Source organism: Gnatocerus cornutus, chromosome 9 (assembly GCF_029298725.1).
Source record: "Gnatocerus cornutus isolate USDA-ARS CGAHR chromosome 9, icGnaCorn1.1, whole genome shotgun sequence".
Lineage (NCBI taxonomy): Eukaryota > Metazoa > Arthropoda > Insecta > Coleoptera > Tenebrionidae > Gnatocerus > Gnatocerus cornutus.
In genome coordinates, this window is record NC_142241.1 from 11,171,961 (window position 1) to 11,242,115 (window position 70,155).

At 34.3% G+C, this 70,155-nt stretch overlaps 7 protein-coding genes and 1 pseudogene across 8 annotated transcripts; 3 read left to right on the plus strand and 5 right to left on the minus strand.

Annotated features, from left to right (window-relative positions):
* Nucleotides 1-297: 297 nt before the first annotated feature.
* Nucleotides 298-6,800, minus strand: BBS9 (Bardet-Biedl syndrome 9). Its single transcript, XM_088045216.1, has 10 exons — nt 6,508-6,800; nt 6,376-6,464; nt 6,053-6,317; nt 4,039-4,292; nt 3,690-3,992; nt 3,164-3,637; nt 2,833-3,116; nt 886-1,191; nt 640-841; nt 298-592 (listed from the first exon to the last, which is right to left on the minus strand). Exons 1-10 carry the CDS (start codon nt 6,774-6,776, stop codon nt 450-452), a joined length of 2,589 nt encoding a protein of 862 aa, XP_087901342.1. The 5' UTR covers nt 6,777-6,800; the 3' UTR covers nt 298-449.
* A 61-nt stretch (nt 6,801-6,861) lies between these two features.
* LOC148168796 (pleckstrin homology domain-containing family A member 3-like) lies at nt 6,862-8,158 on the minus strand. 2 transcript variants are annotated; one of them, XM_088045007.1, is made up of 7 exons: nt 8,013-8,158; nt 7,917-7,961; nt 7,756-7,872; nt 7,558-7,710; nt 7,343-7,467; nt 7,134-7,295; nt 6,862-7,086 (listed from the first exon to the last, which is right to left on the minus strand). In XM_088045007.1, the coding sequence occupies exons 1-7, from the start codon at nt 8,014-8,016 to the stop codon at nt 7,051-7,053; spliced, it is 642 nt and encodes a 213-aa protein (XP_087901133.1). In that variant the 5' UTR covers nt 8,017-8,158; the 3' UTR covers nt 6,862-7,050. The 2 variants fall into 2 exon arrangements, with proteins under 2 accessions (XP_087901133.1, XP_087901132.1); XM_088045006.1 differs by having other exon boundaries at nt 7,540-7,710.
* Nucleotides 8,159-8,276: 118 nt separating this feature from the next.
* On the plus strand, nt 8,277-9,102 carry cold (coiled). Its single transcript, XM_088045008.1, has 3 exons — nt 8,277-8,430; nt 8,503-8,801; nt 8,855-9,102. The coding sequence occupies exons 1-3, from the start codon at nt 8,373-8,375 to the stop codon at nt 8,933-8,935; spliced, it is 438 nt and encodes a 145-aa protein (XP_087901134.1). The 5' UTR covers nt 8,277-8,372; the 3' UTR covers nt 8,936-9,102.
* Nucleotides 9,103-11,997: 2,895 nt separating this feature from the next.
* LOC148168798 (uncharacterized) lies at nt 11,998-15,369 on the plus strand. The gene is made up of 3 exons (XM_088045009.1): nt 11,998-12,196; nt 14,953-15,078; nt 15,122-15,369. Exons 1-3 carry the CDS (start codon nt 12,133-12,135, stop codon nt 15,364-15,366), a joined length of 435 nt encoding a protein of 144 aa, XP_087901135.1. The 5' UTR covers nt 11,998-12,132; the 3' UTR covers nt 15,367-15,369.
* Nucleotides 15,370-15,392: 23 nt separating this feature from the next.
* On the minus strand, nt 15,393-17,332 carry LOC148168799 (endoplasmic reticulum resident protein 44-like). The gene is made up of 5 exons (XM_088045005.1): nt 17,144-17,332; nt 16,844-16,919; nt 16,435-16,797; nt 15,997-16,386; nt 15,393-15,943 (listed from the first exon to the last, which is right to left on the minus strand). The coding sequence occupies exons 1-5, from the start codon at nt 17,198-17,200 to the stop codon at nt 15,615-15,617; spliced, it is 1,215 nt and encodes a 404-aa protein (XP_087901131.1). The 5' UTR covers nt 17,201-17,332; the 3' UTR covers nt 15,393-15,614.
* Nucleotides 17,333-19,174: 1,842 nt separating this feature from the next.
* On the minus strand, nt 19,175-20,703 carry LOC148168800 (endoplasmic reticulum resident protein 44-like). Its single transcript, XM_088045776.1, has 4 exons — nt 20,482-20,703; nt 20,347-20,431; nt 19,569-20,297; nt 19,175-19,522 (listed from the first exon to the last, which is right to left on the minus strand). The coding sequence occupies exons 1-4, from the start codon at nt 20,536-20,538 to the stop codon at nt 19,284-19,286; spliced, it is 1,110 nt and encodes a 369-aa protein (XP_087901902.1). The 5' UTR covers nt 20,539-20,703; the 3' UTR covers nt 19,175-19,283.
* Nucleotides 20,704-20,902: 199 nt separating this feature from the next.
* LOC148168801 (PHD finger-like domain-containing protein 5A pseudogene) lies at nt 20,903-21,849 on the plus strand (annotated as a pseudogene).
* A 1,647-nt stretch (nt 21,850-23,496) lies between these two features.
* On the minus strand, nt 23,497-53,732 carry Ret (protein kinase receptor Ret oncogene). Its single transcript, XM_088046004.1, has 16 exons — nt 53,622-53,732; nt 34,261-34,473; nt 33,717-34,210; nt 30,645-30,816; nt 30,503-30,597; nt 30,201-30,316; nt 29,970-30,149; nt 29,094-29,300; nt 28,841-29,001; nt 25,530-26,047; nt 25,358-25,472; nt 25,112-25,301; nt 24,880-25,057; nt 24,701-24,830; nt 24,138-24,512; nt 23,497-24,090 (listed from the first exon to the last, which is right to left on the minus strand). Exons 1-16 carry the CDS (start codon nt 53,653-53,655, stop codon nt 23,849-23,851), a joined length of 3,420 nt encoding a protein of 1,139 aa, XP_087902130.1. The 5' UTR covers nt 53,656-53,732; the 3' UTR covers nt 23,497-23,848.
* Nucleotides 53,733-70,155: the final 16,423 nt, after the last annotated feature.

The following is a 70,155-nucleotide window of genomic DNA, read 5'->3' on the forward strand; positions in this document are numbered from 1 at the left end:
GCAGAAATTTCTCTTATTTTGTATTGTGTTTTAAATTGAGAGGACCTCAAAGTGTGAATAAAGTTGCAAGAAAAATAGAAAAGTAAAAGCTCTTCCGTCATTAGTAATTGGAATATAATAACTCACGATTGATTTCTATTTTTTAGCGCCTACTTACAACATAGTATTAACAAAATGAAACGGCACTGTTTATTCATTGTAGAAAGCGACACTTGCTATGCAATAAGAAAATTGAAAGTCAGCAACAATAAGTGGGTATGCATGAGAGAAATTCTTCACCGGGAGGTATTTTATTTTTATTTGTCCGACTTTAACAAAGTAGTTGCAACAACACTTTGACCGCGAAACTAATTGTATTATAAAAGGTATCCAAAATTGAATTTCTTCTCAGTTTTCCACTTTCTATTTGTGTTTGTTTGGCGGTCCCAAATCAGGCACTTTGGTCACAATTATTCCCTATTATTTCTTCTTCTTAAAAGCCCCTTTCTCGCAGACAACAATCGCGAACTCGATTCTCCAATTTTAGATCCAATTGGCATAGCTGCATCAACACCCTCCTTATTATCCCCATTATCCTCTTCTTCTTGTTTGTCTAAGAGAAAACAATTACTTCAAGCAGCTCGGTTAAGTAAGAATTACCTTCCTCTACAGCAAAATGCGTTTCCAGCAAAGCCCCTTTCGGTATTCTTTCCAAAACCTGAATCAAATGCTTTTCTAACTTCGCCACATCTTTCACTTCATCAAAGCTTGTATGAGCAGCGCGTAATTTATCTTTTTCAGACTTTGCAAGGACCGTCCGTAGCAAATAACACAACGAAGCATCTACCACATCTTCCCAGCTCTAAAAAATTACTTAAACCGAATCTTCACAAAGTTTCTTTTTACTTGGCCTTCAATATCGTACACGAAAGAACTAAACATCGATTCTATAAATCCAGCGACGTTATTATTGTTATCCATTAGAGAAATGAGATTTAGCAGGACGCCCAACGCGCAGGATAATTCATTACGCGATTTTTTTAGGTGTCGTCGCGCGTCTTCCACCTCTTGGGTGATTTTCATGGTTTCGTTAAAAGTGTCTTCGAGGAGCAGCTCCAGATTTGAGAGCGGAGTCGGATTTTTTACTTTGAATTTCGCAATTAGGCGCTTTTGGATCAGGCGGAATTGCGAGCCGAGCTGCGTTAGATGCTCCTGAAAAAGCGGAATTTTAGCTTGTCTACAAAATTTAAACTTGTTCTGTGATAAGACGTGACTATAACTCGTTTTGTTTACCAAGCAAAAAAGAATAACTTCCTGTTTTAAGAGTAAATAACTTTAAACTAAGAAAGTTTATACAAACACATATTAGAGACTGAGAATTAAGAAACTTGTTTTTACCTCCAGAGAGCTCAGCTTCAGCCGAGCCTGGAAAATCGTTAATCAATTTTTTCAATTTTGGAATTTCGTAGAGTTAATAAGTTTGTTTAAAGCAGTAACGCGTCCAAATTTCATTATAGTATTCCTAAAATTAGCGAGAATACATACTTTTATATAGATTTAAAAAAAAATTGTTCCATCTTCAATAAAAAATTTCTAAATACTGTTTCTTATTCTACATTTTTGGAATTTGGCAGAGTTAATAAGTGTGTCAATCGCAGTAACACCACCACATTTTAGTATTAAATTCCTAAAATTAGCGAAAATACGTAATTTTATACAGAATTTTGTAAAAAATTTTAGTTTGTTCTAAAATTAAAAAAATCTTAGAGCTTTGTTTCTGGTTCTACAATTTTTAAATTTGGCAGAGTTAATAAGTGTTTCAAAAGTAGTAATGCGTCCAAGCTTCATTCTTGTATTCCTAAAATTAGCGAAAATACGTAATTTTATAAAAAATTTTGTAAAATTGGTTGGTTCTAAAATAAAAAAATTCTTAAAGCTCTGTTTCTGGTTCTACAATTTTGAAATTTGGCAGAGTTAATAGGTGTTATAAAAGTAGTAATGCCTACAAGTTTCATTCTTGTATTCCTAAAATTAGCGAAAATACGTAATTTTATACAGAATTCTGAAAAATTTTCGTTCGTTCTAAACTAAATTTAAAAAAAAATCTGTTTCTGGTTTTACAATAATTATCGAATTTAGTAGAGTTAAGATGCCTGTCAAATTTAGTGATGTTCCCAAGTTTCATTCTTGTATTCCTAAAATTAGCGGAAATACGTAATTTTATAAAAACAATTGGAAAATTTTTAGTACGTTCTAAAATAAAATTTCTAAAACCTTTGTTTCTGGTTCTATAATTGAAGAATTGGGCAGAGTTAATAAGTGTTTTAAAAGTAGTAACGCCACCAAATTTCAGTATTGAATTCCTAAAATTAGCGGTAATACGTAATTTATAAAGAATTTTGAAAAATTTTTAGTTCCTTCTAAAATTAAAAATTTCTAAAATCTCTGTTTCTGGTTCTATAATTTTGGAATTGGCCAGAATTAATGTGTTTCAACCGTAGTGATACCTAATATGAAAAGACGTAATTTAAAAAAAAAATAGGAAAGTTTTTAGTTCGTTCTAAAATAAAAAAATCTAAAATCTTGGTTTTTGGGTCTACAATTTTATACTATGCCAGTTTTAATAAATGTGTCAAAAGCAATAACGCCACCTGTATTGAATTCCTAAAATTAGCGGAAATACGTAATTTTATAAAGAATTTTGGATAAGACATGTTTATGCCTCGTTTTATTTACCAGGGAAACACTTTTTTGGCAAAAAAGAATAAACTTCCTGTATCAAGAGTAAATAACTTTAAACTAAGAAAGTCTATACAAACACATATCAGAGACTGAGGATTAACTTGTTTTTACCTCCAGAGAGCTCAGCTTCAGCCGAGCCTGGAAATGCCGGCGAATGTATTGCAGAGGCTCGTTAATCGGCAGAGGAGGATTGTAGGTAACAACGAATTCGCTCTTGTTAAAGTGTTGTTTCTTAAGTCGATACACCATTTGCTCTATCAAAAGACTTAACGAAGCGAAAGAGTTTGATTGCAGTCTATACCTCTCCGAGGACTTTGCTAAAAGAACGGTAACCACCTCTCCTCCTGCAACATTCCTGAACCCAATAGCACTCCCAGACGTAGAAAAAGTGTACTCTGCAAATATTACCTCAATGAAAAAAAAAATAAAGATGCGTCTTTACCTGGGAAAAGAACAGATAAACCCACAGGACTTTGATTAATGTTTAAAGTTACTTTGCAGTCGCTATCTTTAAGCGGCGGACACGTTTCAAGCACTAAATTTAACGGCAACATCGCACATCTCGTCACACTCCGAGGAACTCCCAAGTTCGATATAAAGGAAGCTACAACTTGCACGTACAAACTTGCAACTTCTCCAGCGGCTTCCAAGAAGACGCCGCAATTCATTGTGGTTTTCTCTGACAAGTTATTGAAAAATTCTATCTGGGGTTCAATTTTCAAAGGATATTGAGCGAGAAGCGTTATCTGAACCTCCTCGAATGAAGTTTGAGGAAGAATTTCAATTGAAATCGAACATATTTCAGTGTTTATTGCCGTTTTTATGTTACTATGGGACGTGGTGGGCTTTAACTCCGGGTCAACTGTTATGTTTAAGGTGAGCTCACGTTCTGCTGACGCGTTTGTTACTTTTATATCTGTAATAACCGAAATAAGTTGTAAATAAGTTACGCTAAACCCACGACCAACCATTGGAGTATGAATTCCGGATGGTTTTATACAGAGTGGTCAGTTCCGCGCCGGCTTTCTCAAAGTCTAATTCTTGTGCTGTTAACGGGGGAGCTACAAATAAACTTGGTTCGGTCCCCAGATAAGAACAGTCCAGGACTCCTTCCTCAGTTAGAGACACTAAAACACCACTGACTTTATGCATAAAAGCTCGCCTCAGCGCGATGGGAGAAGTTTGAAGTTGAGCACACCACTTCAATGAAGTATTTTGATAAATTAATAAATTGTTGGTCTCGGAAACCACCAGAGACATAATACGCTCGTCTGAAATAAAAACTGAGTAGTTTGAAGAGTTTAGTTTTGTTTTTACTTAAGGAGTAGTTGGTAAAACATATCGGGGAAAACTCCAGACGTTTCATGTATTTCAGTTTGCCGACATCGCTTAGACAAAAAAGGTTCCTTTCTCCAAGGACGAGGATAAAATTGTCCTTGGTGGATGGATCTTCGACGACGTCTAAGTCGATGGCTGCTTCTCCAAGATTGAATTTCCAGTCGCTATTGACTTTTTTACCCACATCTTCGTCTTCTACTGAATTTTGACCGGCTTCAGACAACAGCTTATACCTATTAGTAAACTCAGATTGTTTATTCCTGTCTAATTTACACATGTACACTGAGTGGACATAACTGGAGGGAATATTGGATTAACAATGCTGCACTAGGGATCTGATGGTAGTTTAATGTTACGAATGCAAATGTTCGCAATGTTATCCTACTGTTCCTAGAAGCTAATACCAAACACTGTCTTGTTTGACACGTTTCGAATTGATTCAGATTGAAATACGACGCGCTGAATCGTACAATCTCAATATTTCAGTAAAAGCATCATAAAATCTTTACTGGAAAGTTTCTGTATTTTTTAGTTAATTCAACCTTAATTCTTGAGAAAGAACTAAATTATAAGTCTACATTAATTTGATCGATACAACAAAACCAGCGTTTCACTGAAATCCTAATGAATTCTGTCGCTGACTAATGGAACACTTAAAGGTGATTTCAATAATAAATCAGGACGTTAAAAAAACGATTCTACCCTTCACTCAATTTATTGATCAAGGATTTGTTTTATTGTTGTTGGATTACATCAGAGTTTAATTGCTGGTCATAAAGGAACAACTTACTTAATTGTCGAACATGGCAATTTACTACCAATAAATTGAAAACTATTATTTTACTAGAGAAATGCAGACGACCAGTAGTATTAAATAACGTCGTAAACTCATAATCCTCTGAGGATTATAGTAATGTGTGTAATTTCGCATTCTTAGACGAATGAAATTGAAACCTGTGGCTTTAAAAACTTCGAAAAAAAATCAAAATTTTTAAATTACCGTACTTCAATTAAAAATTCTAAAAAATTTGTTTCTGGTTCTATTACTTTGGAATTTGGCAGAATTAATAAGCGGGCCAAAAGTAGTAATGCCTCTAAATTTTATTTTTGTATTTCTAAAATTAGCGAAAGTACGTACTTTTAAATCGAATTAAAAAAAAATCTAAAATAATGTCGGAAAATTCTGTTTCTGGTTCTATAATTTTGGAATTTCGTAGAGTTAATAAGGAGCTCTAAAGCAGTAATTTCAAATTTCATTAATGTATTCCTAAAATTAGAGGAAATACGTAATTTTATAAAAATATTGGAAAATTTTAAGTACGTTCTGAAATAAAAATTTCTAAAACCTCTATTTCTGGCTCTATAATTGTGGAATTTGATAGGGTTAATAAGTGTTTTAAATGTAGTGATGCCTTCAGATTTCACTATTGTATTCCTAAAATTAGCAAAAATACGTAATTTTATAAAAAAAATTGGACAATTTTTAGTTCGTTCTAAAATAAAAAAATCTAAAATCTTGGTCTTTGGGTCTACAATTTTTTTCCCTATGCTAGATTTATTAAATGTGTCAAAAGCAATAACGCCACCTGTATTGAATTCCTAAAATTAGCGGAAAGACGTAATTTAAAAAAAAATGGCCAATTTTTAGTTCGCTCTAAAATAAAAAATTTCTAAAAGTTTTGTTTCTGGTTCTACAATTTTGAAATTTGACAAAGTTAATAAGTGTTTCAAAGGTAGTAATGCCTTCAAGTTTCATTCTTGTATTCCTAAAATTAGCGAAAATACGTAATTTTATGAAGAACTCTGAAAAATTTTCGTTCGTTCTAAAACTAAATTTCAAAAAAAGTCTGTTTCTGGTTTTCCAATAATTATCGAATTTGGTAGAGTTCAGATGCCTGTCAAATTCAGTAATACCTAAAATTTTATTCTTGTATTTTTGTTAAACCAGCCATTTTTTTTCTAGGAATGAAAATTCTAATAAATCGATACTTACTTAAAGCTGGTGACTTCCCACTTCGAATTCGTCGTAACAAAACTATCCGACTTCCTGACAAAAACCAACGGCCCCGGCAGCAAAAAATCGGGCAAAAAACAACAAAAGGAAAAACTCTCCTGTTCGAAAAACGTCAAAAGACCATCCAGCGACTGAACACAGATAAAATCCCTATTTTGGCTACCCCCAAATGGTCCCACAAATAAATTATACGCCGATCTTCGCAATTTGTGTTCATACAACAACTGCAAAATATACTGCACACCTGTCGACCATAAAAAATTCCAGTAAAATTTTGCAAATTTCCTCAAATTTTTACTTGCCATGGTCGGTCGCCCCCTCTTTGGTAACCAGAGCGTAAACGCTTAAAAGTCTCCGTTGCAGAACGCACAATTGAATTTTCGGCGAACCTCTGAAAAGTGAACTTATTTTCGCTAAAAACTGTGGTAACTTACGAGACCAGTCGACCAGAACTGAGTTGAAGAATCGGATCTTTTAAAATCGTTTCAATCAATAAATCCGTTACGTGGTACTCCGTTAAATTGTTAGTCTCGGTTAATTCACACGATGGTTTAAAAATCCGCAAAATGCCGCTGTGGCTGCCTGTAACTATCACATCAGAATCGCCGGTAAATCGCGTCACTAATAAGGAACTTTGGTCGAAAAATTCGTCTTCTTCTTCACTGTGGGTGCTCCAGAAAGTTCTGATTTTAAACAGCGACATGTTTGTACTAAATTAGACAATGAAGTGGTTAGGAATTCATTGATTTTTCCGTGGATGTAAACAGAGGGGAAATCAATAGTCTTGGTTGCTCGTTAAAAATATCACATTTATTCATTTCTGGAAGAAAATATATACATAAATACTTTGGCTGGCTATCAGAGTCCAATAAAATATGAACACAAAGTAACTAAAAATAGAGATCTACTTCTTGAGTCATTTAAACAAACACTAGAACATCTACAGATTAATGTGGATTTAAATAACTTAACAAAGATTAAGAATCAGTGGAATTAGTTCTCAACAGATACTTCTAAAAAAAATTGTTGGATTAATGTGACAATCCTAGACAAAGTTTACTTTTTTGCTGGATGGATTGGGAGCAGTTGGCGGTAAAATAACATCATTAGTAGGTGACATCTCATAGACTATGTTTGCGTTGGATAGTTTCATACATTCTTCTAATGTCTTTATGAAAGTATCACAAGTAGCACCTAATAATCTTGTGGCATCGTCCATTTTCTACAAAAAAAAACATAAAGCCTGTGTAAAAACCCTCCTAAATATACCTCAACTTCAGGCCCAGTTTCGTTGCCCGTCGCGCTTTTTATTACATGCACTTGCTGCATTAACAAATCACAATAGAGCCTTAGTTCCGATTTCTTCGTCTTTAAGGCATCAGGGTTAGGCCCAGCTAAAAAAAAACTCATTTAGTCTTTCTTCAGTAGACAAAACGAAATTATAGGAGCTACTACTATAAACCTACAATTTTTTTTGAACTCACTAGGGTCATTGCGAGTTCTTTTTTGTACACAAGCTTTGGCGCTACCTAACGCCACCAACCATTGTTGGCGCTCTTGTGATGTGGCCGCTCTTAAATACATGTGTTGTTCTCCAGGAATTACAAGATCCAACCTAGTGCTATCAATTGGATTTACTACAAAACTGAGTTAGAACCAGGAAGTAACATACAATATGTTACCATTGATTTCACACGCTTGCACTTTTATGGAGCCTTTACACCCTTGATTGACTTCCTCCTGCGATTTGTAGTATGTTAAGACACCGTTTTCGAGGATAAACCACCGCGTTTGCCACCCTAAAAACGCGTGGAATTATTTTTTTAACGTGACGTGGTCTTACCATTCCAGTAGTTCGTCCATTTCCAGAGGACACCTTCCATCATCTCTGAAATAAAAAAAAATCAGAACTGTTTTAATTACTCAAAACCTGTCGTACTCATTTGTATTGAATTTTAATCAAAAACACATTTTGACGTTTACGTGACAGCCATCTGTTTACGTTTTCGCTGGATGGAAATCTGACAAGCGGCGCTACCAACTCACACGCCCGAAATCTAATCTCGGGATTTTTTTAATTGGTTCCATTAGCCCACTTATTAAACACTTGTTAAGATAACGTTGTAATAAAAATGATTTGGATAAAACTGTCGGGGATTTTTTACCTAGAGAGGAAAGAAAAGCGACCCCATAAAATTCTTCGGTTGGCTGTACGACATTCTGTCATTAATTGACAGATTTGTCATAACGCGAGGGTGTGGTTATGTTAACATAAATATTTTTTAGTTTACAATTAATCATGACAAACTCCACTATCTTATCAACATTCCTTATCATTGCAACTTGTCTCAATCTAGGTAAATAATAGTACGACGTTTTTATTTACTGCAATGTTTACATTTGTGAGTCTAACCTCAATCACTTTCTAGGTCTGGCTCTTGAATGTTATGTTTGCGATAGACAAGAAGACAACAAAGGGAAATGTGTGACGACTATCAGAACGTGTGAATATGGACAAGATGTTTGTTTGACTGAGATTCAATGGGGTAGTACCCCATATTGGCAACAAGGGGCTTTGAAGCAATACTATGTCTCAAAAACTTGTTCAACGAAAGACAAGTGTGCTAATTACAGAAGAGCAAACATGCCTCTTTGTACACATATTTGGTATCAAGATTGGAAGTGTTCAGAATGTTGTAAAGGGGACAGATGTAATTATTTCATTATTGTAAGTAGTAGAAAGAGTTTAAAAATGTTTGGACTAATTTCTTTCATTTTTAGTCTGGATCCAACAGGAACTCAGTGATTACAAGTTCACTCGTTACCACAGTTGTGCTTCATGTTTTTTATAGGTTTTTGTAAGACCACAAAGAAAAAAGTGCCTTTGGCTTATTTGCCGTTTATTTTTATTGAAAATTGTTAGCAGGGTAGTTTTTACTTCATAATGCCGTCCATTTTTTCACAGCGACACATTTATTTTGTATTTCTTTTATAAGTTTTTGTATGAAATAATGACTCACTATTTTTAACGTGTTTTTCTATTTTTACTACGAAAATCAAATATTTAAGTTTTAGCAAAGGCCACTCGCTAAATGGTTTTAAATTAGTTTGTGTGGGGCTCTTATGTTACTAAATGAATGTACACGAGTGTAATGCTTTAGGGAAGAATGCATAGACCAATCTGAAGGGACTTCAATACAAATAAGACAAAAGTAAAGATGAATCTAAAAATCGTTATAAAATACATAAAAAAATTCTAAAAAAGTTGTTTCTGCTTCTAAAACTTAGGAATTTGGTAGAGTTGATAATCGTGTCAAATGTAATGATGCCTCAAAATTTATTTCTTGTATTCCTCAAATTAGCGAAATTGCTATTTTTAATCTAGAATATTGAAAAACAAAAAAATTCAATTTCTGATTCTAAAATTTTGGAATTGGACAGAATTAATAAGAGTGTCAAAAGTAGTAATGCCCCCAAATTTAATTCTTGTATTTCTAAGCTGGGCGAAAATACAAAATTTAATCCAGAATATTGGATTCAGTTTATCAGTTTCAGATATTAAGATGCGGTTTGCGCCATCGTTTTTCTCGCGATTTTTTACATAAGAAATAGTTCTTTGATTTTTCTACAGACCGCAAATTGCAAATTTTCCCAAAAATTCAAGACTAAAAATGCCAAACTTCTGGTATCGATATCTCGCTTATTTGTTAGAGTAAAGTTAAGTTATTATGGCATCAGTGTACGCAGAATTTTCCACAGATTCCAAATCTGGGATTTCAATTTAGATCCGACAACAGATAACTGAGTTATAGCCGATCAAAGTTTCGGAAAGTTTATTTTCATTTTTCCTCATTTTTCGTAATTTTTAAAGTTAAATATCTCGGAAACTGTTTGAGATATTGAGATGCGGTTTGCGCCATTCTTTTTCTCGGCTCATTTTACGTTAGAAAATGTTCTCAAAAGCTCAAAATTCGATAGTCGATTTTTCGCGAAAAAAAAATCCGACTCAAACGATGAAAATTTTTCATTTTTTTTATTTTTGGCCATAACTCGTAAACTATTTGTTCGATAGATCTCAAATTTAGCCATTAGATAGATTTTGAGCTCCTCTTTCGACTGATGTGTAATTCAAAGCTATTAAACGTCGTTTTCATTTTGAAAAGATTGATTGAAAATCACCCTAAAATGACGTTTTCAAAACAGTTTTTGGCCAATGCCTCGTTTATTTGTTAAGCAAACTCAACAAATTTGGGTTTCATTTTACGCAGAATGTCACGCTGAATCCAAAAACATGAGAATTTTTTATTTTCGTCAACAAATAACTGAGTTATGGTGGTTTGAATTTTTAAGTTGCCGCCAAAGGGGCAAATTTTTGAAGGTTCAAAACAATTCGTGCTCGATATCTCGGAAACTATTTCAGATATTGAGATGCGGTTTACGCCATCGTTTTTCTCGCGATTTTTTACATAAGAAATAGTTCTTTGATTTTTCTACAGTCGAAATTTACAAATTTTCGCAAAAATTCATAATTAAAACTATGCCGAACTTCTGATATCGACATCTCGCTTATTTTTTTGAGTAAACTTGAGTTATTATACATTAGTGTACGCAAATTTTTTCGTAGATTCCAAATCTGGGTTTTAAATTTAGATTCGACAACAAATAACTGAGGTATGGCCGATCAAAGTTTCGGAAAGTTGATTTTCATTTTTCCTCACTCGCGGTCTCTCGCGGTCCACTCGGTTCAGCCCCGTCCACTCGGTCACTTGCGGTTTCAATAAAAACAAACAAATGACAATGTTCAATTAATTAAATTACAGATCATTTTTATTAGATTTGCCTACACCTACACCTACGGGTAGATGGAAAAATCAATATAACACTCGTTTAGAATACATACATCAAAATGCCTGAGGACACATGTTTATTAACTTATGCATTATTTTTTATTTAATACTTCACAATATTCAGGAAAACTTCTCTTGCTATCGTGTGATGGTATTTAAAATTTGTAAACATTCTATTTTTATTAAAAAACTACAAAAATTTAGCCCCTGATCCCTCGAAAATTCTAAAAGTAAATTTATAAGATTTTTTTAAATTCGATAGTTATTCTCTAGTTCCAATTTTTTGGCTACAGATTACATTTGAACACAGAAATAACACTAATTCGATTTCATAACCTTAGAAATTTCATTTTAAAATAAATGTTTATTAATTTTCAATAGCTGGTATTCGATTTTAATTACTTTTACCACATACAAAGCCTTAATTAAAACTATTCATGTTAACATTTCGGTATGTTCGATTGGTCTTTGTTAGATACTGCTCGTGATATTTAAATTCAATCGATTAATCACGGGGCCTCCTAACAAATTCTATTTAATCTGGGGGTTTATTCAAACTCAACTTTTAACTTATTTTTAATGGGTTTTATGTATTCCGGAATTTTAATTTTACATTGTAATTTAATTCGTTTTAAAAAACGGAATATGAGATGAAAGTTAATTTTTAGAAGCATATAATATTTATTGCCACATGTTATCGTTTTTGCTCGTAAATAATAAATTTCACTTCGCTCACGTAGTAACAAACACAAAAACTCATTGCTAATTTATCCAACTCTGAAACTTGAACGAAATAAATAAAAATATGTCCATAGAGAATCTGTTATTAGCTTCCGTCTCCGGGACAATCTGAAACTTAAGCATAACAAAATAAAAATATGTCCATAGAGAATCTATTAATAGCTTCCGTCTCCGGGTCAATTTAATCTATAATGCGTCTCGGTTACTCTTATTGGTAACTCATCTCCAGAGAGCGAGGACTAAACCAAATTACCCACCCCTATGCAAACAACGGTGGTAACTTTAAACAGGAAACATTGGAGAAATTTAGCTCCCATCCCAAACTTTTTAATTAGTCATCACACAAAAACATGCGCAGTGTTTCTCCCGCGAAACCCCTGCGAATATTTGCACCGTGCAGTTTATCTCTTCTACGGATTCAGCATCCTGCTGTAGCAGTAATTCATCTACCTTCTGGTGTAATATGTGAAAATGAAATTTGCATATAACTATAATGTAATTGTTGTTACTTTAATATCATTGTCGTTTATTTCTGGTAAGTGAATTTTCTTTAACCCTCGACATCTGTTGCTGTACGAAAACCATTCGTCGTATTTAAAAAATCAGACTGTTTTTGAATGAATGCATCGTAATTTTCCTTGTCTATAAATAACTCTAGGATGAAGTAATTTTGCAGATTAAACTCTTAATTACGATTTATAAACCGTCTGGAATTGTTTTATCCTTGGCTTCCTTATCATTTTCAACTTTCGTCGCAATGCTGCATTTTATTTAGTTTTGACATTATTTAAATATTAAATGACATGCTACAACGGACCCTTGTGGAGAAAGTATCGATTCCTGCGCCCACCAGACCCTGCAAATTCTGCTGGCAAACAGGAGCACACTTCAGAGTGTATGCTTGATAACATTAAGCTGTGTCAATTTCCTTCCTTTCTGCAGGAATTAAAAGACGCGTCGTGCCCTTTTCAACTTTTCAAATTGAGTTAAAGTTCTAGGCTATCGGTAATGGGAGTGGGATAAATCAGATGCTGTTCTTTTATCTTGATTTTATTTTAGAAGCAGACAGTAATTGGCCAAGATGGGGGGTGGATCGATACTTTATCTAGTTGTGACCGGAAATTACAAAGACATGATGAGGTGGCGGAGTTTTTCGGGGCTGGAAAAAGCCGAAACTGGGATTTACGCGTTTTTATTGAATTATTTTTACGACGCATTTCAGAAATTTTAATTAGTAAATTAAAATATTGTAGTTCATCATAATAAAGTATGTTACAAACTAAATAATATTATTCTAAAATCCCATAAATAGGAATTTGAAATGCGAATTTTTCTTTCGCGTGACGTTTATTTGCGATAAGAGCTTAAAAATTTTAATATTTTACGAAAGAATGGGTATTTTGAAGGCAAATACAAAGTAGGTCTTGCATTTTTCTTTAAGTTGACATATCCAGATGAAACCTACAATTATTATTATCAATCTTAAGACCAAGCAAAAATTGCAGACTTCAATATTAGCTAAAATTCGTAATTTTAGTAATTTTAGTGCTACAACTATGGAATTTGGAAAAGTTACTCTTTTTGAATACTTTATTAACTCCACCAAATTTCCACCAAAATTGCAGAACGGAAGACAAATTAAAAAAAAAAAACAGTTTTAAGACCAACCAAAAATTGACATCAAGCTAAAAATCGTAATTTTGGTAATTTTAGTGCTACATTTATGAAATTTTGGAAGGTTACTCTTTGTGAATGGCTTATTAACTCCACGAAATTTCAAAATTGAAGAACGGAAGACTCAAATTTTAGAAATTTTCAGTTTGAAGACCAAGCAAAAATTGACATCATAAGCCAAAATTCGTAATTTTGGTAATTTTAGTGCCACGGCTATGAAATTTGGGAGGCTATGAAATTTGGGAAGGTTACTCTTTTTAAACAGTTTATTATCTCCACCAAATTTCAAAATTGTAGAACAGAAGATTTAAATTTTAAAAACTTTCAGTTTGAAGATCTAGCAAAAATGGAGGTCATTAGCTAAAAATTGTAAATTTGGTAATTTTAGTGCCACAGCTATGAAATTTGGGGAGGTTACTCTTTTTGAACAGTTTATTATCTCCACCAAATTTCAAAATTGTAGAACAGAAGATTCAAATTTTAAAAATTTTCAGTTTGAAGATCTAGCAAAAATGGAGGTCATTAGCTAAAAATTGTAATTTTGGTAATTTTAGTGCCACAGCTATGAAATTTGGGGAGGTTACTCTTTTTGAACAGTTTATTATCTCTACCAAATTTTAAAATTGAAAAACGGAAGACTCAATTTAAAAAAAAATAGTTTTAAGACCGAGCAAAATTTGAGGACATCATTAGCTAAAAATCGTAATTTTGGTAATTTTAGTGTTACATCTATGAAATTTTAGAAGGTTACTCTTTTTCAATAGTTTATTAACTCCACGAAATTTGAAAATTGTAGAACGAAAGAGTCAAATTTTAGATATTTTCAGTTTGAAGACCAAACAAAAAAAAACAGTTTTAAGACCAAGCAAAAATTAAGGACATCATTACCTAAAAATCGTAATTTTGGTAATTTTAGTGCTAGAGCTATGAAATTTTGGGAGGTTACTCCTTTTGAATAGTTTATTAACTCCACCAAATTTCAAAATTGTAGAACGCAAGGCTCAAATTTTGGAAATTTTCATTTTAGACCAAGCAAAAATTGCCAACATCTTTAGCTAAAATTAGTAATTGTCCAATTTCAACGAAATTTTGGTGTTGAAATTCATTTGTTGCATGCGTACTTTAAATTCCAAATAAGTTTGCCTATGTATTTTAATAACTTCTGTAACTGAAAATGCTAACGGAGGTGGAAATAAGTAAAGAAAATAATACATTTTAAGTAGATAGTTGCGATAACATTGTAAAACCGTCAAGTGGTGGATAAAAATGTCACTTTTATTATCTAAAATAAAATCCATTAACAAAAGAATGAAAATGGAAAAAAAAAGTATTAAAACACACACTTCTAAAGTAACGACATTCTGATATCAGAATAGTAAAAATGTAATAAATAAGTATAATAAGTAACTTGAATTTTTACTATCCCAATAATATTCTTAGGTAAAATTAGTTTTTATTTTTCCGTTTCAGTAACTCATTTTACATAACCGTCAATAAAAACTACATTTATCGACTTTCTGCAAAACAATTATTGTACAAAAAAACTCCGTTTTATTCAAGGCCGTCGACAATACGGAATTTCCACTGTGACGATAAAAACTCCAATTTCTTTTTCAGCCCAATCATCCAACAATTTGACTTGTTATCAATGCATAAGAAACACAAACGTTGAGTGTGACCCCCATGAGCTTCTCCCCTGTCCTCCTGTCTCCGACAGATGCGTCACACATATCTCCAAAAATGGTAAGAAATCGTTTGTAAAAACCTCATAATTTCGATTTTTCAGCTGAAAATGGCTTCACGATAAAACGAGAATGTGGTTTGGGCCCTTGTGGTTTTGACGACGATATGGTGAATAAAGGTTTAGGTTGGAACAAGTGTGACCGCAGCAGAGACGAGTATTTCTGCATTTTCTGCTGTCGCGACAGTGGATGTAATAAAAGTAAATCAGTGTTTCATACCTCTTCGACAAGTTTGTTGATTTTTACAGTCGTTTTTACCTTTAACTGGAAAAATAAATGTCTTGGTTAGTGATTGAGTGTTTTAATAAACGTATGTGAAATCTGACGATTTATTCAAAAAAAATAATACTTCAATAAAATATGTACATACAGTTCTTACAAAATTTTTCTAATGGCATATTCATAGAATATCCCTCACAATAAATGAAAAGGACGCGTCTGGAAGTACGAAACTTTTGAAAAAGTATAAAGATCTAAAGTAAAAACAACTTGAACTTGAAACATCAGTTAAAAATAATTTATTTACAAAATAACAACTTATAGTTCATCTTTAAGTAGAGTATATCTATTTTTGGATGGTGCTAACTTTTTGAAAGTACTTTCAGGCGGAGTTGTGGGTATTTTTTGCGAGCTAGCTTCAGGGCTGTCAGGGCCGTAATGAAACTCCCGGTGCAATTTCCCTGAATACAGGTCTTGCACAAACTGTTTTAATTTCCCAGGAATTTCCATATCCTTGTAATTAGGAAACAAGTACATGTGTCTAAAACTATCAATTGCGATAAGTGGCAAGTCCTTCTCAGACTTCCCAAGGTGGTGGAGCGGGTGAGCAAACTTCTTCCCATCGGCTGTTAAAAAGTTGATGCTTTCTATAGATAAAAAAAAAATCAGAAATAATCACTTGGCAAGATAACAACATTACGTTTCTCTGATAACAAATCCGTTTGTACAATCTCCGTGTATCGTTTAATACTCTCCTTATCATCGGGATTGTGGAAGAGAATCAAAAACGGGAGACCTTCCTCAGTGAGTTCTTCAGCGTTTTCAAACGTGATTTCACGAACTAGAGGAACGCAGTTTTCGGCCACCCAAATATGTAACTCGTCGAAGTTTTTCAAGCTGCCATTGAACGTCTCGTCTAAGTCATTAGACCGCTCCCTGTCTGGTCGAAAAACGATAATTGGTTGTCCAGGGGGGTGCATGTTCTGAGAAGCCTCCCCAAAACCAACATGAAATTGACAGTCATCCTTTACATTAGTAGCAACTCTTCTGAATATATTATACTCGGGCTGATCCCGCCGATCGAAATAACCTGAAACGTTCAATGATAAGACTTATCAGTGTGTTAATTAAATCGTACCAATGATGACCCGCTTGTTGGACTCCAATTCAGTCAATTCCCTCAAATCATGGAACTCTTTAATGGGGTCTTCTAATTGTTTTTTGACGAAGTTTAAGAAAGCGTCGATGGAACGCTCGCCTCGGTACTCGCGCTTAGCTGGTTGTCCGTTTCGTATCACTTTAAGAGTCGGATATTTCGTAATGTGGAACCTGGTGGCGACTGAGGTCTCTTTATCACAATCTACCTTCCCCATGACAACCTTCCCAGCATCGGGAAACTCTTGGCGGACTTTCTCTGCAGCCTCATCAAATACTGGCATTAAAATGTTACTAAAGCGGCACCATTCGGCGTAGAAATTAATAAAAACTAATTCATTGGAAGCTAAAATGGAAATTACTAGACTGGTCACAATTGAATTTCAAATCACCTAAGGTCATGTCTAGGTTGTCTTGCGTTAGTTGCACTGCTCCACTATCAGTTGGATTATAGAAAACGTAGAATATCTAAAAAACAGGAAATTTTAGACGCCGAATGTGAGCCTCCAAATTAGGTTATGAGTGCCCACACATCCTTTAAAACCAAATTAAATATCGTTTAAGCGACTCCTCGAAAAATGCGGCTGCATTCACACCGCATGCAACGGAAATTTGTAAATTCTCAGGTAAAATTGCGGTTTTCGACCGGATTTGTGACACGTACAGCGGAAAATAAACAAATTATAACTTACCATGAAGCATGTGAAATAGGTTAGTTTTAAACTACTTAGAGTCCCTGGGTTACACATTTTCAGAAATTAATTTAAGGAAAACCTTAAGGTAGAAATTCACAAACAAATTCACCGGAGTGCTGCGGCCATCCGAGACGACATCCAATCGAATTTTGACAAATAGATGACGGCTGAACTGTCAATGAGTGGCGCCATCTAGGGGCGTTCACTACGTGTAATGAAAGTTGTCTATGCTGCAGGCGATTATAAAAATTACTCCTAATAGTATATTTTGTTATAACGGCAGAAAAGTGGTACTTTTGGCAAGACAGCAAAGCCACTATATTACTTTTTTTCCCAACGTTAAATTTCAGTTCCACGACCGACAATGAGTGAACGCAAATTGAATTATAAACATGGATGGTTATGCATGTAGTTGTCATTGATGACATTTACTGTGAAAAATATTGCTTTCAAAAAGTTTCAAAGTTAAGATCGTGCAAGTGCAAGTGCAAAATGTAAGTCTCAAATAGTACCCGTCACACAAAGTACTTTTTCTGCCTAGGCAGCAAAAGTGTTTCCATGTCAACGAGCGCTTTTCATTACTTATATTATAACAAAATTGCCTACTTTACTGTCTAAAAACGACTAAAAAATAGTGACTTTTTGTGACGTTTGGAGAAAAATCTCATTTTTTGTATTCTAAAAGTGATCATTGCAATGCTGCTCTTTACGTTCATTGTGGTTTGAACACTACTGCACTTGAATAATAGTTATTTGTGTACCAAGACTAAAAAGTGTTTCTTTTTTGGCCGACCTTTTTTTTAATGATCTAGGCGATAGCCGAGGCCAGAAAGAAGCCGAGGGCAAAATGGCACTTTTTTCGAAACAATTCGTGCTCAATCAATATCTCGGAAACTATTACAGATATTAAGATGCGGTTTGCGGCATCGCACTTCTCGTGAGTTTTTACATAAAAATAGTTCATAGATTTTTCAAAAGTCGAGAAATTTGCAAATTTTCGCAAAAATTCATGGCTAAAACTATGCCAAACTTTTGATATCAATATCTCGGTTATTTTTTCGAGTAAACTTGAGTTATTATACATCAGTGTACGCAGAATTTTCCGTAGATTCCAAATCTGGGATTTAAATTCAGATTCGACAACAAATAACTGAGATATGGCCGATCGAAATTTTGGAAAGTTGATTTGCATTTTTCCTCTTTTTTTCTAATTTTTAAAGGTAAATATCTCGAAAACTATTTGAGATATTGAGATGCGGTTTACACCATTCTTTTTCTCGGCTCATTTTACATTAGAAAATGTTCTCAAAAACCCAAAATTCGATAGTCGTTTTTTCGCGAAAAAAAATTCCGATTCAAACGATGAAAATTTTTCATTTTTTTTATTTTTGCCCATAGCTTGTAAACTATTTGTCCGATCGATCTCAAATTTGGCCAGTAGATAGATTTCGAGCTCCTCTTTCGACTGATGTATAATTCAAAGCTATTAAACGTCGTTTTCATGTTGAAAACATTGATTGAAAATCACCCTAAAATGACGTTTTCAAAACAGTTTTTGGCCAATGCCTCGTTTATTTGATAAGCAAACTCAACAAATTTGGGTCTCATTTTACGCAGAATGTCACGCTGAATCCAAAAACATGAGAATTTTTAATTTTCGTCAACAAATGACTGAGTTATGGTCGTTTGAATTTTTGGGTTGTTGCCAGAGGGCCAAATTTTTGAAGGTTTGAAACAATTCGTGCTCGATATCTCGGAAACTATTTCAGATATTGAGATGCGGTTTGCGCCATCGTTTTTCTCGCGATTTTTTACATAAGAAAAAGTTCTTTGATTTTTCTACAATCGAAATTTGCAAATTTTCGCAAAAATTCATGCCTAAAACTATGCCAAATTTCTGATATCGATATCTCGATATTCTCGATATATTCTGTAAACTAACTAGTTTTATTACAATAAAAAAAACAAAACTACGAAAAATGTGGACTCTGGGCTACTCTGAATGAGTTAAAATAAAAATAAATCGAATCCGAATCCTTATTTGAATTTATTTATATGAAAAATTCGAGGCGGGAAATTTGAAATGCCGCCCCACAAAACTGTTTAAAACAACGATACGTTTTATTTACAATGTTGTTTACAGTTCACGGTCTCTGTCAAGTCCATAGTAATACTCCCTGAACAGCTTCCCAGAATACAAATCAAAGACAAACTGTCTAAGTTTCCCAGATTCGAACATATCAGCATCAGGATAAGTATACATGTGTTTAAGACAATCATCAATTACAGCCACCGGAAGCGTTTTATCGATAACATCAAGTCGCAAAGGATGATAAACCGTCCTCTCTTGAGTCGCAGTCGCAAATACAATCTTATCTGAAACAAACTCTTGTTACAGAGGGAAGAACTCGAGCAATTTTACCTTTTTCGGAAATGATCTCCTCTCTGACGATCTTTTTAAATTTTTTGACACTCTCTCTGTCATCAGGGTGGTGATAGAGAATTAAATAGGGCAAGTATTCACTGTTGATTAAATTTTCCGTGGTAATTGCAGTTACCAAAGACGTGCACTTTTCGGAAGCCCATGCAAACAGTTGTTTGAAATCCGTCGCATTTCCGGTAAATCCAACATCCTCGGTTTCCGAATCAGTTTCTGGTTTAAATACAATCGAAGGTTCCGTCGAGGGACCTCTAGAAGCGGCGTAAAATTCACATTTGTCTTTTAAGTTCATAGCCACACGCCTCAAAGTCTTATATTCTGGTTGGTTCTTTCTTAAAAAACCCACAATTGTGTTTTTAGGTACGAAGGTTGTGTTGTCGAACGTTTTTCCTTTCTTAATAGGATTTAATAGAGCTCTTTTGACGAAAGTTAAAATATTCTCATTTGTGTACTCTTCTCGAAACTTGGACTTTGGTGGTGGAATCTGTCCATTCTTCACAAGTTTAAGTGCTGGGAAAGATTCCACACCAAACTTTGCCACAATAGTGTCGACGTCTTCACCTAGTGTTACTCGACCTACTGCTACTCTTCCAGGTTGCGGATACTGCTCTGTAAGAGTGGTAGCAACATATCTAATTGATTCCAGGAGTCCGGGGTTCTTATAAATTATCTTGGGGTCATTAAAATGTATTAGCACCAATTCGTTAGAAGCTGAAAAGTGGTACAATTTAGAGACAACATGGAAAAATATCGAAAGTACCTAACACTTCGTCCAAGTTCTCTGGTTTTATAGTTATCACATTTGTTTTGGATTTGTCCGGATAAACGGTGCCACTAGAGAGTATCTGAAATTAAACGAGATACACAGGAATATCTAAAAATATGTCTTGAGTACCATCAGTTGGGTGATGATGACGAGGTGGCTAGTGACCATTAAGTAAAAACAAGTCATGTTTTGGGTACTGAACGGGGAGGCTTTTGCGTTTTCATTTTATTTGGCACCAGATGATATGATAACTCTTGTGTTATCATGACCGTGACATTTGACTGCGCTAGTGGTGGGAATTGGTGGGAATATAGCGAAGTCAGACATGCGCGACTGTGCTGATTTATAAATTTGTGTGTAGTGTTGTCTGCATGTCCAACATTATTTAAGAAAATTATCTTTTAATTATCTTAATTAGATAATTGTGATTTTGTAATTTGTTCCAGAGAAAGTAGAACTTTCCTTTATAGAAATATTAATAGAAAGTAGGAAATAATGGACAATTGAGACTTAAGAAACATGAGATTCAGTACTGATGAGATTTCGAAGAATGTTAAATTCCCGACAATTTTCAGTTTGAATTTCAAATCAAATTAGTTTTACGTGTTCAAAATGAATTAACTGAGAACGGTGTGAGAATATAATTTGTTATTTATTTTGTAATGGTGGGAGGACAAGGTCAACACGTTTTCTCTTGTTGGTTGCCGTACCAACAGTACTCATCCGAAATTAGTTAGAAAAACAGTACATACCAAAGAAACCAAAAACTACCTCAATTTACCTGTGTTTTGTGTCACAACTGTAACAGCTTTTTATTACTTTAGTGGGTGTTTCAACCCCACGCCATGTGAGCTTGGAAGTAGAAACTCCCCAATTTCGTTTGTATTTTTTCCCAAGCAACCACCAACTTGTTTCTTTATTGAATGAAACTTCTGTCACCGATTCCGCCACGTTTTTTAATCGCTGCTGATAAAGCGACCACGTGATCATTCGGCGTGTTATCACAAAGTAAAGTTCGCTTCCACCAGGTGCCGGTTATAACGGTACTATAACCATTGCGTTCCGGAATGGCTAAACATCATCCCGACTTGATTTTCTGTCGCAAACAACCCGGAGTTGCCATCGGAAGAGTTTGTGAAAAATGCGATGGTAAATGTGTGATTTGCGACTCGTACGTACGACCATGTACTCTTGTACGGATTTGTGATGAGTGTAATTATGGGTCGTACCAAGGGAGGTGTGTAGTTTGTGGTGGTCCCGGCATTTCTGACGCTTATTATTGCAAAGAGTGTACTATTCAGGAGAAGGATAGGGATGGATGCCCGAAGATTGTTAATTTGGGGAGCTCGAAGACTGATCTGTTTTATGAAATGAAGAAATATGGGTTCAAAAGGCGTTGAGATGTAGTTTTGCTCCAATAAATATTCGTTAATTTCTAGGTGTTTGTTTGTGACCAATGAGTTGATTTACGTATTTTTAATAAAATATTAAAGAGTTGACTTATGTGTGAACCTAGCGCCCTTAACTCAGCTCCCAAAATCCCCACCACAAGTCCGTTGCACACTGCCGAACAAAACAATCAGTGACTTGTTGTATAGCTGGTGGCCTAGTGCAAACGCTAAAAATTGTGCCTTAACACTACATAATTATAATTGACATAAATAATGTCCTAATGGTTATTCTGGCAGAAATAATTCCGAATTTGAAGTTTTAAGAAAATCGAGAAAATTTCAGTTTTAAATCTAATTCGGTCGATATCTCGCTTATTTATGGAGCAATCTTAAACTACTGCTGCTTAATTTACGCAGAATCCAAAACTGGGCGCCAATTTTACGTACGTCAATAAATAACCGAATTAGAAGCGTTTGAAATTGCGGTTAATGAATTTTTAGTTTCAAAATGTTTAAAGCTTAATATCTCTAAAAGTATGACAGATATTAGGAGGTGTTCACCATCGTTTTTCTCGCGCTTTTTTAATAAGAATCCGATCCTAACTCTAATTTAAAAAATTAAAATAAATAAAAAAATATCATAGACCAAAGGCTTACGGTTTTAGTCACTTTTTTTATTTTTAAACGTTAATATCTCCGTAACTATGATAGATATCAAGATGCAATTTTCACCATCGTTTTCTTCGTTCTTGAGCGTTCTTAAGAATTATATATTAAACAATCAGAATTTGTAGTTTCAAAGTTGCCAAAAAAAATCAAGTTTCTAAATCTAATTTGGTCGATATCTCGCTTATTTATAGAGCAATCTTAAACTATTGATACTCATTTTATGTAAAATGGCACGCAGAATTACTGGGCTATATATACTCCTCATTTATTTTGAATACCACATTTCAAGGTCATAATTTGTGGAAATTGTGGAGCTCTACGGCAAATTTGAGAAGATTTATCCACTGAATTGAACATAAACGAGTACTGGAACACCCAAAGACCTGTTCGTGATTGTTTTCAATACATAAATCCTCTTAAATTTGTCGTAGAGCTCTACAACTGTCACAAATTTTGACCTTGAAATGCGGTATTCAAAATAAATGAGAAGTACAGATAGGTTAATAAATATAACCGAATTAGAAGCGTTTACATTTTCGACTAGTGAATTTAAATCTCGTTAGAAATAAACATCGAATCCTCTGAAACTAAGAAAGAGTGAAAGATGGGGTTTCCTCCATCGTTTTGTTTTCACCATTTTACATAAAAATTCGGTTTCAACTCGAACTAAAAAAATGAAAAAAAATTCAAACCCCAAAGGTACCTAATAGATTTAAACATATTTTTTTCGATTTTTAAACCTAAACATTTCCGGAACTATTACAAATAGAAAAATGGAGTTTTGACCATTATATTCCTCGCCCTTCAGCTCTTATGAATCATGTATATCAAGATCACAACGTTTTAAATTGAAACTACCACTAAGAAACTTATGCAAAGTAAAGATAGATAATACATGTGTTTTAATTTTAACATCTGCCCCCATTAATTTCTTATTTAATTTTAATTTAATGCATTAATATTAATTTTTTTTATTGTGCGCATGCTCTACAAATGTATATTTGGCTGCATAACCATATAACTCCTGCAACTAAAATATATTCTTTGGGCTGCTTGATGGTAAAAATTTTTCAGTTAAACAAAATAGAAATATAAACAATTTATTATTATTGTTTCATCAATACATCAATACATTCAGTTAATATCAAGCAGTCATATATTCAATGCAAGTTGTTACTTTATTAAATTACATAAAAATAGTTTATACGATTCTAGTTGACCCTTGAGGGTAAATCTCCTAATACTTTTGTCCTACCTAGAATGACATGATTATGGTTGTTTCACAATATAAAAATTTAGATATTTTGATTATTAGTAGGATGAAAAATGTTAGAAGTAACATTCTATATCCTACTATTTATTATTGTTAAGTGATAACACAATCTACAAATCACCAGCCGACCAAAGCCACTTTTATCACTTCGAAAAGTTCATCTTCAATTGCCTTTCCCAGCCATATCTGTGTAATATTGCGGAGAATCATTTGTAGGCGTTTGAACCTTTTTCGGAACCTTCACTGGAGTCTCATACCCTTGAGTATTGATATCATTCTGATTGTTGTCAGGCTCAACAAGCAGACTCGTGTTTTGTTGAAGCTTGTCTCGTGAACCGCACTTGATGTAAGACTGTGATTTCGACAAATAGTTTAAAGGATTTGTTTCGGATTTCTCCGAAGGATCTGAAAATGACAAAGTTAAACCCCACCAATTCCTCCTCGAGTTTTACCAGAACTGTCCTCGAACGGTGAGCAAAAGTAGCTTCGGTTGTGTATCGCGTTATTAGCTAAATCTAAGTACTCCACTTCATCACTCAACATTTTTTCCCAAAGTGCTGAGAGTTCTTGGAATGTAGGCCTCTGTTCGGGATCGACGTGCCAGCAGCTCCTCATTATATTATACAGAGTTGGGGAACAATTGTCCGGTCTTTCCATTCTGTACCCTTGCCGAAGTAAGTGGAAGAGATTTTGGACGGCGATTCCTGGGTAAGGGGTGGCTCCCAACGTCACCAACTCCCACACTAAGATTCCGAAACTCCACACGTCTGATTTATTGGTGTAGATGTGGTCAGAGAGCGATTCAGGTGCCATCCATTTCACGGGGACTACAAAAAGAGGGAGCTTAGAGATGATTAATGGCTTTCATTTAAAAGTTTAAGTCGTTGTGTGGTACGAACCAAAGAAAAACGAGATAATTCGTTTACCACTTTGATCAAATTTACATAAATTAAAAATGCGGAATTTTTCTTTGAGCTTTGTTTGAGCTGGACGGGTAATTACTGTGGATATTTACCTCGTCCTTTGCTTTTCTTAAAATATGCATCATCTTCGTAAATATCTCGCGTGAGTCCAAAATCGGATATTTTGCATATTTTGTCGGCAGCAAGCAGCACGTTCCTTGCAGCTAAATCTCTGTGGACCAACTGGAAAGGAAATTTTAACAAAACGCGACGTGGTACAAAAAACATTTACTTTGATCTCGCTTAAATAAGCCATTCCTTTGCATATCTGCCAAGCAAACGACAAGATCTCCTTCGGTGTGACTTTAGAGATGTTCGGTTCGTCGTAATGAATTTCAGTGTCGTCAAGGGTGGAAGTCGGTATTCTTCCACACTCAGATTTCAAATGGCGACTCCTTCGTAAATAATTCCTGCAACCCAATTCGCAAATAAAGTCGTTAGTTAGTGCCAGAGGTGGGATTTACCTTAAGGAACCGTGCTCGGCAAACTCTATAATCAAATAAATAGGACCACCTGGAGCGGTGCAAACACCAAGAAGACGAATTACATTAGGATGCGAAACTTCCTTAAGAAGTTGGTATTCTGAGAGGAGATCGTTGAGTTCGGATTCTCTCGCATCATCCTTGAGGGTTTTCACGGCTACGGTGCTGTTTCCTGCAAAATTAACTCACTTATCAACGAATCGACAGCTGAGTAAACTCCGAGCAAACCTGACTGGCCCGCAATATTCAGCGCTTTGGCTCTTAAAACTTTTCCGAATTCTCCTTCACCGAGAGTTTGTTCGATGATGAGTTGGTTTCTCGGGAACTCCCATTTCGGATCAGGCTGCAAATGTTAGCTCGTCTTACTACTAATGACAGACGTTATGTCGCATAACATTACCGCATACTTGTTGATGATATTCAATATGGCCGTGTCTGCTAAAGACGTGGTCATATCGAAACTTAATGGAATGGGATCGGGCGCAGACCGGTCTATATAATCAGAAAGAGGAGCGGACAGGTCTTGGTTTTCATCGCTAAATTTGTTACGGACGGCTTTATGAACGCTGTCCAATTTCCAACATATCACGATCAAAGCAACAGCTCCTCCTAAAAAGAGCACTCCGGCCACTATTCCGAACACGCAAGTTGTCCCACAACGGGCGAGTTCTATTCCCAAAATTTTATTAGTTGAATTGCTGGTTTGTCTGCTGACATTCGCTTGGACGGGCAAAGTTTGATTAATAGTGGCGGGAGGATCCCAGTTTTTCGTTGATTTCGGCTTTTTCGTCTGGTGGTTGACGTTGTATTCCATCGTGTTGCAGTGACAGGAAGTTTGGCTGCACGTGCAAACGCCACTGCCCCGGTAAATTCCCCGGCCGGTGGCGTTGTTCCTCTCCGAAGGGAACAAAATGTTCACTAAAAGTGAGCAATTATTTTACACAAAGTTTGTTTTTCATCATTTGATCTTATTTTCCGATTAAATACATTAGTTTAAACATGTTTTAAGCGTTTATTCATCAAAACTAGTGTTGGAAAAAATATTTGAGAAAATGTAGGTATGCAAAATTTGTTGTTTTTATCAATTGTGGCAGCAATTTTTTTGTGTTATTAAAAGTAATATAATTATAACAATATGTACTACGGGTAGCTACAGAAGATCTAGGTATGGATTTTAACGTGCGACATTTCTTCATATTGGTAAAAATTTAGAAAAAATTTCCATTTTTGAAGAAATTGAGTTCATTTGTATTTTATTTATTATTTTCTTTAATTAAATAAATAAAACATAATCTAATAAAATTAAAACATAATTTGACAATACAATGTAATTCAAATTATAACAAAGCTCTTTTATACAGGGAGGGCCAACAAAAAAGAAAAACAGAGGTGTTTTAGAACATTTACCCGTAGATTTTCAAAAAAACGCTGAGACAGTTCAATTTTGGTTAAGAGGGGGACATACAACACACGTAATTACATATTTCTACAGTCAACCCTCTTTGAGGGGTGAAATTCATTCCTTTAATTTTTAAAGATAGCTATACAGGGTCCGGCAACACTTGTGTCCACCCCCAAAATCATCTTTAATTTTAAAGATAAAATTTTCAAAATTTGCATACGCTCACAGTTGACGAAGCTCTAGAAGCTGACGCAAAATTTTAGGTAATTGTGAGGGTTTGTGTTATCAACCCCTAATTTATTTTTTTTTCAATATAAATATGTTTAAAATATCTCAGTTGTTATTTTAGATTCAATGCAAATTGTCTTCAAAATTTGAGAAAAAAATGCTGTTTTATCAAGTTAGTTTCCAATTTCATTACGTCAAAATTGGGAACTACGTTTGCACCCATCTGTCAACATCTTGTGTCACAAATGACATCTATCCTTTGGGTCGCTTTAGATTGTAACAAAATTGGTGAAATTGTCGCTTTGTCGATGTTAATTAACGATTTGTGGTGTCCATAAAGTGCAACATGCCCGTGTTAATCAAAATTAGCCTTTATAAAAGTGAATGAAGTGACTTGTGAAATTTTGGTGTAAACGTAGTTTGCCACTGCGCCGTCATAATTTTAAAAACTAACTTGATAAAGCAGCGTTTTTTTCGCAAATTTTAAACACAATTTGTATTTGATTTGAAACAAAAATTCAAATATTTTTGTTACAGTTATGTCGAAAAAAATTTGAATTCGCGAATATTTCCGCAAAAAGTCAAAAATCGCTAAAAATTAGACTTCTTGAGCGTCGCGACGCTAAACAAACCGTGATAAAAAACAATTTTTTTGTCAGCTTCTAGAACTTCGTCAACTGTGAGCGTATGCAAATTTTCAAAATTTTGTCTTTAAAATTAAAGACGATTTTGGGGGTGGACACAAGTGTTGCCGGACCCTGTAGAGCATGGCACTTTTTTGGAAAGGTCCATTAAAGAGCTTTACGGTGGTCACGCATTTTTTTTTTATTTTTTACTCCTATAAAAAATTAATAGAACTACATAGTTTCGATCAATCTAACAAAACATGAAAATAAGACTAAAGTACGTAAATTTCATTAAAAAAAAATTAACAAATTTTTGGTAAGCTCCATTTGAGGGGTGGAAATCACCCCAAAAATTGAAAAATACAGGAATAATAACAAGAAGGACAAAACAGAATTTTGGTACAAATCAACTTTTTCTTCCTACAATAGTTATTTGTTTCACAAGGCTAGAAAATGGTCTTTTGGAAATGCAAGGAAAGTATTGAAATTTCCGAGCATTTCTAAAACATTTTCTAGCCGTGTCAAACACAAAATTTTGTGCGCCGACAATTATTAATAGTTATTTCTTTTGACTTTGGTTTGAACTTGAAACGTCATTCCCTCATTTAGGGGAATTTCATCAGCTGGAAAATAAATGGTAGCACCCCATTTAAATCAAACGATTGCAGATTAATTTAAATTCAAATGTGTTTCAGCAAATTTTTGTGGTATCTTTGCTTAATTAATCTACCTTTATTACTTTCGAAGGTCATTGGCCTCCAAATCTGCACACAAATTGACACAATTGACATTTATGCAGCGATGCCAACTTGCAAAATAAAACCAACTATTTGGTTTGACATGTCACGTTTGACTGCCTAGACATTCAAAATGAATGAAAGTGAAAGTGTTCTCCTCCAACAATTTTTTTTGTATTCCTCTTGTACATTTTAAAGTATTTTTTTTAGTATTTCAGAAGTTATTCGTCGAGATTCATTTATTAATCGTTTCTAATTATTTTTATAGGGGTTAAACACAAAAAAATTGTATACCACCGTAAAGCTCTTCAATGGACGAGATGTCATGTCCTATATTTATTTTTTAAAATTAATGAAATTAATTTCACTCCTCAAAGGGTGCATGTAAAAAGGTATAATAACTTGTATTGTATGTCCCCCTTCCAACTAAAATTGACCTGTCTCAGTTTTTTTTTAAATCTAAGGGTAAACGCCTCAAAACGTCTTTGTTTCGTTTTCGTTGGCTCACCCTGTATAATCATTTTTTACACCAGATTTGGTAAAACAGAAAAAAGTAAAGTTAATGCTTTGTTGTTAAAATCGATGTCTCGATGAAATAGTCGGTATTTTCTGAATCAGGTAAGTCTAATTTATCAAAAACAAAACCAAAATTCAGAGGAACAACTTTTTAAATTTTTGTTACTATGTGTTATTAGAGATTATCTTAGTTATTATCCACCTTCGCAATCCTGAGGACAAATGGAGTCATGCAACTTCTCCAACTCGTCGCAGATCCCGTCCGGACAAGTCTCCACATCCGACGTGCACGTAGAATACAAAGTTGTACTTTTATTCGAAGGGTTTCTTTCACCCCTCCACATGCATCTCTGCGGATCCTGTCTGGAACAATAAACCCCCACATGATATCACCCTTCCAATTACCGCGTTTAATAATAAAATCAATTTTATTACAACGAGTCATCGCCCTTTACCTGCTTTTAACACTCGATGATCCTCCGGTGGAAATCGCACACGACTTTGAACTTAAACACTTCTTCGGGGTTGAGATTTCCGCACAGGAGCCCCAATCGGTGATGTCGACAGTGTCGGTACAAGTTTCCGTGGGTTCATCAACGATATGGACTTCGATTTCGTCGAATTTCTGAGTTTTGGTGTTAGCGATCCAGGAAATGTTCAATCTGAAATTCAGGATGGAGCTTTGCGTTGGAATTTGCTCGCATGGATGCGTTAAAAAGGATCGGTTTATGAAATTTCGTGGGAAACGCGGCTTTAAAATATAAAAATCCGTTGCGTTTTTTGTACTCTGAGTGCAAACTACTCAACGGAAAAGTTGCCAGAATTACGATGAAGTTAGGGGAATTGAAAAACATAATTCGGACTTGTTGCTGAGAAAGAACACAATTAAGAGTTTTTTCCCTGGGGAATAAATTTTTAGGCTTCCACCTTCACGTCGAAATTTTATTTGGTTTTCACGCCCACGCGGGGTCTTGGATGACCAAGTAAAATATTTGCGCTGAATTTTACTGCCCGTGACCGTCGTTTCCAATAATCGTAGAATCTTCGCGTCTTTATTCAAAATAAACAAACTGAACTTGGAGCGAAATACCGAACTGCACTCGTACTGTGAACTTTGGAATTTCCTGGAGAACCACTTGGGAAAGCAGGATTAGAATAACGCATTATCTAGATATAAATATTTGTGTGAACAGTTAGGCAATAAATTTCGGGCACAAGTGGAAGAAATAAATAACAACATGAAAGTGCATGGACTTAAGTTTTTCCGGTCTGCATCGAAATGGTAATGCTAGCAACATTCCGGGGTCCCGGATTATCTTTCGATTGATCACCTCACGTATTCCGGCGCATTCCTTAAATTTCCGGCGTCGTGAACAAAAACAATCCCTCCAGAGTAGGTCACGTTGAAAATGTCCTTGTGCTTGGGCACGATGGGCTCTACAGTAAAGTTTTCTAATCCATTTATATTCTTGAGGGCTGGTTGTGTTAATCTGGCTAAAGGAGCCGCAGTTCTACAAAACGTTTACTTATCTAACACCCCAAGCTTAGAGTAAGATAATCACCTGAAGATCTTGACTTTGTTGCTGGGGTAGAGTTGGGGCGGCTTCATTTTTTTCTTGTACAATTCGGGATGAAAGCCAGACTCATTGGGGAAATGCAAATCAATGGGGACGCTCACCTGGAATTAACTCGAGTGCATTAAGATCATAATCGAAGTATTAACCTCGATCTTATTAATCTATTGGTTGCTGCATAAACAACATAAAACGTGACGAGTTTACACAATATTTATGTGACGGACATAAAGTGCAATATCATCTAATTTGGGGTGAGGTAACACGTAATGAATTTAAACTGGACTCACGGTGTTATTTCCATTAACGAGGGCGGTGTCGTTCAGCTGGAGCACGACAGAGTAAGTCCACTTTTCTATCGGTGCGGTTTTCGTGAATTTTAATTCTGGAAAAAGGTTTTTCAGGCATGAAATCGCCTCGAACTAGACTTACTGCAATGGACGGCAGTTTGCACTTCCTGCCAATGAATGTGATCGTCCTCATACTTGTTGCATTCAGCTTTAAGGATTTTTAGCCTGTCATTGAGAACAGTCGGTTTATATCTATTGACAGCAACGGAGTCCTTGTCGCTGAAAATTAAAGACTGGTCTTGCACCACTTGATCCTGCAAATCAAATCGTTTTATTGCTTAAACATACTGTTTTCGACAAGTTTAATGGACTGAATTATTCCATTTCAAAGCTTCACTGAGCATTTCCACCTGTACACTTTAAATGGAATTTATGCTGGCATCAAATAGATGTATCATTTTGTTTTAGTTTAGTTTCAGGCGATAAGGCTCCAGTTTACGACATTCTCCGAACTTCGTCGCGCCTATCACACGATTTAAATAGCATTTAACGGTGGAGGTTTGGATTTAGTGTTGTCGCAGTGCAGATGCCATCTAACTAACGAAATAAAAATCTTTCGGTCCAAAATCCACACTATTTAATCTCTTTGTTTCGTCGTTGAATTCGAAAGTTTTGCAAAATGATCCAGATAATCGCGAGATTAAACAACATTTTCAGAGACGCTTCCGTGGAATGTTTGGATCGTATCGTATTTTAATATAAGATATACGATGCCTCTCGTGCTCATTTTATGACTGGCCTCTTTCACGGAGAGAAAAAGAGGCTGAGACGTGAATTAAGTATAGTTTGAAAACATGGCATAGATGCGAGAATTATTGAATTATAGCCCTTGTTATTAGTTTTCTAGAAAAATGCGGTGTATACAAAGCAGCTGGAAGACAGAGTTTTATTATTTTTTAATAACACGCTGTCGTGCGACGCTTTTATAGAAAATTAGAATTTGGAGTCACCGCCGCGCCGCAGCTTTTAACTTTTAACTTTAACTATCAGCAAATGTAAAAGTTGAGGATCTGTGAAGGTTGTCAAACAGAAACTAACTGCAGCAGAAGCACACGTCTGGGATTTGTGCTGTGACAACTATAATTAGGTTAGTTGTGATAAGAGAAATTAGCGGTAATTAACTGATTCATTGCTAAATCAATAATATTTGAGATGTGTCATTTCAATTCTTGACGGCTCTTGTCATCCGTCTGTTTTAATTACGCGGAAGATGGAAATAAGGGGAGTTATTGCTAAATTAAAACTGCATTGTGGAGTTTTATTGTAATCTAGTTTAGATTCAGCGAAAAAATGATGAAGATAAAAGGACATGTTTTGCCCAGAAATAGAAAAAATCAACTCAATTCTGAAATTGAAATTATTTAGTTCGTTCTAAAATCTCTATATTTGTTTTAAAATTTTGCACTTTGTTACAGTTATGAACACTTTAGATGAAGTAACCTTGCCAAATTTTATTGTTACAACTTAAAAACTAACAAAAACACGAATTTTAATAACAAAAATCGAAAATATTTGGTCCGTCCTAAAATTAAATCTTTTAAAACTTCTATTTTTTTGTTCTAAAATTTTGCATTTCTGCAGTTAATAAGCTTCCTTAGTTAAGTAAGTAAGCTTTCTAAATTTTATAGAAATAAATAAAAAATTAACAAAAACACAAATTTTAATAAAAAAAAAAGTTGAAAATATTTGGTTTTTGGTGTATAGCATATAATCGGATTTATGACTATAATTTTTTGGACAATTTAAGACCAAAAATGATGCTGGCTTTTTTAAAAACAAAAATGGGGAGAGTGCAAGACTTTTGAACGTTAGTGTAGTTTAAGAGAGGTGGATAAAAGCAAAAATTCAATTTTTTTATTGTTTGAGTAAACATTTTTTTTTCGAAAAAAATTTACGATTTAATTTTTGACACCATTGCAAACAAAATGCGAGGAAAATGGTGGCAAAAACCGCGTTTTTATCTGTCAAAATTTCGGAGATATAGAGCTCCGATATTTCCGGTCTTTCAAAATTTTGGCTCTCTGGTTAGTTCAACAAATTTATTTCATATTTTATGACATTTTGAGATCTGTGCAAGTTGAAAGAGCGACTCACATAGACATTATGTTGTGTTTTCAGTCTTTTATGATATTTGCATATTTGTGTATCCTTGATGAAATAATTACTGTTTATGGACTAAAACGTAGTTTAGCGTAGATACATAATACTGTAAGAAAATGTCATCAGATTCTATTACACTCATATTTCTTCATCTTCTTCTTCTTAAGAGATTCTAGTTTTATTTGCCGGCAGTTTAATAGTGAAAGTAATGAACATTCAAAGGAAGCTCCTTCTAAATGCTTGTATTTACAACATTGGTGGATGCGCCAAATGGATCTATAACTTCAAGAACAAAATGTTAAGACTATTTTAATAGCTGTAGGTAAGTCCATTTACAATTTAAGTGTTTCATATCCATAAATAAAACCACAAGCTCTAATGGAACTTAGCGCGTCTGTATCAAACGAGGAATATAATTTAATAATGTTAAGTATATTCGGAATGACTGCACATTGTCATCCACGAGCTTTGTTTAATAAGTTTCCTGTATGAACGTGAATGTAACTTGGTATATCCATTTATTACTGCACAAAAAACACACACAATGAGCTTCCTTTGTTAGTTTTACCGTCGAAATTTTACATATTCCAAATATTTTTAATATAAACCCCGGTGAATATTTATAGGCTATCTTAGGTACATTTAATTACGAAAAAATTAAGAGGCTCCGTTATTTCAACCCTCCAGACAATGATAAATAGTCGTCGTCTCCAATTACCTTATCTGAACCTCTGCCTCTAACGACACGTCACTAATTTCCTGACTTATTATACCCTTTCTTAGAGCGCCCCATTATGAAAATTACGACTGACTTCAGTGCGTAGTCTAAACCTCCAACTATTCTCGGTATGTAAAGTTTCAGTAGTTCATTTAAGACAATGTTTTCCTCATTGAGGCTGTAATTGACTTTATGTAAAAAAAAGAGCGGTGATGTTTGCGAGAAATGGCAGAAATGTCGATGAATTATAAATATTTCAATTTCCTGGGAATCTTAAGTAGCCGCAGATTTAGTATTTCTTGCTGCGAAGGAGCTCATTTTCGATAAAAAACTCACCTTAAAAACGTGCCGAGAAGACATATTTATCTTTATAACTTTTTCTTGGGCTTTGGGAGGGTTGTCATCCACATCCAGAACTGCCACAACAAGAGTCTTCGTGACGTTTCTTATAGAGTGTTTGGAGTTTTCAACAGTGCATAGCACCTCCAGGACGTGTCGTGATTTATTTTCTCTATCTAACCACTTAGTAGACTCAATGGTGTGTAAACCCCCTTTGGACAGTATTCGAAACTCTTCGTTTTTGCTGAGTAAAGTGTAGTTAATTTCGCAAGTTGCACACATCTTCCTCAAGAACGGTGATGATAAGGATCCAATCAACCCTGGCTGTGTATTTTCAACAATCTGATACCGCACTGTCTTCCAAAAACATAAATCTTCCACAATAAAATCGCAATCGAAAGCTTCAAGCGGCTGCAACTCTAAATTCAGAAATCCAGTTTCTTTATTGGAAATGTCCTGTACGGCTATCTTCGCTGAAATGTCGTCGAGATCTGCAACTGACACGTTAATCTAACATTGCAATGTCTGTTTTACACCGTACTTTCAACGTTGCTTTTGAAAAATTGCTCAACAAAACTGACGTCTCCTCTTGGCGAGATTTCAACAAACTTGTTACCTTCGACGATGGAATAGTTGAACGGAAAGTTTCCGATCGCGGAAAAAGTAGCCAAGGGCTGTTTGTTTAGGGGAAACTTTCCCTTATCTATTGGGATGGTTACATTGATATCTCGCATGGTGAAGTAGACGGCGTCCGCTGCAATCGAAAAAGCACAACAATAAATCGCTTGTGGGGGCGAAATTTCGGTGTAATTCAAATTCAGCGAGCTTTACATGAGTTCACGTCTCGTTTTCCCTGAATCCTGGCGAAATATGGTCCTCTCAGTTTCCGCTTGTTACATGTGATTTATTACGGGATTAAGACGCAATCGGGATGTCGCGAAAGAACCTTTCAGGAGAGGACGTCAATCATGGGGAACTTTTATGAGGGATACTATTTTGGTACAATCATTAATAACAAGTCGGGGATAAATCGGTTTATTTAGCGTGAAGTTAGACGAGCTTCAAGTCATTCATTCTGGATGCGACTTTATATAAAGTTGTAATGCGGTCATTTTAACGAAATGTAAAAATTGGCGGTTTTGAAAAATGGTGGATGCGCCGAAGACACAAAACTTACAATTCTGGTAATTTTAACTCTAAGGCAATGAAATTTAGGGAACTTAATACCCTACAACTGCCCATTCTGTGTACCAAATTACAAGAAAATTGAACTAAAATGACAAATTTAATGATTTTTTTATCTACAAATTTCATTTTCCTATCACTGCATAACCAAGTTATTTTGTTAAAACAACTAATTGGTGTTATCAGATTTCCCTAATTTTTATTTAAACTGATCATGGTGTGAAAAGCGAAGAGCTGGTGGAAAAATCGATGTCATGTAATGACATGCGGACAAAAATAACGAAACAATTCCAAGAATTTTTCCGCCGACGCATTTGCAACTTTTAGCCTAATTTCACCCTACCCTCTATGACAGTTCTTCGACCCGAATCCTTTATCTCCCCATAATTGCGGCATTTCTAGTAATTGATATTTTTTCGGCACGAAAATCGCAAAGACAGGAGTGGCGTGCCGTTACGCCGGCTTTTCTAAACGATCCTTGCATGATGAATATCGATTTGTCGAGGCATTGTGGAACTTTGTGTCTGTTTTCAAGATAGTAATTAGCCCTTTTACGGCATAGGCAAGCTTTTAGCGAGGGTTTAATCTCGTCAATAATAATGCCTTCACGGTTTATGGTCGGTTAAATAAATGTAAAAGACGGAAATTGACCCGGTTAATTTCCCAGAATCATCATTATAATTAAATTTTCACCGGCCAAATTTCGAACGAGCAATTCCTTCTGTAAATGTGGAGTGGAATTTATCGTTATTGCAGAGATTAGAATAACCTCTGATACCAAATTAGCAAGTAATTCATGTGGGAAAAACCGATTTCGGACATTTACGAAAATGAAGCAGAATGTAGTTGTTCTATTACCCCTAATCGGTATCAGTAACATCATGGAAAATAAAAAGATTTGCTCGTTCATTCATGCTGACGCAAATTTAATCGTTTTATGTTTTGGGTGAAAAGATGTCACGACGTAATGACATGATGAAAAATTACAAAGTTGAATTATAAAAGTTGAAAATTGGAGAAATTAAGCTTTCAGATTGAACTTTGCTGACTGTTGGAAATTTCAAAGTGAAGATTACGTTTTATTGAGTCTGAACAGGATCTAAATACGTGGCTACAATAAAATTCGAGATTGTGTGGGGAAACATTTTAACTGAAAAATCGAGGCTTAATTCAATAAATTTCACAGGTTTATATATTTTTAGATGAATATAAAACATTGGTCACCCACATTGCCTCGTTAAAAATTAAAGATGACAAACAAAGGCGGTTGGTTCAAAGGTTAAAGGCCAAAGTGTGTTCGGGTTTTGGAGTAAATATTGCGCTTTCAAAGCTAACATTATTAGTATTGTTCATTTCAAAAATCTCGTCTCGACAACCAAGTTTAAAAGGTCAATGTGTAAATAGTATAGATCAACTAAGCAAAAAATCTAGTACATAAAACATTTTGAGCAGTCGTGAAGAGATACGGGAATTCGCACTTTTTGCAATGTTTACGGTGGATATGATTTTTTGCGCTTTGATTTGAGGATTTACATCGAACTTGTTGAAAATAGTTGAAAATATTTGGTTTGTTCTAAAATAAAATTTTCGAAAAATCTCTATTTTATATTCTAACATTTTGCATTTTGGCACCATTAACAAAAACATCGGAAGTAATAATCTACCCAAATTTCATTGTAATACATACCTTGAAAACTAACAAAGATATGAATTTTAATAACAAACCTAATAAGAATACATATCAGAGTTTGAGAGAAATTTAGCAACAGGTAGTATAATAAATATTTAAGGTATGGTCGACGGAACCGTTTTTCTAGGATTTTGATAAAACTTTGCAAATGTTTAGAATAGAGGTACACTAGCAACTCCTCAAAATTATAAATCGATCTACCGTACAATTTTCGAGAAAATCGAACTCAAAGTGTCATAAGATTACATGAAAAAAGTTTGTTTTTGTCGTTAAAATTTTAACGCTTCCTAGGATTTTCATAAAAATCTCCCATAATATTGTCTGGATGTTAAGAAGGCAGTTAGCATTTGCAAAATAAATTTTTACCGTACAGTTTTTTCTTAAAATAATAAAGAAATCCGAAAGTGACACTTCAACAGTCTACATGGGTCACTGAGACAACGTTTCTCAACTTCGAAATCTGCACTTGTTGCCTTCCAATAAACGTCTCTATAACACTTTCCGGAGAATTTTCACAATCGTTTGCCAATAATTTTTTTTTTAGAAATTGTTATTTTCAAGGCGAAGCAGAAACATGAGAAATCCTTTCAAAAATTCGTAATTTTAGTAATTTTAGTACTACAGCTATCAAACTTGGGGAAATTACTAGCTTTTAATCGAATAATAACTCTGTCAAATTGCAACATTGTAGATCAAAAAACACAAATTTTAGAAATTTTTATTTTTAATGCCAAGCAAAAGTCGTTTCATTTATTACGCTCGGTTATGACAATAGGGCCACCTGATTATTTTTTGTTCGCTCAAGAAAAAGGTGGTTTTGTTATATGAATAAGCAATTAGAAAATTACATATTAATTTAACTATTGGAATCAGTTGTGTTTCGACTTTTGATAAAGACGGTCGTTTCGGTGATTTGTGCTACAGAGTGCTGCTCTGAGAAAATATCTTGCAAGGTAAAGTACTACCCTATATTATTTTCAAGAGTTTTCAATTCAGCGAAACGTTAGGCTCGTTCGATTGTCTATTTTTTCAGTTCGTGGGCGTTGACAAAAACATTTTAATATACAGAGTGTTTATGCTTAGTAATAATCGGAATTTAAGAGAAGTTAGATACATTAAATCTTTTTTGTTCTTACAAATGTTTATCTAAGATCTTTGTTTGACTGTTGAATACAATGAACAAAATTAGAAGGTTGCTCAAAGAATTTTGGAAATTTTTCATTTAGACGAAAACATTTCTTAAAATTAGCCACCCAATATTAATTTTGCGATTTAAATTTTATTTGAAAGCACATATGGAACTCAACTTTATAATCGTGTTCTGTACTAGAAATTTAGTTTTCTTTCCTTGGATCTTTCGTAAAAATTTCCATAGTCGTCTCACGCCACCGTACTGGAATTCACTTAGGTCTCATGTATTCATTTCATCCTTCAATTACGTAATTAGTTGAAGGTCAGACAAGTTGAGCAGTACCGCATCATCGACAAGCAATTCGTTTTTTGGCAAAAAAGAGTTAGATAGCAATACTGATAACTTCGCTCTTATTGTGCTCAATTTCAAGTCCAATTATATAAAAAAGGTCACACTAATAAACCTTTGTTGAAATATGACAAATTCGCTAAAAATCCTGATGTGACCCAGACTCCTTATTGCATACTTAACAAGGAATCAAAATCAGCGTCTCAGCGAAAATCAAATGATTAAATTTTGTGGCATAGTGAAATCAGTGCTTCATTATTTATTATTTAGGCGTGTTCGGAGTTTTGTTTTAAAAATTCGAAATTATTAAATCTGATTATTGCAAGCAGTCTAAATACAAGTTTTCAATGTAAGGGAACAGTTTTGACAAAAATTGCATTGCATTTTTTGGTAATTGATTGGTTTTAATATTGCCGAAATGGTATTTTCCGCAAGTTCTTGAAATGAAATGTCTTTTTAAAACAAAAACCTGTTTATTTTTTGCTCGCTCAAGAAAAAGGTAGTTAGCCAATTGGGAAATTACATAATAAATCTCATTATTAGAATCAGTTGTGTTTCGACTTTTGATAAAGACGGTCGTTTCGTGCTGCTCTGAGAAAATATCTTGCAAGGTAAAATACTACTAAGGTAATTTTAGTGCTACAGTTATGAAATTTCGGGAAATTACTAGTTTTTAATCAAATATTAACTCTGCCAAATTGCAAAATTGTGAATCAAAAGACATAAATAGAAATTTTTATTTTTAATGCCCAAATGCTTTACTAAAATTGATAACTCTCGTAATTTTAGTGAAATTTCAGGAATTACGACTTTTGAAACTAATGTAAAGTTGAAAAATCTGTTTTGTCTACCCATCGTATATTTGGATTTATTTTGGAACTCGACCTTCTGAAAAATCGTTGTCATTCATTACCCTTGGTTATGGCATGGCAATAGCGCCACCTGATTAGGTACTTTTTGTTCGCTCAAGAAAAAAGTAATAGTTTTTGTTATAAGCAATTAAGAAATCACATATTAATTAAAACAGTTGTGTTTCGACTGTTGATAAAGACGGTCGTTTCAGAGATGTGTGCTACAGAGTGCTGTTCTGAGAAAATATTTTGTAAGGTAAAGTACTACCCTATATTCATTTATTGACATTTTGGAGAATTTTTAATTCAGAGAAACGTTAGGCGCGTTTGATTGTGCATTTTTTGACTCGTTTCTATTAACAAAAGCAGTTTACTATACAGAGTGTTTATGCTTAGTAATAATCGGGTTTTAAAGGACGTTAGATACATTTAAACTTTTTTTTTCATTCAAATGTTTATCTAGGATCTGCGTTTAACTGTTGGATATGATGAACAATCTTTGAACATGGCTCTTAGAATTTTGAAAATTTTTTATTTAGACGGAAACATTTTTTTTTAAATTAGTCGCTCAATATTAATCTTGCAATTCCAAATTTATTTTAAAACTCAACTTTATAATCGCGAGAATGGGTAAGATTCATTTGACTGAAGTGTTACTAGAAATTCTGTTCTTTTTTTGGTTGGATTTTTCGTGAAATTTCCATAGTGGTCTCACGCCACCGTGCTGGCATTCTTTTAGGTCTTACGTATTAATTTCTTTCTGCAATTATGTAATTAGTTGAAGGGCAGACAAATTAAGCGTATCGAACCACCGACAACAATTAGGTTTTTTTTGACAGAAAAAAAGTTGAATAAGAACACTGATAAATTTATAATAAAAATAATTTGCTTTTCGCTAAAAATCCTGATGAGAATCAAAATCACTTGCGTCCCAGTGAAAATCAAATGTTTAAATTTTGTTGCATAGTGAAATCAACGCTTCATTATTAATTTTTTACGCGTGTAAGTATCGTTTAAAATCGACGTGCTTTAAAAATTCGGAATTTTGTTTAATGTGTTATTATTAAATCTAATTATTGAAAAGCAGGCTAAACACAACAAGTTTTTATTGTAAGGAAACAGTTTTAAGAAAAAATGTGTCGTATTTTTCGGTAAAATTTTGATTGATTAGTTTCAATATTTCCCACTTTTGAAAACGAGAGGCGAAATAATAACGAATTGCCGTCTTTAAAATATAGCAATTCTCCGTACGTTTTAGTCTTGTTTTTTAACGCAGAATACGTAATTGATTGGAGCTGCATTGTTCCTAATTAGTGAAAAGGAAGGTCAGTTACAAATAGATTAGGAGTGATTTTTTTTCAAAAAAAAGAGTTACATAATCGTTATCTAATAACGCTTGTAAAGCCATCATTTATTTAGTTGTGCTCTGAATTTTGAGTGAGAAAAACGTGCTTCGGACTTTATTAATTAATTAAAGGTAGGACTTGTACGGTGGTTTAAAAGTAAGCGTGTATTGTTTGTACATAAATATTCGATCCTTTTACTTAATACGTATTTATTTGTTGCAGATATCATCCTAACTTCGGAATTTTACTCGAAATCTTGAACAATGTAAGACGAAGGATTAAGGTAGGACAGTTTAGTTGCATCTTTCTAGTTCACTGTTCTTGTTGCATTTTTGCATCATTTCTTCATTTACCAATTTTATCTTTTTTATTGTTTTTCTTAGTCTCATGTCTATTGAAAGGAAATTCCTCCTTTCTATGAATTTTTGCGTTTTGCCACCTGAACTTCAATTTCCTCTCTTTTTAATACTGGAAAACTCTGTTCAGTTCTTTTATACCAACACAACAATGAACTTCTATTTCCTCTCTTTTTAATACTGGAAAATTCTGTCCAGTTCTTTTATACCAACAAAACAATGAACTTCTATTTCCTCTCTTTCTTAATACTGGAAAAGTTTGTCCAATTCTATTATACCAACACAACCATGAACTTCTGTTTCCTCTCTTTTTAATACTGGAAAATTCTGTCCAGTTCTTTTATATCAACACAACCATGAACTTCTATTTCCTCTCTTTTTAATACTGGAAAATTCTGTCCAGTTCTTTTATACCAACACAACCAAGGGGAAAACAAGTAGGTAGACAAAATTGGGGTATTAGATACACACACATTTTGCGTGAGTTTATGGAAACATCCATGTATGTTCTGTATTCTGCACATAATTTAACATCACTACACTTGCTGCCACCTACCCTGTACACTTAAGCATACCAACACTAGAAAGGGGATCCACGTTCATCCACGTAGGCACACACATTTAGGAAATTAGGTACCTTTTGCGTGCGTCTATGGAAACATCCATGCATGTTCTGTAGCCGACACATTAGTTTGTCAAGTTACGGCATTTACAGAGTCTTCTAAAGGTGTTCAGTTTGTGTGAGCTAATGATGCGACGGTGTCAATCCGATACCGACCAGCAGACGTCGGGTACGAATGACTTCATTTGCAGCTCTAAACTCTCAGAGCGCATTTAGTTGAAGCTGTATCTGCATATCTCCACGATTTGACTTTAGAGGGGGTGGATGAACCTTAAGGCGGGGGGATTTAGCTAGAAAGCCGAAGGAGAATTCCGGTCGCATCACATGCTAACCTAGAAACAGGGCCAATGTTAGTCATTCAATACCCCAGGCTCGGATTGTGTTATACCATAATGGTTGGAACGGAACTATTGAGGTATTTTGTTTTCATTTCTCCAACACTGGTTGGACAGTATTCATTTGGCACCACCGAAAAACTGGCCTCGACTGGACAATTGGTAGCCGACAGACCTTAGTATGTGGGCGCGCGATGAACGAACATCATGTTGAGGGGGACGAGGACACTATAGGGACGGGAGTTTAGCTAGCTGTCGTTTGAAAGCACAACTGCCCTTCGAATCAAAATTTACCATAGCGTTCAGAATAAGTTTAGAATCATTTTAGGTAATTTATTTTTCAAGGCGGTTAACTAGGAGTTTGTTTGAAAGTAAATGTCCGGTTAGTTTTGCTAGAAGGGTGGACACACTTTACGGGACACCTTGGTCAAGATGCTCACTCACGGGATAAACTTTTGTTTCGTTAAACATGGTGGACTTCCGGGAGCTGAGTTCATTTTGAATCCACCAAGATCCCCTACGGTGTCTGTGTTCGCGAAAAAGGGGTGTATTTTGAGACCAAAAATGGGGGGAGAAACACCTGAATTTCATTCATTTTTTCTTGCCACTTTACACTTTTCAACTCCAACTTTGATGAGTCACTCTGCCCAACCACCCATTCATTCCCCATCTGAGCACTTTTTTTTATTAAATTTTCCTCCATTAAACCATTTTACGACGTTTCTAATTTTGTCATTTTATCTATTTCAATGTTCTTCTTTTTTCTTATTAAAAAATAGGGGGAAAGTCACCCGAATTTCATTCATTTTTTCTTGCCACTTTACACTTTTCAACTCCAACTTGTGTCCTATTTGTTCAATCTTCGATGAGTCACTTTGGCCAACCACCCATTCATCTCAACACTATTTTTATTAAAATTTCCTCCATTCCACCATTTCGACGTTTCTAATTTTGTCATTTTATCTATTAATGTTCTCTTTTCTTCTTAATATTCCTCCTATTTTAATTTCATTATTAATTTCGAATGCCGACATTTTTAGTGCGGGAGATAGTTCAGTTCAGTTTCTGTAGTGTCTTAAAAATAAAATTAAAATCGTTTTTAAAACAAAGTGAGTGAGTGGTTCCTGATTCCTGTTCCTAGAGGGGGATGCAGTGGTAGGAGCCTGTCGATGGAGCTTTGGGATCAGGATTAAAGGGTAAGTTAACTGCTAACTTTAAAATGTTAGTTCAAATTTCTAATAAAAAAATTTTCTTGCAGTAAGTCCGTGTACGAAGACGATGGCGACGTTGGATCTCACAAGGTAGGATTTTTCCTTCTGGGTGACGGGATTTGAACGACGATGAACCTCGCGATAGGAGTTGTTCGCGGAGTGTAAGTGCATTCGTTTTTTGACAAGTGGTAGTGGTAGTGACACTGTGCAAGTTAATATGCAGGTAAGACTAAACTGTGTTTACCTAAATGAATATAATTTCACCTCTTTACAACTCTTCGTAAATTCGGAACTTCCGCGAGTGTCAAAGTTAAAAGTCGAGTTCTGCGAAACAGTGCCGAAGTTCTTTTTAGTGAGCGAGCTATTTTAGTGTCTTAAAGCTAAAATTAAAACCGTTTTTGAAACAAAGTGAGTGCGTGCTTCCTGTGTCCTAGAGGGGGATGCAGTGGTAGGAGCCTGCCGACACAGCTTCGGGATCAGGACTAAAGGGTAAGTTAATAAAATTTGTGATTTTTGTAATTTTAGTGCTACAGCTATCAAATTTGGGGAAATTGCTAGTTTATTAATTGCAACATTGTAGATCAAAGGACACAAATTTTAGAAATTTTTATTTTCAAGACAAGCCGAAACTATAAGAAATTCTTCTTTAAAACTCGCAATTTTGGTAATTTTAGTGCTACAGCTATGAAATTCCATCGTCAATTTGAAAAGGCGAGTAAAATGACTAATAAAACATTTCTATTGCAGTAAGTCCGTGTACGAAGATGACGGCGACGTTGGATCTCACAAGGTAGGATTTTCTTTTTTTTGGTGTTGGGATGTTGCGCTTGCGGTTTTTCGCGGAGTGTAAGTGAACCCGTTTTTTGCGCAGTGGTAGTGTTAGTGCTGTTGTGTTAGTGTGTGTTAACATGCAGGTAAGAGATTAACAGTCGCCTAAATGTAAGACACAATATCTGCATCTGTCCCAAATTTAACACAGCCAATGTAAATTTTATAATTGTCACTAACTGATTCTATACAAAGTTTGAAAACACCTTCGTGATTTACAAGCCTTTATTTTATTTATTTAATAAATAAATTAAAAACTTATAAATTACGAAGGTGTATATATATTATTATGGCTATTATTATTATTATATATATTTATATTTAATTATTATTAATTTTATCTTTCATCAAGCTTTTTCATTTGCTCCGAAAATTAGGCTTGACTGCAGATGTCAGATTTTGCATTTAAGCGACTCCTATAAGTAACTGTCTTTATCACTTCTTGAAAACGAAATTGTTAGGTAAAAGACAACTATGTCCAGGTAAGCACACCATTTTATATTATTTTATCACATAAATAAACAATTATTTTTTAGGTTTAACTCCGCCTGCAGCGTCCTGGGGTCTGTTTCATAAAAATAACTCTGCTAATTTACAATTAGAAGTTGATAAGTGTTTGAACACCTTAGTAATTTATTATAGTAAGTTTTTATGGTACAAACCCCCTGGGGTACATTCCGTATCACTAAGGACGCTGTTGCCGGTCCCAAGCCCGAAAAAAGGAGGAGGGTTTTTCGGCTATTTTAGGAAGGAATCTGCCCATTGTAAAACCGCTTTTGAGGATTATTTCGCGGTTGGAGAAAAAACTGGAAACATAGATGACACCAACTTGTCTATGATTATGGAAGCCAGTTTTGTCATGGAGGAATGAAGATGTTCAAAGTGAAGACGAAATATGAGAAATCCTTCACTAAAAATCGTAATTTTAGTGCTACAGCTATGAAATTTGGGGAAATTGCTAGTTTGTGATCAAATATTAACTCTGTCAAATTTCAACATTGTAGATTAAAAGACACAAATTTTAGAAATTGTTATTTTCAAGGCGAAGTAGAAACATGAGGAAATCTTTTCAAAAATTCGTAATTCTGGTAATTTTATTGATACAGCTATTAAACTTGGGGAAATTACTAGTTTTTAATCGAATAATAACTCTGTCAAATTGCAACATTGTAGATCAAAAAACACAAATTTTAGAAATTTTTATTTTTAATGCCAAGCAAAAGCCGTTTTATTTATTACCCTTGGTTATGGTTATGACAATAGCGCCACCTGATTATTTTTTGTTCGCTTAAGAAAAAGGTAGTTATATTATTACTACAATTAGGAAATTACATATTAATCTCATTATTGGAATCAGTTGTGTTTCGACTTTTGATAAAGACGGTTTTCAAACTATGTAAAGTTGCCAAATTTGTTTTGTCTACCCATCGTATGTTTGGATTTATTTTGGAACTCTACCTTCTGAAAAATCGTTGTCATTCATTCAAACCGTTGTCGGTTATGGCAATAGCGCCACTCAGGTACTTTTTGTTCGCTCAAGAAAAAAGATAAAGTTTTTGTTATATGCAATTAGGAAATACATATTAATTAAAGTAATGGGAACATTGTAACGATGATTTTACAATGAGTTAAATATTTGTATTCCCTCTGACCGTCTCTAAAATTTTGCTTGAAATTATGTTACCCAATAACAGTTTCAACTTTTGACCTTATTTTAAAGTATATTTAATTTGTATTAACGAGAACTGACACAATTTGTTTAAACTTGATTCAAAATAAATGCGATAAAAGTTGGAGTTTCAGCGAGGAAATTATCATTTCGAGCTTCTTAACACTAATCTTAAAAGTAATCTTAAAGGCTTTTAAATAAAATGGAATAAAATTTTAATCCCATGTAAGGAAAATTTACATAATTTGATTACCTGATCACTGAATTTCCTAGATTTCATTGTCACTGCATTGAAACTACTAAAATTACAAGTTTTAATAAATATGGAAATGTTTGTCTCATCCCCCAGTAATGAAATTCCAAGTAATAAATTAATATTGATTAAATGTAAAGTTCTGAGTAAATCATTAATCAAAACACCACTGTTTTACCAATTCATTGGTGCGATGTTCTTCAATTTCCATCCCTTACCCGAATTCCGTACCTTACCGGATTACAACCGGAGCCTCCGGGCTTTGGTAGTTGTTATAGGAGCTCCAGCGTTGCACAAAACGTTATCTTTCACGTAGATCGGGCCAGAAACGACAATTAAAATGATTCCACATAAAATTGGAAGCAATGGGGCAATCTGCTACTAAAAATTTATAAAGACAAATGGCATGATTTATAAATTGTCTCTTCTAAATCTTAAAGGACGTAACTAAAAATATTTTGTTGCTCCACAATTATTGCTTGAGTGCGCTTTATTTTGAAGATAATCCGAAATCAATAAACGAAATTGTGATTTGCAGGCAACACACATCCACGCTTGCATCATCATTGCAATTATGCGTCCAAAGTTTTTTAATTATAACGATCCACTTTTCATGGGGGATAAATTATTACGGTTTCAGATGCAAATTAAGCGTGGGATTTGTAAACTATAATTATCAAATGTATCCTGTCACCTTCCCACAAGTTTCTTTCTCACGAAAGTGATAAATGTAGTTCGTTAAGAACGGTATCAACGATGTAACGAGACACAGTGTCATTAATTTTATAGATTTTAACCGTAAAAACACAAAGGTCAAAGTTCCGTAGTTTCCAAAACTTGTATAAACGATTTTTCTTTCCTTTAAGGACCAATTCGGATTATTAATTCTGCTCACAGAGCAACAATAACATTTTACTTTACAACCATAAAATATAGCATACAGAATACTTGAATTACTCAAATGAAATAATTTCTCCAGAGAGTAACTGTTTAAACATCCAAACTCTCACACCCGTAAAAACTTTTGTTGAATAGAGAGAACTCTGGCTAAATACCATATTCTCTAGTATCATTGTGACGTTTTTAAAAAATTTATATAAAAATGGGGAACAATCATACCATAAAACGAAACTAGGTATTGTAATAAAATCCAAATATGACGTTCCCACTCTCTGAAGTTGTTAGAAAATCAATACTGCATACATGAATTATGTACAAAACACCATTTGAATATTGGTTGTTCAAGAACAAAAAGCTCCACAGGAAACTAATCAACGAAGAAAGTACCTGTCATGGACGTGGTGGTGAAAGCGGTAATTAAACTTTTACGGTTCCAGATTAAGCCATTTCCGCTTTTTGGCATAAACATTAAGAGACATTTTATGTTTCATAATATACCCCCTTCTTTAATTTCGCCCGTGTTTAAAAGACTCAGATTTAATCGATAAAACATTTTCATAATTTGGCGTTTTAGTCCATCATGATAAAGAAACCGCGGCCTGTAATACCCTACTTTGCTGTGTTGGACACTGAAATTTTAATTAAAAAGCTTCCATCCACGCAGGAAAAATTTTCCATTGACGGAACTCCTAATCACTCGAAAAAAACAAATCGAACTACATGCAGTAATCGTGCACTAAGTGCAAACGTGTTCTTGGTCGATATTAATAGACGAGATATCATTCAACGATAAACAAGAAAGTCGATTTTGGGTAAAGACAGACGGAGATTTTGCCGCAAACATGAATTAAACATTACGCGCGAGCAAAGCGTTTCTCTGAAGGCAATTAAAGTTTTTCTATAAAAAGTGCGCTGAAACGTGATGATCATTAGCTCTTAATAACAAATTATTACGCAATTTGTAAATAAAGCAGGAGATATAATTAATGCGATGCTTTTCCATAGCGCCAAATATTTACCCAATTCACTATCAGCACTTTTCGCGTTATTACAATCCCAATTTAATCCGACCAACAACCCGTAAAAAAAGACTTTGGAACTATGGATTTTCGCTGATAACAAATTCTGGGTTTGCAATAATACACTTTGGACCCGTCTTTTTTGGTTTCAGCCTGTATAAAACGAGCTTTAAATTCGAGCCCAATTTAGATCCACGTTCGCGATTTGAGTCGCGTGCAAAAATGGCCTTCGGGCGGAAATGTCGAGACGTCAGAAAAAATGTTAAATTGTGAGAGAAAGTTGATGTTATGTCCTCACATGCAATTAATTAATGGACGCTCTATTCAGGCAGAATTAAAACTTGACCGCGGTAATTACGATGTGTGCACATAATAAAACGGGCTTACAATGGATCTATGGGATTATCGTGAAAAATGCAACAATGGTTTTGCTATTTTCGGGCAAGCTTGGAATGAGATTTATTGACCCATAAACCGTAATCACGGCAAAATAAAAATAATCTCTAGATCAGGTTGCTTAAATATTTGCCGACGAAAACTTGAACAAATCAGAGGCCATCATTTAATTTTCTAAACGGTAAATATTTATGAGGAAATCTGATTGAACTTGAACCGAGCTATACAATTGATTTATTCATGGAAAAACAAAGAACGATGAATAAAAATCAACTCTAATGGAAGACAGATTACATGCCTATTCATACAAAGAACTGTCCTTTACTGCTCCAATTTTGTGTGAAAAGCTGATAAGAGACCTCTCCCACGAGATGTCCCAATGCGAGTTGTGGGCTTTAAATGCCCAAATAAAAAACCACCAGGGTCAATAAAAACATCGCACCCAAAAGAGTCGTATATCTCGCCCATAAGACTGACTAAAGTGCAAAGTTATCTCATTTTTTTTCTCAGTTACATGAATTTCTCAAATTCCGATGTTTGCGCCGGATATTTATTGCATTTAATTCCACAACACTTCCATTATGGAAATGATGAATAATTGTCCAATTCCATGATTTCCGGTTGTTTTATTACGACCATCCCATTCTTGATATTCATCAGGTTCTTTCACAGTGGGTAATATACGCAGAAATCATTAAAGTAGAACGACAGCGAAATTAATAAAGGAGAATTACGCCCTCAAAATGAAGCTAATTCTAATCTCATCCAAGAATCTGTGTACATTAACCTTAATAACGCTGAAATTTTGAATACCAAATCTTTAAATTTTGTAATATGCACGTCGCGTGACAAAATGCACTTACAGGTCCGCTCATTCAAAAAATTAGAAAATGAAAAAATCCATTTGTTAATCACTGTGACATACACATGAAAGTCAAACATGACACTTTAATAAACGTATCGTTATAACGCGATTTGTCCTTGTAAACACTCAAGTTTTAGCCGTACAAAGTGCGAATCGTGTAAGTGTTTTTAAAACAAACTACAAGTTTATGATCATCGTAAAAGGCAGTATGTTCGAGGGTCCGAAAACATTCAATTTAGATAAAGCGAACAATATTTTTCAAGGTATTAAAAGATCATTATGTTGCGCGCGATAAAAAGAAACAAAGATCGATAGCAATGTGGGTAGCAGTCATACCGTAATTTCAACACAAAAGTTGCTGAATTTTCTTGTATAAATATCACTTTAAAGTTGCGATGCGATGTTGCAAAAGTTGAGGCTCCCATGTAAAAAAAAATTGGAAAACTTGGGTTTAGAAATTTTACATTTTGAAATTATTGCTATGTTTGGTGTAATAAATATTAACATCTGTTGAACTGACAGAATACATTAATTTGTTCGTTTAAACTCAAGTATTTATTACTAGCAATTAGTCAAAAATGAAAAAATTAGAGAATGGTTACCCCAACCCCCAAAAATTACACAACAAATTATCTAAACAAAATCGGAAAAATAAAATTCGAGTATAAAGTTAAACAACTATGGTGGATGCGCCGGGATATCATTACGTTCTTTTCCCTTTTGTAGTTCATTCAAGTAAAAAGTACGTCTGTGCTTCCACGTCTCTACAATGAATAGCAAACTAACTACAGCTGTCGACTTTTATTTTTCCGTTACTTGAAACTAACAATTCTGTTAAAATATCGAAAACCATTTAAAGACTTCGGAACGTAATGTATGCAGTTACGAACACGTAAAAACTTGTTTTCTCTTCTAAAAGTAGATTAAAGTGGATGAAAGTGCATTAGTGGTTCTCATTGACTTGTATGAAATAAACTTTTAATAGCAGATCTAAACGAAAATATTGAAGTATAAAATTACGTCCATAAAAATTATGACGTACCCTTTCACTTTTTTTTGTTATTGGCTCATATTTCATTGAATTTTCGTGATAACACTCAAAGTTTGATTATGAACATTAAAATTATTATCCGCCAATGTGGGACTGAAAAGGGTAAATCATTATATGCCGCAACATGAATAATCTCCCAACAGATAAATTTAATAAAATTACACCCATTTTCGAACACGCATTGTCGTCATTAATGTCTGAAAGAAAAATAAGCGCTGATAAAGAATGCGGCAATTACCCTGTTATTAAATAATGTTAAATAAAAATAAATTAAAGGTGAACTTTCTTCATAATTCTCTCGAAAATTGATTTCCAGGTCACGCTAGGACTGATCCAAAATCTTCCATTTTTCATCGTACACCCACGATCACGCTTCATTCTAAAACATATATTTTATCCTCGGGTTTCGCTAGATTATACAACGGAAAAGAAATGTGATTGATTATTTATTTAGACTTGTTTCTGTTTTGTTTATTACCCAAGTTTTTCTATTTTCTGAATGAAATTATTTGATCAATACAAACGAACGAGAAGCAGTAAGTTTAAGGTCAAGGAAGGACAAGTTCATTGGTTCTTTAGTAATGTGTTGGCGTGTTGATTACTCTCCCAATCAGTCAAATTAAATCGATTTTCATTATGTCGCAGGTAAGACTCCTCTTGATACCGTTTGTGATGGAACATTTCTTGTGGGCGTAAATGAGAGATTAATATATTTCTAGTAAAATTGCCTCGGTTTTTGGCATCTGCCGGTCCCGGCTTTTTATGACGAAGACCATTACAAGCCATATGTGCGAAACCCAACGATTACATCAATTTCTTGTATGAGAATATCTCATGACAGCAAAACGTGATAAAGTACCGGAATGCAAATTCACTCAGTGCAAGCACAAAAAAACTTAAGTTCACGACAGCCGACAATTACAGCTGATGTTGAATTTCTTGTATTTTCAACGTAACGTGTGTTGGAGATGTGTGGAACACGCAAAGCCGTTTTTGCATGCATTTAAGTGTATTACATTCGTATGCGATTAATTCACGTAATTGGGAGATATTTTGAGAATTTTGAGTTGCATTTACAGTTTTGACAACATTGTTTAATTATTTAATATAGATTTTGGTATTAATAAAGACTAAAAGCGCCATCAGTTTTTTTTCCAAGCAGAAGATTAACGCGTTGATATGGGAGGTAATTAAAAGAGCTAAAAATAATTTTAGTTTACTACGAGCACGACAATTTTGCATGATTGTTTTCAGGGAATTATCCACATTTTAAAACTTCAATCAGATTTCTATTTTCTTGGTAAAACCAAGTCTAAACTTATATTATTTAGATATTTTAAGATATTTACTTGATTCATTATTGAGTGGCACGAATTTGCAGTTTTGAAATGACACGAATAAACTTTGCCATTAGTTTCACCAATAATTGCACTTTATCGTTGAAATTTTATTACTGTAATTATGGCGAAACTAAAAACTTGATTTATTATACTTTTATTAAAACATTGCAGAATTTACTTTATCAAAAACGGGCCCTGAGTTTTTAAAAATAAATCCGTAAAACCAAATTAGTTTGAAACGTGAAGTCTCGATCCATCATTTCTTATTTTTACATTTCTTGAAACTGGAATTGCGTGAACGTAAGTTGTCTTTAATGAATTGCATAATTGGCGTCCACAAAAAGAACAGAATTCTTTAAGTTCACATGTTATTGTGTATTTGCGTGACGTAAACAAAAATATTTCTTTTTGTTACGGGGAACAAATTAGCTGCATTCTGTCCTTGCACACCATTATAAAATCACGTTTGACATTTACGGCTAAAGTAACAAGGCAAAATGATTTCCGATAATACTATATTGATACAAATTTAGGTACTACTTATTTTTATTCTGGTCTAATATTAGCAACTATAATTTTATGTCGATTCTCTAATGAGAAAAAGTTTTTCAACTCTGCAATTTTTACGGTATAAATTGGAAAATTTTGGACACTGTTTCAGTGTTGGTAGCAAAGGCTCGAAATTTTATTAAATTAAAAAAAAATGTAGTTCCAACTTTCAGTTGATTAATGCTTTGGCTATTCTTGTTTTGTTTTCATTCTTTCTTTTGCAGTTTTTGCTGACTCAGAAAGTGGCTTCTCCATTTTATCCGTCTTTTTGTTATTATAGGCAACTGTTTGGGTCAAAACTTGATGAAGTCAGTGGAAAATTTATACGAGAATATCTATCAATAATACCGATTGTGTATGACAGTAATAATCTGTTGAGATTTATGGGAAAGATATGAGAATGCAAAATTTTGAGTACATTAAAGGATTTAGAAGCCATTTTCTTTTAGTAGTAACAGATCTATAATAGCAGACTTTCTAATTCTTATAAAATAAAATTCCCCTTTTGTAGCCCTATAAGTAAAAATCTCAATAAATCATACAACCGCAGTTTCAAAAAATCGCCTCAATTCTTTACTCTGTCTGTGCTTTCCGCCGAAGAATATTTGTAAATTCATGCGCATTAATTTAAATGCAAATAATGCGTAAAGGCTGTCAGAATTCAGCTTGCAGTAACATGATCGACTCTATTGTACCCAAACAACTTTTTCCTTGCATCCCTAAAGCGTGTTATTTCCGCTTCTTCGCCGTTCGCAACAAAATGTTAAAAATTGACGCCACTAAATTATTTAAGTCAGTTAAAGTTGCTTTTAAAGGTAAAGTTGATTTTGTAACTTAATTGGTGACGTTTTTGCAAACTGAATAAAATGGACATTAAAAATAGAACCACTCCTAACTGAAAGTGCGATAAAACAACAGGTAATTAAAATTTTGATTTGGAGGGAAGAGAACGCATTTGTATGTATATTAATCGATAAAATGTGCTCGTAAAAAATTCATTTCTGAGAGAAAATATTCACGTCGAGAATTATTTTTATATTTCATTTTTTATTATTATCGGACAAAGGCGCGTTTATCTATGCATTCCACCTTTTTTCTTTGTAATTTGAAAGCCAACTAATAGCGTCAGGTGAGACACCGTATGAAAATAACTATCACGCTTAGCCGTAAACATGCCCTACCCTTAGACAATTGCCTGTTGCCTCCCTAAAACATTTTCACCCACGTCTTTTGCATTGTGTCCACATTACGCGAGAAAAAATTCACACTTTTCACTGTTGTGTGCTTAAATCCTGACACATTTGCAACAAGGAAGCTTCATAGTTAGGGAGTTTGTTAATGGAAGTGAAGACTCTCAAATTAGGAATTATCAGTTCCCGGAGATTTTTAATACGTTTTCCTAAAATCCATTAGCTTTGTTTCACTTTCACGTTAGTTATAGTCGTGGCTATATTTTACTTTTTTATCTTTCTCGGTTGTCTTGCCAGAAAAAGACAGGTGGAGGTCGCCCCACAATGAATCTTTGTTATTCGAGCGATTTTTTCCGGACCCCCGCATTGTTAACCGGGTTAGAATGAACTTGGCCATTTAATCATTTACACCGAAAGTAATGGAAAAGCTTGAAGTAATTAATCAGAAAATAGTGGAACCTGCAGGCTGTCAGGTTGCTCAGCATTCATTAACGAAATTCCGTTTGTTATCGTAATTTTTATCTAACAATTTCCTCGCAACTTTAATTAGCCGTCCGAAATTCAGCGTTTCTCAGTAAATATTTACAGAAGAAGCTGCGAAAAACACGAGAGCAGACGTTAGAGGATGACTCACAGTCTGTCTGCTGGCATTTATTCTGCATCCCTTAACATCCCGTTCTATGATTCAATAGTTCCGTCTGGGATGTCCAAATGATTTATCATACAGGACCGGGTTTCATTCTTTTTTTTATTTTTAAGGACTTACCGCAGATGACCATGAAGAAAAATAGGAGCACCATGGTAACACTTGCACTTTTCGCGCCAAAACGTCGCGCGTGAATTGGCGGCGGTGGGTTAACGTTCCAACGCGCGGCGGTCAAGTGAGCGTCGCAACGCCGACGTCGAGCCGCCCCCGGAGGCATGCACTTCCGTCCCCCTCCGGCGGTTGCGTGTACAGACCATTCTTATCATTGCCAGTATGCTAACTAGTGGAAATACTGAAAAGCTACATTACGTCGGCCCATTCCAGAGGACCAGAAGGTCGCGACCTTTCCGAATTTAAATTGGATTGAAAACGAGATTTATGGGAGAGTTCTAATGGCGACTATTTAATTCGATTTTACGACTGTAACGTGGAAAAAATGTGAGGGAAAAAGGGGAAGTATCGAGGGGCGCTTTCATTTAGCGAGTTAGCGGAGATGAGGAAGAAATTAGAGGCATTTAGATAAGGTAATTGGATTTTAAATTTGCTAAGAAGGGAAAGTTACTTCGAGATTTTTGTTTGCGGATGATTAAGAGAGGATTATGGGGTTAAACTGTTTGCACAGAATTATTAAATTGAGTTTTAGGTTAGAAATATAAATTAGTGACTAAAGTCTAGTACTGAAATATGCAATTAAACAGAAACTTTTTATGATCATCAACTTTATTGTAAATTCTTCGCATATTGAAGTGGAATATCTAAATTCACTCAACGAGGCCACAGAACGACTGGAATACTACCTAAATGAATTACAATAAAATTTTATGATTCTCTCCAACATAAAACTCGTGTCCCAATAGTTCTTGAACAATTAAAAATAAAATTTTATAAATTAAAACGTCCAAGAATATCAGCAGTAATGTAATGTCAACATTGATAATATGCACATTATGTGAGTGCCGCATTTAACATGACATCTATAACGATGTCTCTTTTGCCGTTATTGCTGTTTTGAACTTGACCTATATTTTGTCAGGTTGATATATGTAGTTCTATTATAAATATGTTTCTAAGGTATTGATTTTTTTATTTGCTTCCGTTCTATTGTGTAGGTGTTTATTTTAAACTGTTTGTTCTCAGAAAAAAAATTAATATATGAAATCACTCCGTACGAGTAAATTCAAAAATAGATAAAAAACAGGATTTTTTTGTAATTTTTTTGTTGTTTGTCAATCAATAAAATGTAAGACGATGTTTAATATTTTCTCTGATGTGTCGATTTTGCTTATTTTTTATTCATTCATTCGTTAATCGAATTTCTTGAGTCCATTATTTTTCTTCCGGTTCTTCAGATTTCTCATATCGCTTGGATTTTGTCCTTTACTTCTTTGATTAGTTCCTCCAGATTTTTCGTCATGCTCCGTCAGAATTTTTTTTACAATTTTTACTAATAAAGTGTTCATTTTACGGCAATATTCAATTTATTGCCAGCAAAATCAAAATTAACTTAGGAAAAAGTGCAATAAAATTGGAAAAAAATATGTATGATACATGTGAATAAATAAATTTTATCAGTTAAAATTCATTGTCCTATTTGCTTAGCATAGCTGATAAACAAATCTAAAGTGATAAAACCTGGAAATTTCACTGTTTAAAATAAAAATGGAGAGTGGTAAAAATTTTTGGCTTGATTTCAAAAAAATAATTTCTAAGAATTTTGTTTCGTGCTCGAAAATTTTTGAATTAAGCACATATAATAACCACATCGATGGTAGTAAAAACTTCAAATTTTACTATTTTAAGATAAAAACGGCGGAAGATATAGAATTCCATTTTTCCAAAAATTGTTTTTTGCTCTAAAATTTTGGAATTTAGCACAGATAATAAATATGTTGAAAGTAGTACAACATTCAAATTTTACTGTTTTAGAATAAAAACTACCAAAGTTTCGAGATTCAATAAAAAGTGCCGAAAATTTTGGTTCCTATTTAAAATTAAAATTTTCAAAAGTTCTGTTTTTTGTTCTAAAATTTTGAAATTTAGTACAGAGACGATAAAGAAATCGCTGGGAGTAAAACATCCAAATTTTATTGGTAAAGGATGAAAACGACCGAAGTTCAGAAGTCCATTTGTTTCGAATTCGAAATTCGAAGAAAATTTTTACATATTATTGTTTTTTGCTCTAAAATTTTGGAATTTACCGCAGATGATAAATATGCTGAAAGTAACAAAACCTCTTAATTTTACTGGTTTAGAATGAAAACTGCCAAGGTTTCAAGATTCAATGAGAAGTGTGAAAAACTTTGGTTTATACTTAAAATTAAATTTTCAAAAAATTCTGTTTTTTTTTCTAAATTTTAGAATTTAGTACAAATGGTAAACAGATTTATGGGAATAAAATCTCCAAATTACACTATGTCAAGATAAAAACGGCCGAAGTTACCGACCTCCATAGAAGGAGATGAATTTCAGTTCAAATTCAAACTAAATTAAACTATTCTTTCGTGGATAAAATTTTCCAAAAATCCGTCCATAAAAAGTCAACTAACTCTTCCAGCGAATATTTGTTTTATTAATTCGTTTGTTTGCAATAAAACACTTGCTAACGATTTCACGTTTCAAATAATATAAGAGTGAAAATTTAATTGAAAATTCGCAGATTGTTTGTCCACTGAAACTGGAATGTGAAACAATAATTATAAAAAATTCGTTGTCGTGTTTACGTGAGCATTTAAATTTTCACATCGCTGCTCTCTCGTTCTAGCGTTTTTACCCGCGAAATTTGCATGTATCGCGTCAAATTAGTCCACAAAGAAAATCGACACGAAAAATATAAATAGAGAAATTCGATATCGTCTAGTTGGCGAAACAATTTGTAAGGGTCGGGTCAGGTTAGATGTGGGGATAAGTAATGAAAAGGCCCGAATAACACACACAATTTCCCAAATCAAATATTGACAATGTCTAACTAGAAAGAGACAATGCAAGGGTGCATTCTACCCCACATTTGAAATTTGCCAACAGTATGTTAACCCCATCGTCACACCCATTACTATCATTATCAGAGTTTATTAATTTGTGGAGAAGAGCAATGTCAGTAATGCAGTCATTGGTATGCGTACAGTGACGTGCGAGAATTTCGCATAACAATTCTGGGACCATGCTAATGTCTTCCTCGACCCATTTCACCGACCTCGTAATCTTTCTTTATTGTCATCGAGTCATTTACCAACACTTTGTCTTCCGAGGGCTGCTTTTTATTAATTCAAAAGGGCGTTATTATGATTTTGAGAAGGGGGACTGAATAAAACCGCCATCAAACATTTTTTACCCGACGAGGATCTCTTTATCTTAACTTCGTATTTGTATCTCTCGACTTAAACAAACCTGATTCTGATATAATTCACACTAACTAGGGTAGTGAAAGACGTTAACAGCTTGAATGATGCTCTGCTTTCACGAGTAACAGGAATTCCGATCTTGACATTTGTGCGAAGTGTTACTTCTGGTGGATGCGCCGGGAAAATAAATATTTTTTGACCTACATCTTAATATCAGTTCTCTCACCATTAATATAATTTTGCCCATAGAAACAAACATAAAAGTGAAACCGATCGATCTGAAATTAATTGAACATTTAAAACACGTCCGTTTCTGAATATCACTCGTAAATTAAAGTTGCATTTGCAATTCAATTTGTATCGGAAGTTGAAGTCTCCAATATTATTTACATTAGTAAATTAGAAATGCCATAAAGAGCGCTTACTTTAACTGACACAGTTCCATTCACACTTGTTGAAATGTCAAAGGTTGCTTTCAATTAATTAAAAACCTGAACGGAAATACACTCGTTTTTTCCGTGAATGTTTAATATTACTCCGAATTTTTTAGTGTCCATTAATTAGTACGATTTCGAGGTATAAATGAATATTAAATTGTTGTTGTATCAGATTTAGAGATCAAAATTTGGGCTTTGCTTCGAAAGCAACAACTCGAAATTGCTGTGTTTATTTAACTTTTTTAATTCCGCACGATGCCATGGTCAGGGCGGTTTTAAATAATTATATTCGTGGTTGTCTGTAATAAGTGCACAACCAAGCTATTAAAATAGTTGCATACTAATGAAATTTTTCATCAAGATAGTGTTGTTTATTTACGTACTTTATATTTTGTCTGGCTTTGATTCAATCACTCGTAAGTATTTAATTCTATACCTGCATAATATTTACTATTATTCCAATGAATTTAATATCAGAATACTATTCTGTCGGATATTTGTATTTATGAGGCGAAACGATTCTATGTATTCTCCTTGCATGAGCAGAATGTAAATGTAAAATCAGCAATTCAGTTAATTTATATCCGAGGTAAATGTAGTTCTAGGTTTGTAGAAAAATATAATTAGTTCACAGCATTATGCGAAAATAGAGGAGTGGCGTTTTTGTTCTTGATTGCAAATTTCTCACATTTTTTAATCATATCTGAGTTCTAAAATAAGGCTAATATTTAAAAATATGAAAAAATTATAATTATAATTTCAGGGTATAAAAATCTTAAAATATTAAATATCTTTGATGATAGAAACGTAAACTTTGGGTTATAAAATATGCAAATTTAAAACTAAAAAGAACAACATTGAAATATTTGAAACGTAGCTCACAAATATTATCAAGACTTTTTAATTTTCCCTTTGGTACACAGAGATGGATTAAGGTCGATTGAGCCTCGGACACCCGAAATTTTTATTAGAAAAAAAAGAAAACTTTGCAAAAAATAAATAAAATTAACCCCAATCCACAAATTTTCTACACCATTGGCAAAAAACAAATCTAGAATGACTTGTTTTCTAAGCAATTAACAGCTCAATTTTGTTAACTTTTAAATCAATGACGCACAAGCAAAAAATGTGTGCCAATAAATGAGAAAAGTTAGTTTCAATGCCAAAGTCAGTAAAAATCATCGAACAGTTGGGAATAAAAAAGACGCTAATTAATAACTGGCAAAAAATGTCTTTTTCCGGAGTTCCCGTCAGTTTAACAATAATTGTGGTAGAGAAAGGTTGGTTTTGCAGTGCTGAACTGTGCAAATTTAGAATATTTTAAATTCAAATTTTATTTATTTTTTGGCAGTGTTTACAGATTTACAGTTGAAATTGAATTTACGGGTGAAGATTGATGACATTGTGGATTGTCTGATGGAAAACAACATTTGATGATTTTCCGGAACAGCTTCATGTAAGTTTTGCATTATTTTGTTTCTAATTAAAATTTCTGTTCGATCTAACAAGCAAGTCGAAAATGCAGTTTGTTAAGGAATTGAGACAATTATTAGCCCTCTTGAGGGACCCATGTATTTCAACTATTTCAATGTGTGCAATACTCAATTGTTGAAATGTGTCTTGTCTTTAAAATAAATAAAAGTTTTTAAATTTGTGTGTTTTTGATATAATTGTGTATTTTTCTATCGATTGTGCGTACATTTTCTTTAGGTTTTCTGATTTTTTCTTATTTTTTTTCCTGATGACTTTTGAGTAAACAAACAAGAGTCTTCACATTATTGAAACTGAAATTGATCATTTTTTGCAACAGTTTCAGGTGTTTCAGGCTTTTTTTCGTTTCTAATTAAAATTTCAGTTTTGTCGACCGAGTGAGTCGAAAAGGAAGGTACCTTACGAACCAACTGAGATAAACATTGGTCTTTTTGGAGGGCGTTTGAGCATTTTAATTTTTGCTAAATGTTGAAATGTGTCTTGTATTTTCAACAAAAAATTGAATTTGTATACTTTTTTATAGTAGTTATAATTGTGCATACATTTTCTTTATTTTCTACCTGATTATATACTCAATTTTTGAGTAAACAAACAAGAGTTTTACATACGAACCCAAAATTGGCGTCATCGGAAAAAATATGGAGTTAAAACAAAATTCTCTTCACACTTTAAAGTCTTGTTAAAATGGCGAATTATTCTCTTTTTAGCTTTTAATCAAAGACGACGAATATAAAAATTGAATTAAAAATATCGAATTGAACTTCACATTTTTATAATGAAATTCATATTTAGTTCGTGCAGATTTTATATAAAAAGCAACCTTCACCTTTAACCTTCATAACTTTATATAATTAAATTTTTATAAGACGAAGAAGTTAAACCTTATAAAAACTTTCGTGTTGTTTTTATAATCTCTTGCAATTTATTTCCAATTGTCATTCCATGCATAGGTTTTTTCAAATGGTTAGAGGAGTACATATTATTTATTACTAAGTAAGTTGTACAAAATTAATAATTTGTAAGCTGTTTTTTTGGCAGTATTCATCCGTTGAAATAGTTTTCTGTTTCACTTTGTATTCTGAAATTGATCAGATTAGTTTCAAGTTTAGATGGCGCGACTAGCTTCTAGACAGATCAATACTCTCGGTTTTAAAAGGCATTTTTCCGTGCACTTATATCAGAATTACCTATATCACTTAAAAATTAGGAATGTTAAAACATTATTTGTTGAGACTAAACAAACATTACTTGAAAATAAATTTTAAAGCTTTCTGTACTCCGCGCAACTCGAATTTTAATCTACCGGACACAGATGTCGCCTGGATTCCATTTCGCTCCAAAATGTTTGCATGCAGCAAAAATTTGTTAATTGTTGGTCAAAAATGGTAATTAATTACTTTCAATTCATATTAATATTTAGTTCTGCCCCAGTAAAATGATTTTTACATAGAAAGTATCGTTTACCACGCAATCCAACCGACCGTTACAATCCCATGTTTGTTATCTTTCAATAATTAAATTCACTAATTAAAATCAATAAACCGTTGGTGGTGTTTGTTCTCTCTTAAATTCAACTCGTTGCCAATCGCTGCTGTGTAGGCCATGTCCCGATTTGCTAATAGAATCTGCAGTATTAAACTTTATTTACGGTTTCTCTTGAGATGCAAGCTGGAGGCTGTGCCAAATCGACGTTTGAATTGTAAAAAGTTACCGCGATAATAACAAGTTGTAATTCCACTTACATCCTGGCTTTAATATAAACGGTCGCGTCCAGGCACGTGTTTGATTTGCGGCGAAACCGACGACGTATATTATGCATACTAAACGGGTACTATCCAAATAGCTGGGGACTTGGTCGATCTTTAAGACGGCTATATTACCGACGCCGCCCTATATATTACATTTATATTCTCTCTACAGGTGTATATATTATACACTGCATTTGCATAGCTGCGGCGCGGTGGAGGCGTCGGGCTTGTGCACTATTAAATTAAGGACGCTGAGACAAGAGTGCAATCTGTTATTGTATTGTCTGTTTAGCTTCTTGTACTGGAAATTAAATTTATGTCTTCATTTCGGGGGGATTTAATTTATGCACAAAGTGCCGCACTGCATTGCGTTGTCTAATTTTATTATTTGCATAGTTTATACGCGCCAACGTATTAAATTTTTCGAAAAACCTCCTCAATTAATACACATCCGTTCAACTCAATGGTTTTACAATTTGGTTCGTCAAAAGGTAAATCAATTTCCCATGTAATATGTCAGCTTGTTTCCGGTTTTGTAAGCGGTTTAGAACATGCCATTACGGAGGATGTACGTACGGTCGGTGATTTATCGAAAAGAAAAATGGGAATATTGGGGATTATTTTAGAGCCCACTGGTGTTTTAGTGTCGATAAATGCCAGATTTCAAGCGGTAAACGTCTGATGTTTGATACCACTTTAATTTTAGAAATTCTAAAAGTGGTGGATGCGCCGGGCAAACGGGTCAAAATATGTTATATGTTTTTCCAGAAGACGATTATAGAAAATGTATTGATTGGATATATTAGCCAAAAAACTATTGTTTTAAGAAAAAAATGCCCCATTGGTATTACTTAACACTACATGTTTCAAAATGGCGAATTACAATATTTTTAGAAAACTTTAAATTTACTATTTGACCGCCATTTGGAAGAACGTAATGTTAATAAAGTATTTTTTCTTACAAATATGTTTAATTGGCAACTACATCCCACCAATATAATTTTTATAATTGTCTTGTAAAAATTCCTAGAATTTATTTTTTACGTGTTTGCAAAAATGCGTAATTTTTAGTAAATTGAAAACTAAAGCATTCTGGTAAAAATTATTTCCAGGGAATTTATAATAGTCAACGTTTTCGAAGGTAACTTGGTTGAAATTGGAGGAAAAAAAATTATCTCTGAATAATGGAATTTAATTTGAAAACATTTTTTTCAGAATTAGCAATATTGGAGCAAACTCGGTAGAATGGCTGCAGTTTAAACAAGATCCATTTCCGATGCATGCCTTTTATTTGCATAAATCTCGCAATATTTTAAGTTTATCCAGTATTCAAACAGTGCATCGTTGCACAAAACCAAAGTAAATACGATCGGTCCTAGAACAAAAACAACGTTTACGTAACATTTGAGTAAATATGTACATGCGGATGGATCCAAATATTCACTTGTACTTTTATTTGCACGTTGAAATATTGTCAGAAAATTTAAATGACGTGACAAGTTTAGAGTGCATGCAATACGGTTAATTTGGTATATGTGTCGCGAGTTTCCGTTTGTGGGTATTTGTTCAGTTTGCATTATTGTGTTCCCGACTTTAAATTGATATTAATGTCTTTACTTCGAGTTTAACCCAATGCGACAAATTCCGCGGTAACTTAATGCCGCAATCTAAATTTCCCGGAAACGTGAGATATTTTTGCCGATAATGCAACACTGTATTTATGGGTTTGACGAAATAAAACGTAATATTTTTGAGGGGTTGTTATTGTAATAAAAAAGCTTCACTCTTTGTTCAGTTAAGTGTCAGATATCTCCACCGAAGTTCGTCCACCCAGTTTGTGAAAATTCTCTCATTGGTGGCTGGCGCAGACGTTCATTGTATAAGTCGAGAGCATCATCCTTGATCGACTAAACTCAGGTCACGAGTTTTCACTTAAGTTTTTATAACGTCGCTTTAGCCCCAGGATCACGCCTTGAGCCCTTTATCCACTCCTAAACAACGGGCTAAACAAACTTTAACTAACTGTCTTTTATATACCAATTTTCTTGGCACAAATATCAACGGTTCAATTATATTTTATGACAGAGTACGATGGAATCTTCAAAAGACAACGTAAACGTTGTTAACTTTAACAAGTAACTTGTGATGAGGAGAGTGGCGGCTGACTGCATCGGTTTAAATTTTCATAAAATTGGAAAGCTTTCAGTGAAATAAAAGAACTATAATTTTTGCGATTTAGAGGAACTGGTTCTTGGGAAAATGATTTGAAGGAAACACGTAACAGACGCCATGTGGTGTTTCCGTATTTGAAAGTGATAAGAGGTTTTATTTCGTACACAAAAAAGTTAATTTATTTCGGGTTGACTCGGTATAAATTAACACTTTTGATAACGTCCATAAAATCGAACACGCTTTATAACCTAATCTGCAGTATCCTTTTCCTACTTAAAACTAATTGCTAATTTAAAAACTTTAAAACTCCAAGTACCAATAAAATAAACCGAGACAAATGATCCCCATTATTATTCAAATCGGCTTACGATTTACGACAAAAATGTGCCAATACGTTCATCTCATCCGACGCAAATAAAATAATGGCCCAAAGTAAATGGAGCTGCTCTCTATTCCGACGGCTTTCCAGATTAATAAGTTCGGATACTGAGAGGTGCTGACACATAAATAAGTTCCACGAGGGCAGGATCGGGTCCAATAAGATCTTTACCAAGCTAACAAGATAACGTTACCACCCCAGTTTCTGTATTGGGGAAACTTTGTATTAATAAGAAGAGGCATAATTCCGCAAAAACCAAATGAAACAATGTTAGCGCCCTTGTTTTTGGGCAAAATGAATTGTGTTCGTTGTACTTAAATATCGGCGAGCGGTTTATGACGCTCGTTAAGGGGCGGTTTCGCTTTGCCTCTGAAATTACACGCTGACGTTGTGACGCCGCCGCCACCTGGAAGATACCTGAGGAGGGGTGGCGCACATGACCTCAGCTTGCTGTAACTCACGCCGGGGAAGGACGGGGTTAATGCGGTTTCTTAACACCCCCGTACAACAATATTCTATTGCTATTTTAATCTTAATATAGGCAACCCAAAATACGCTTTCTTTATCTACTTGTAGGAGAGAAATTTAATTTCATAGACAAAACAAAACGAACATCTTTGACTGAATTAATATTTAGATTACACAAAAGCATTTCAGCGATAAGTTCAGCTGCAAATAAAGCAAGATATTTAATTCGAGTTCAGAACCATTGTCACGCTAAAATGTCGAACGTTTAAATACGAAAAAATAGACATAAAGAGTGGCTTAGTTAAAGGAGAGGCAATAAATCCACGTCTTCAAGGTTCACTGACCACCACTGGATTACATTTCTAGTTTTTTTGTAAAGATATTAGTCGCGTGTCTCGTCGAAGTAACAGCAAATTTATAGTTCTCTTAGTAATTCTTGCATTATATTTTTTCAAGAAATGGTTCCTGCAACATTGTTTGCTCCACTTCGATAAAAGACGTGCTTAAGATTACATGAGACACGTTTCTGATTTATCCGAGCTTTTTCCTTATTCACAATAAATTATTTACTTTATCTCCTGTAGCTCTTTACGTTGCACTTGGATCTGTGCATTTCGGATGCTGAGTGGCGACCGGGACTGGATAATGTTTCCGTTCCCAATTGGAGCAGCGTCAATATATTTTTTTGGAAATATTAAATTTGACTAGCGCATCATCGTCCGCGGCCTTTTAAATTGTGTTGTAGCAGAAGCAGCTACAAAGGCAAACGAAATTACGTTGTAGGCTAACAGTAGATCCTCGGATATGATACACGCTCTTCTCTCCGGACGAAAGCTGCTGTCGAGCAAAAAACAAAGAATAAGACAGAGCCGCGCCGTCGTTGCGAAATATTGACATAACAGAAATTGAATTTTATATGGGCTCATATCCACGCAATATACGAAATAACTGGATTGGAATGTTGACTTATATATCGGGGTATTTTGCCCACTTTGCTGGCGTGTTTGGGGTGCGAAACGAGGTGTGGGAATAGTTATGATAGTTCAACAAAAAGCTCTCATGAATTTGAGTTTTGGACGAGAAATTCACTCTCATTATTTTTTTCCACAAATAATTTCAGCTTCGACGTATTCGAAGCGAGCGCTTTTGTTAACTAATTTGACAGGAAACGTGGATAAAACGTATTTGTGCAATTCGAGATAGAATGTCGAGAGCAGAGACATTTTTCTTAAATATTGCACAAAATATAAATCTACTTTAATAAAAACATTGAGGGAGAAAATCCTCGACATCTGAAGAATTTGTCTATGTCGATGTAGCTGATGTATCATCTGTGGCTGTTGCGTTTTATGAAAGAGTGCAGCATATGCGCATATGTCTATACACTCACTGTATCTATATCTGTATCTGCCAATACTGTCGGTTCCGCCGACTTGTTACGCCGTTTCCGGGGAAGCTTCACGACCAGATAATTTTTACGAAGGCGGAAATGTTTCTTTTAAACAGACGGAAATTGAATTAATGAATTTAATACGTAAATATTATCTCCAGGAAAGTGTTTCTCCTACATTTACATCAACCAAATTACCCACATGTTGGATATAAACATAAATACAATAAATAGCCCTTTATAATTTACGACCTTAATTTAATACCGCTCTTATTATAACGCTACAAAAGAAACAATATCTTGCTTCCATAAAACATAACTGTTAGAAATATAACGTGTGCTGGTCGTATCAAAATTTATTCTTCGGGGTCAGAGCTTGTTAGAGACATCGTGTATGTTTCCACAATGCATCATACTTGCATGTGACACTAAAGCAAACCCCTTAATTAAAATTATTTATTTCTCTCATTTGTAAACGTTTCCATTTATTATAAAATTAACGTGAAATATTCTCACGTATGTATTAGAGCGACATTTTTTCGTTAATTGGGTCATGGAGTTCGCTTCTGTGATAATTTAAAATAAATTTCGAGTGTTGTAATGAAATATTCATAATAATTCTGTAGAGTTCCGTCATTGCAAAGACTATAATTATCTCTACTCCACTTAAATATGCATCAAGTTTTCATGCACTTTGCCATTAAATTGATTACTCCAAACAGAAGCACGCTATTTGTGCTAAACAAGCTTTCATTGTAAAGAATCAAAGCCCTGACAGCAACTCATAAAGTTGATAATCAACTGATAACATTAATATAGTGCTATGTTTTTGTAGGTTGAGGCCACTGATGGCGCTTCCAGATTGTTGTAGTCTTAAGATAAGAAAGTTGTTTTCTTTTCTCGCAAGCATTGTTCATCACTCGTTATTGTTATTGCAGTAGTTTGCTGCTTTTCAGACTCTGTACTTGAGTGCTTTTACTTTCAAGACTTTGAGCAACTAGGCTTAAAGTGCTGATGCTAGGAAATGATTAAGAATGATAAAAAAGATGCGATGGGACCAGAGGTAAGTGTGCGGAATTATTCATGCACTTAATTCCGCAGCGTTCGGAAAATTCGAACGTCTTAGTTTTCAGGTAAAATACGACCGAACTGAGACAATAAAATAAAAAAAACTGAAATAGGTACCTAATAAAACGTGCAAAAAGTTTCCACTTCCTGAAAAACACAAAAATCCGCACTTGCATATTGTCGTTAAAATGTAATTTTCCTTTCAAGTCGAAGCCTTCATTCGAGGATAATATTTCAACACATGGCGTGTCGTCGCTTGAAATTCCTCTGTAATACATTCAACTTGTTATCATTCCTGATTTAGATAGCAGATTTATGATACATGCGCTATGTGTGAGCAACGCTAGAATTGTAATTTTATTCTTAAGCGATAAAGTCGTGTTCAGAGCCTCTGACAATGCCCAAATCATTGTAATTCTCCTCATTTGAATCTCTGAGAGAGGCTTAGTACAGATTACTATTTGCGAAGAAAATGTTAGTGTGATGGTAATTAAATGCCGCGCGAAATTCACAATGGGCTCGGATTTTTCAGTACAATGGTAAAGGGAATTACTCCTAATTATTATTGAATCGGACTAAATTACGAGCAACATGTGTGCTCTTAAACGATCAGTGGGTGCGATTTCGACACGATTTCACATATCTAGCAGTTTCTAAAAGTACAGAATCGACAAATTCTTTATTGAAAATTTTACAAGTCATATGTTAAAAGTAATATATCGTAAGTGATCCATTTTATATACACTCCGACGTTTATCGCCTGTCGTACGAAAAATGAAGTAATTTGAATGAATTACGTTCGTACTTAAATACACCACAATTCCAGAACGAGATGAGACACAGAATAAGGAATATGATTCTGAAGTCGTAACGGAGCTGCACTTGTGTCGAGGAGGTTGGATTGTTTCAAGAATTCAATTGTTTCCATTCAAAGTATTTTATGTATTATCATCGACTTGATGAGCCGTAAACAATCTTCAGATGTTATTTATACCATTGTAAATCTTCTCTGATTAATTTGCATAATATCTTCATTTGTTAGGGCTGCTGTATGGGGATACAATTACACAATGGGAAAATGAAGGGCTGTTTTCGGGGGGGCTTAAATCGATAATTATGCTCTTGTGTGTTTGTGGGTGGTAAACTTCTGCATAATTGTGCATTTTTTCATTTTACGCAGAATGTCACACTGACTCCAAAACCGGGAGAATTTTTAGATTTTTAATTTTAGATTTTCCAAAAGTCAAAAGTTTTTTGTAAAAATTTATGACTAAAACTGTGGCAAAGTTCCGATATCAATATCTCGCTTATTTTTTCGAGTAAATTTGAGTTATTATACAGCAGTGAACGCAGAATTTTCCGCAGATTCCAAATCCGGGATTTAAATTCAGATTCTACAACAAATAACTGAGGTATGGCCGATCAAAGTTTCGGAAAGTTGATTTTCATTTCTCCTCATTTTTCGTAATTTTTAAAGTTAAATATCTTGAAAACTATTTGAGATATTGATTATTTTACGTTAGAAAATGTTGTCAAAAGCCCAAAATTCGATAGTCGATTTTTCGCGAAAAAAAATTCCGACTCAATCGATGAAAATTTTTCATTTTTTTTATTTTTGGGCCATAACTCGTAAACTATTTGTCCGATAGATCTCAAGTTTGGCCACTAGATAGATTTTGAGCTTCTCTTTCGACTGATGTATAATTCAATGCTATTTAACGTCGTTTTTATTTTGAAAACATTGATTGAAAATCACCCTAAAATGATGTTTTCAAAACAGTTTTTGGCCAATACCTCGTTTATTTATTAAGCAAACTCAACAAATTTGGGTCTCATTTTACGCAGAATTTCATGCTGAATCCAAAAACATGAGAATTTTTGAATTTTTGTCAACAAATAACCAAGATATCGCCGTTTGAAATTTTGGGTTGTCGCCAGAGGGCCAAATTTTTGAAGGTTTAAAACAATTCGTGCTCGATATCTTGGAAACTATTTCAGATATTGAGATGCGTTTTGCGCCATCGTTTTTCTCGCGATATTTTACATAAGAAACAGTTCTTTGATTTTTCTACAGTCGAAATTTGCAAATTTTTGCAAAAAATCGTGAATTAAACTATGCCAAACTTCTGATATAGATATATGGCTTATTTTTTAGAGTAACCTTAAGTTATTATACATCAGTGTACGCAGAATTTTACGCAGATTCCAAATCTGGAATTTAAATTCAGATTCGACAACAAACAACTGAGATATGGCCGATCAAAACTTCGGACAGTTGATTTTCATTTTTCTCATTTTTCGTAATTTTTAAAGTTAAATATCTCGGAAACTATTTGAGATATAGAGATGCGGATTGCGCCATTTTTTTTCTCGGCACATTTTACGTTAGAAAATATTATCAAAAGCCCAAAATTCGATTGTCGATTTTTCGCGAAAAAAAATTCCGACTCAATCGATGAAAATTTTTCAATTTTTTTAATATTGGTTATAACTCGTAAACTATTTGTCTGATTGATCTCAAATTTGATTTGGCCAGGAGATAGATTTTGAGCTCCTCTTTCGACTGATGTATAATTCAATGCTATTAAATGTCGTTTTCATTTTGAAAACATTGATTGAAAATCACCCTAAAATGACGAATTCAAAATAGTTTTTGGCCAATGCCTTGTTTATTTATTAAGCAAACTCAACAAATTTGGGTCTCATTTTAGGCAGAATGTTACGCTGGATCCAAAAACATGAGAATTTTCAATTTTCGTTAACAAATAACTGAGTTATGGTCGTTTCAATTTTTGGGTTGTCGCCAGAGGGGCAAATTTTTGAAGGTTCAAAACAATTCGTGCTCGATATCTCGGAAACTGTTAGAAATATTGAGAAACTGTTTGCGCCATCATTTTTATCGCGACTGTTTAGCTAAGAAATGGTTCTTAGATTTTCCGAAACGCCAAAGTTTGATTTTGTCGAAAAAAAAATTATGACTAAAATTAATTCAAGTCAAATTTCTGCAGTCGTTATTTCGCAAAATTTAATTCAAATTAAAGTTTCAGACAGGGAATTTTTCTAGTTACGTCTCCTCAAAATTATTTTCAATCTTTCTATCCTATCATCTGTCCAAATCACAGTGTGGTAGCTCTAGTAGTTGAGCGACAATAAAAAAAACAAACTCACTTTTTTTTGTCTCTAGAGGGTTTAAACGCGAACGGCAAATTCGGCTTCATTTTTGCAGTTTTGCGGCAATTGTGTGCAAATCCGCGCGCGTTTGTCGCCTGCCGCCCCATTTAGCTCCACCACAAAAACCCGCTCCTGACCACCCCTAATTAAAAGATAAAGTAATCAATATGTTTCTTATCGGATGGCGGCGGCCGCTATCTCACCGCGCCTAATGACGACACCGCTTTACTACAATCGAGCACGGATTTAGCCGGATTTCCCGGAACTCAGATATCTCCAGACGAGAGAGAGAGACTGGAGATCCGGAAGACCGCTGAAAGCTTCGGGACGGCTTCCGGCAAGTCAAAGGGACGTCCTCCGGTGATGTCGGACTAATGCCACCACTTGTGCGTCACGTAATTGTCCACTGGCCGACTCCATTACCATATAAGAAAAAATACCAAAGCATTGTTCTGAACTTTAGGTAGCACAAAGCAATTTACAAGAACCCTTCTCAAACTTATTGTTTGTCGGAGGTGATAAAAAATTGCTGCAACGGCTTTGGATGAGAAAGAATCGCAAAGAACAAAGTTAATGAGTCTGACTTGTTAAGTATATTTGGTGAGGGTGTGTAGAATTTGTTATAAGAATTTTCGTTTTTCCGAGCAAACAAGTCAGTTTATAAAAAATTAATTAATGACGCAAGCTGAAAATCGAAGCTTCAGATACAGCTAATGTAAAAATTTTGCCCGGAGCGTGTATGTTGGAAATATTGCTTGTGTTGTTTTACAAAACAAGATTGTACAACAGAGTATCAGGTTTATATTTAAGATGTTTTTATTTGTGCTATTTTTCTTTGAATTTTGCTTTCTCGCTTTAACGTGTGGAAACTTGGAGAAGAGTATAACTCTGTTTTTATTTTACGAAAAATTATAATTTAATTTCGAGAAAAT

Bases quoted from the DNA above. Each gene is read 5' to 3' on its own strand.
- cold (XM_088045008.1), top strand. From the start codon at position 8,373: ATGACAAACTCCACTATCTTATCAACATTCCTTATCATTGCAACTTGT. The intron at 8,431-8,502 runs GTAAATAATAGT...ATCACTTTCTAG, and splicing joins TGCAACTTGTCTCAATCTAG to GTCTGGCTCTTGAATGTTAT. The intron at 8,802-8,854 runs GTAAGTAGTAGA...TTTCATTTTTAG, and splicing joins GATGTAATTATTTCATTATT to TCTGGATCCAACAGGAACTC.
- LOC148168800 (XM_088045776.1), bottom strand. From the start codon at position 20,538: ATGACTTGTTTTTACTTAATGGTCACTAGCCACCTCGTCATCATCACC. The intron at 20,432-20,481 runs GTACTCAAGACA...GTTTAATTTCAG, and splicing joins TCATCATCACCCAACTGATG to ATACTCTCTAGTGGCACCGT. The intron at 20,298-20,346 runs GTACTTTCGATA...ACCACTTTTCAG, and splicing joins GAACTTGGACGAAGTGTTAG to CTTCTAACGAATTGGTGCTA.
- LOC148168799 (XM_088045005.1), bottom strand. From the start codon at position 17,200: ATGTGTAACCCAGGGACTCTAAGTAGTTTAAAACTAACCTATTTCACA. The intron at 16,798-16,843 runs GTGATTTGAAAT...TTTCCATTTTAG, and splicing joins CAACCTAGACATGACCTTAG to CTTCCAATGAATTAGTTTTT. The intron at 15,944-15,996 runs GTAATGTTGTTA...TTTTATCTATAG, and splicing joins GGATTTGTTATCAGAGAAAC to AAAGCATCAACTTTTTAACA.
- LOC148168796 (XM_088045006.1), bottom strand. The intron at 7,873-7,916 runs GTAAGACCACGT...ACGCGTTTTTAG, and splicing joins ATGGACGAACTACTGGAATG to GGTGGCAAACGCGGTGGTTT. The intron at 7,468-7,539 runs GTAGGTTTATAG...GTTTTTTTTTAG, and splicing joins TAGTGAGTTCAAAAAAAATT to CTGGGCCTAACCCTGATGCC.
- Ret (XM_088046004.1), bottom strand. From the start codon at position 53,655: ATGGTGCTCCTATTTTTCTTCATGGTCATCTGCG. The intron at 34,474-53,621 runs GTAAGTCCTTAA...TTTCGATTGCAG, and splicing joins TTTCTTCATGGTCATCTGCG to CGGACGCCGTCTACTTCACC. The intron at 24,091-24,137 runs GTAAAACTCGAG...TGTCATTTTCAG, and splicing joins ACCGTTCGAGGACAGTTCTG to ATCCTTCGGAGAAATCCGAA.
- LOC148168798 (XM_088045009.1), top strand. From the start codon at position 12,133: ATGAAATTTGCATATAACTATAATGTAATTGTTGTTACTTTAATATCA. The intron at 12,197-14,952 runs GTAAGTGAATTT...TTTCTTTTTCAG, and splicing joins ATCATTGTCGTTTATTTCTG to CCCAATCATCCAACAATTTG. The intron at 15,079-15,121 runs GTAAGAAATCGT...TCGATTTTTCAG, and splicing joins CACACATATCTCCAAAAATG to CTGAAAATGGCTTCACGATA.
- BBS9 (XM_088045216.1), bottom strand. From the start codon at position 6,776: ATGTCGCTGTTTAAAATCAGAACTTTCTGGAGCACCCACAGTGAAGAA. The intron at 6,318-6,375 runs GCAAGTAAAAAT...TATGGTCGACAG, and splicing joins AGAGGGGGCGACCGACCATG to GTGTGCAGTATATTTTGCAG. The intron at 4,293-6,052 runs GTAAGTATCGAT...GTTTACTAATAG, and splicing joins TGGGAAGTCACCAGCTTTAA to GTATAAGCTGTTGTCTGAAG.